This window comes from Coptis chinensis, chromosome 2, assembly GCF_015680905.1.
Source record: "Coptis chinensis isolate HL-2020 chromosome 2, ASM1568090v1, whole genome shotgun sequence".
NCBI lineage: Eukaryota > Viridiplantae > Streptophyta > Magnoliopsida > Ranunculales > Ranunculaceae > Coptis > Coptis chinensis.
In genome coordinates, this window is record NC_141457.1 from 98,738,444 (window position 1) to 98,803,380 (window position 64,937).

At 40.2% G+C, this 64,937-nt stretch overlaps 3 protein-coding genes and 1 pseudogene across 4 annotated transcripts; 3 read left to right on the forward strand and 1 right to left on the reverse strand.

The window, feature by feature from the left end:
• Nucleotides 1-7,835: 7,835 nt before the first annotated feature.
• Nucleotides 7,836-10,816, forward strand: LOC147519491 (serine carboxypeptidase 1-like). Its single transcript, XM_086591078.1, has 8 exons — nucleotides 7,836-8,301; nucleotides 8,512-8,619; nucleotides 8,801-9,075; nucleotides 9,191-9,433; nucleotides 9,800-9,906; nucleotides 10,098-10,190; nucleotides 10,273-10,378; nucleotides 10,473-10,816. Exons 1-8 carry the CDS (start codon nucleotides 7,923-7,925, stop codon nucleotides 10,614-10,616), a joined length of 1,455 nt encoding a protein of 484 aa, XP_086447204.1. The 5' UTR covers nucleotides 7,836-7,922; the 3' UTR covers nucleotides 10,617-10,816.
• Nucleotides 10,817-16,052: 5,236 nt separating this feature from the next.
• On the reverse strand, nucleotides 16,053-16,959 carry LOC147519492 (zinc finger BED domain-containing protein RICESLEEPER 1-like). The gene is made up of 2 exons (XM_086594136.1): nucleotides 16,716-16,959; nucleotides 16,053-16,609 (listed from the first exon to the last, which is right to left on the reverse strand). The coding sequence occupies exons 1-2, from the start codon at nucleotides 16,957-16,959 to the stop codon at nucleotides 16,053-16,055; spliced, it is 801 nt and encodes a 266-aa protein (XP_086450262.1).
• Nucleotides 16,960-22,689: 5,730 nt separating this feature from the next.
• Nucleotides 22,690-40,679, forward strand: LOC147519493 (serine carboxypeptidase 1-like; annotated as a pseudogene). The gene is made up of 9 exons (XR_015212234.1): nucleotides 22,690-23,079; nucleotides 23,340-23,447; nucleotides 23,821-24,095; nucleotides 24,203-24,445; nucleotides 24,622-24,728; nucleotides 25,431-25,523; nucleotides 25,704-25,730; nucleotides 38,135-38,213; nucleotides 40,304-40,679. The product of XR_015212234.1 is annotated as a serine carboxypeptidase 1-like (transcript).
• Nucleotides 30,180-30,652, forward strand: LOC147519494 (uncharacterized). Its single transcript, XM_086595024.1, has 2 exons — nucleotides 30,180-30,261; nucleotides 30,335-30,652. The coding sequence occupies exons 1-2, from the start codon at nucleotides 30,220-30,222 to the stop codon at nucleotides 30,650-30,652; spliced, it is 360 nt and encodes a 119-aa protein (XP_086451150.1). The 5' UTR covers nucleotides 30,180-30,219.
• Nucleotides 40,680-64,937: the final 24,258 nt, after the last annotated feature.

Sequence of the window (64,937 nt, forward strand, 5' to 3'; positions counted from 1 at the left end):
GAAGATAACAAGCTTATTGTGGAGTTAGTAGTACGGACACGTGGTGAGATTTTACCAATAGTTACTCGGGTGGCGAGATTTTACCAATGGTTATTGGGATGACAACCCAATTATAACATGTTATTGCACAGTTGGATTTTTTTTTAATGGAAATTTTTATTAATAACGATAACGAGTTTTACAAACAATTAAAGTGGAATTTTTTTTTAAGTGGATTTTTTTTTTAATTTAAAATTTGACACTTGAAACTTTGTAAGACAATTTAATTGTATGAATTAAATTAAAAAGAAAAATGTCTTAAATGTAAAAATAATTACTAAAATGAAAAATCAACACCTAAAATATCTCCTTAGCTTGTAATTAGATATGCAGAATTGTTTTCTTAAAAATGTATTTCTTCAAATTTAAGTAAAGATAATTACTAAAATGAAAAATCAACACCTGGCCTTTTGGATATTTCATGCGATCTCCTTAGAGGACAGTAGAAAACTGGAAAACACACACACGGCTAAAAAAAAAATGTAATTAGATATGCGTTAGTGCTAATGACCTTTAAATTTTGTTTTCTTATTGTTCAGTTTTACATATTTACCGTATTTTTATTGGAAATAGATGATGATTGTTGGAGAGCAGGAATATCAGATCAACAAAGGAACGAGTTGGAATCTTTTATATGAAAGGGACGGTTGACAGAATGCCTTGGTGTGGGACTGTGGGGTAAGGCATTTGGTGATTAAAAGATTCGTGGGACCCAAAACATTTTCCATCTATTGGCGGATGATCGAAGCTGTTTTTGTCAAATTATTCCGTCATTTTTGTGTAATACAATCTATATTCTTGTCCTCAGGTTCAATTGTTTTCTAATTTCTCCTCCTTCAGGACAAAAGCATATCACGAGACTGAGTGTGAACTGTGAAGCACATACAAATGTCTCTGCCTCAATATACAAAATGAAAATAGAAAAGCCCGTGTAGATTTCTGTACATATAGACACATTTTATCGCTGTGGCAGTACCAGAATATATCTATGAAGTCAACAAAAAATCCAAAATTAAGCAAATGTGTGATGTAATTCTACCCATTTTTCACACTTGCCAGATACCAATTAACTGATCAATCAACTGTTTTTATCCACAATAGATGGAAGAACACAATTTACATTTTTCTCTATAAGTATTGCATTTATTTTTTCAATACATCTTATTAGTCAATCCATCAAATTGATTAGCGCGATAATGGCGAGGCGGACAACATTCCTCCTTGCCGCCCGTGTATTGTCGTGCTACATAGCTCTTGTTCAAAGTAATGGAGGACAAGGATATGATCCCTTAGGTAAATTACGTAAGCTTCAAATGAAAAGAATGATGAGCATATACTCAAAAGCATCATCGGGTGGTAATGGCATTGGATCAACTGATGCGGGGGGAAATGCAGGAGGTGTTGACGTGAAGGATGGGAAAACAGATGAAAAATTGGATAAATTAATGGAAAAATATAAGAAGAAACCTTATCATGTGCAATGTCGAACCACACGGAGGGCTGAAGGAAGGCGATAGAATTGAGAGATTGCCGGGACAACCTAATGGAAAGTTCAATCAATACTCAGGCTACGTGACTGTATTAGATGGTGAAGTGGGACGAGCGCTTTTCTATTATTTTGTTGAATCTACTGATAAACCCTTCCACGAAACCCCTCGTCTTATGGCTTAATGGCGGTAAAAATCTCACCTTAAACTGAAGAATATAATACAATGGCTCATCATGTACTACTACATGAAATCTATATACTATTTGCCAATGTAATTGTGGATTATATCGTTTTATAAGCAATAATGGTCTTCATTTTATGTTATGAATAGGACCTGGGTGTTCTTCATTCGGAGTAGGAGCAATGACGGAAGTAGGCCCATTTAAAGTGAAAGAAGATGGAAAAACACTGAAGAGAAATCAATATGCATGGAACAAGAGTGAGTGATCATTCTACATTGTATGTACGTGTGCGTTAATTTCAATATGTTATTAATATTGATCAATCAGTTTTAACATACTTTGCAGAAGGAAATATCCTATTTCTCGAGTCTCCAGCCGGTGCTGGGTTTTCGTATTCGAATTTAACTGCGGAATACAAATTGAGTAGAGATACTGCTCAGCAGGGGCGTAGCTAGGAATTCTATCGAGGGAGGCCAAAAATCCCAATAGGTTACAACATAAAATAAACAAAAAATGTCAACATACCCAAACCCAAAATTTGTTATAAGCCCAACATGTTTCAGGCATAAGAAATGAAGATGGATCTGGGCGATCCAAACACTATCATCTCTACCCGCTTGCAAACATCCATCTCCTTCTCTACACTACTATATATTTTTTTATCAAAATTTAAGGGGAGGCAGTGGCCCCTGCTCCCCCCTGTGGGTCTGCCCTTGGTGCTAAGGATGCTTATACGTTTCTTGTCAACTGGTAAAAGAGGTTTCCTGAGTACAAGAATAGAGATTTCTTCGTGATAGGCGAGAGCTATGCAGGGCATTATGTCCCACAACTTGCGAAATTGATTCTAATAAAAAAACAAGGAAACAAATTTGTGAAATTTTATTATAGCTAATCAAAAAGAAAGTTAAGAGAGAAAAGAAGATGGTCATTAACCTACGAGGAATAGTAGTAAGACTTTCAATAAGTGTTAAAAATAGGTATATAAATGTGTGTGTAAATTATCAATTAAGGTACAAAGACAAGTTTGTCGTGTTGCTACAAGTAGGCAATACATTCATCGATGATTATACGAACGAGAAGGGAAGGATCAGCTTCCTCTATACGCATGCTATCATTTCCAAACAACTGCACAGAAATTTCATCTTACATTGTCTCGATAATTCCACAGCATCATCAAATGAACTATGAGAAAAAGCTACTAAAGAGTTGAGTAGTTCCGCAGTACATCATCATCTTACATTGGGTTTGATTCGGTTGGTAATGTGTACAAGGTTGTTCGGATATTGGGGGTTGGGTCGAGATTACTGAAGACGATGGTTGGTTGGGTACTGTTGGATAGGTTGCAATCACTTGGGTCTGTTTTAATGTTGGTTCTTAGTTTGGTTCGGGTTTTTGGTGATGAAGGAGATCGAGACTTAGCGCTTTTCCATCAACTATCAATGGTGATGAAAACCGAGTGTATCAATGGGGATGTTGATTTCATTAAAGTTATAGGGTTTTCAGTGGTGGTGAAAACCGAGTGATTGGTAGTGGGTGGTGGCTGATTCGGTGGTGACCGATTGGGTGGTGGCTGATTCGGTGGTGACCGATTGGGTGGTGGCGGAAGCTGTTGAGGAAGGAGAAAAAGACTGCGATCCAGTGCTCTCAGATGTTGAGTAACCGTTTTAGGCAGTTGGGCTGGGTTTTCTTCTAGGGCCGATTCTTAAGTTGCTGTGGGCTGGGCCCTTATCATTTTAAGGGGATCGAGTGTGGAGTGTGGGAATTGGTGGTGAAGGGTGTGGGCTTAAACTTGATTGGCGTGCGTATATTGGATGCACATGACCGTGTTTTATAAGAGACAAATTGCTCAATGAATAAAGGAGTCTCACATCTGGACACCTTCTTTAGTGAACAAAGTCACTTTGATGTAGAGGTATCAATGATGTTTGACAAAATTCATGGGAGAAGATGAATTGTATAAGGAGACGTACAACCAACCATTGGCTATATATTCTCTGTACCCAATCACCCTTAACTCCTGGCAGCGTAAGTGTCACTTCCTAGCTTAAGCAACATGAACTAGGTGCCAGAGGGAGTCAGAGACGAGGCACGGATCTCGAGATCAGATGGCGGCGAAAGGGTGGACATTTATGTTATTCGACAAAATAAGTAGTTAGTCGTGATGTTGATACTGTTCATTGTAAATACCAACGGGGTGTCGGGCACCATTGTTTGAGTAATTGAACGAAAGGTGTTCGATGATACGTTTAGAAGACTTGGGAGTATGGTGAACCAAATCGTGGTATCACTGTTCTTAGTCAAGCATATGCTACAATGGGGCAAGTGTTTCACTTCATCATGACGCCTGCTAGTGCCAGCATAGGAAGAACTTTATAATCTAACATTGCTTCGTTGATACAAAGGTGAATTTTGTGTCCCTTTCGAGATTAGTACTTCCGCTCTGGGGGTAAGGTATGTGCACTAACCCTTTTTAATATCCTCACAAGCATGTTAAGCTTGAGTATCATGACTTCATTTGCTTGCTTGTGTTAAGTTCACCGCTTTGCTTAAATTTTGGGTCGAATGTCATTGTGGGAGTTACATGAAAGTTTTAGGTTTACAGAGAAGGAGAAAGACATGCGATACCGCAGAACAGAGTTGAGATTGAGTTGGTATTGAGATATGGATCCATCTCACCTCATTTACTACAGTTTACATACATTATATTGCCATCAAAGAGCTTACGTACTTTATGCATTAAATATTTATTGCATGATATAACATTGAGTAAGACCGGGGTTGAGCCCCGTACTAGTTATATGGGGAACCTTAGAGTCTACTGGTATCTCTATGTAGTTGTGACTTACAGTTCATATTAATGGCATGATATCTTTGCACTAAGTTACATACATGTACACTTTTAATGTTACATTTGTCATGTAGATAGAGTTGATACTTGGTCTACTCTTGTGTGGGTAGAGATAGAGTTGGGGTTGAGCCCTTTGTGAATGAGCCTTTGTGAACCACAGTGTCCGAATCAAGCTTGAGGCAAAATGAGTTGCCTCTAAGCCAGAAAGCAGGGGGGATGAGCCCTTCGTGGACCGCAGTGTCCGAATCAAATCAAGCTTAGAGCAAAATGAGTTGCCTCTAAGCCAAAGAGCAGGGGGGATGAGACCCATCGCGGACATGATGTGGAGTTTTACAGAGCGCCAAATAGAAAGGGTTGAGACCCTTCGCGGATATACTATTGAGGTATACAAATGAGAATGGAGGGGATGGGACCCTTCGCGGATACAATGATGAGGTCTGTGAAAGAGGAACGGATGAGATGAGATCCTTGGCGGACATGATGGTGAGTTTTACAAATAAGAGCAAGGGGGTTGAGACATTTCGTGGACATGATGTTGAGTTGTAGGAGTAAGTGTGAAGGGGATGAGACCATTCGCGGATACGTTATTGAGTTTTGTGAACGATAGTAGATGGGCTGAGACATTTTGCTCGCATGGTGCGGATTAAAAAGAGTGAGAATAAAGGGGATGAGACCTTTCACGGAGATGGTAGTGAATTCTATGAAAGAGAAATAGTGGCTGAGGTTAGACACTCCGCGGACATGGGGGCAAGCTGAGCTGTCCCTGGATATGCTTTGAGCTTTCCGAATGAGAGCGGAGGGGATGCGACCCTTGCGGATACAATGCTGAGTTCTACGAAAGAGAAACGAAGGGGACGAGACACTCCGCGGACATGGTAGTGAGTTCTATGAAGGAGAGATGGTGGCTGAGGTGAGACACTCCGCGGACATGGTAGTAAGTTTTGTAAATGAGAGTTGATAGCTGGGTTGAGACATTTTGCAGGAATAAGGATTGAGTTTGAAGAGTGAGAGCGAAGGGAAGAAACCATTCGCGGGTATGTTGTGAGGCTATCCGAATGAGTGCGGGGGGATTGAGCCCTTCGCGGACCCAAGCTTGTGTCCAAATCAAACATGGGGCAGGCTGAGCTGTTCTCAGATGTGCATTATGAAGGAGAGCGGAGGGATTCAAGAAGACCCTTCGCGGATATGCCGTGGGGCTATCCAAATGAGATGCTACTGGATATTTTTTACAGAGTTTGATCAAATTTCCAATATCGTATTTCAGAAGACCACATTCTATGGAGGGGCTGAGACCCTTCATGGACATGCAATGTTGAGTTTGAGGAATGAGAGTGAATGGGATGAGACCTTTCGCAGAGATGGTAGTGAGTTTTATGAAAGAGAGCTTATGGTTGAGTTGAGACACTCCGCGGGAGTAGTAGTGAGTTCTATGAAGGAGAGTTGTTGGCTGGGTTGAGACACGTCACATACATGGTAGTGAGTTATATAAATGAGAGTTAATAGGGGGCTGAGACACTTCGCGGGCATGATGATGGAGGTTGAAGAGTGAGAGCGAAGGGGATGAGACCCTTCACGGAGATGGTAGTGAGTTCTGTGAAGGAGAGCTGATGGCTGAGTTGAGACACATCACGTGCGTGGTATCGAGTTTGAAGAGTGAGAGCGAAAAGGAATAGATCCTCTGCGGGCATAGTAGCGAGTTCTATGAAGGAGAGCTGTGGGCTGGGTTGAGACACGTCGCGAACATGGTAATGAGTTATATAAAGGAGACTTGATAGCGGGGTTGAGACACTTCGCAGGCATGATGGTGGAGTTTGAAGAGCCAGAGAGTAGGGGATGCGGAGATGGTAGTGAGTTCAATGAATGAGTGCTGACGGCGGGGTTGAGACACTTCGCAAGCATAAGGATTGAGTTTGAAGAGTGAGAGCGAAGGGAATGAGGCCCTTCGCGGATATGATGTTGGGTTTTACAAATGAGAATGCATGGGAAGAAACCATTTGCGGATATGTGAGCGAAAGGATGAAGACTAATAAGGATACGCCGATCGAGACTCATCCACGAAAGTACAAGGGGTAGCCATAGAAAACATATTCCAAATCACAAAGGAGATGCATGAGCACACTCGAGAATAATATGGTGGCAAATTAATTATGTAGAAGGGGTATTGAGGCTGTGGAAGTTAGATATGTTATAAAAAGCACAATCAAGGAAAGAGGTTAGAAGAGATGTAGTGCACATACATATAACAGAAACCTACAGAGATCTGACATACATATAGTTTATCGGCTGAGGTTGGAGAACTCGGGTAAGTAGTGATGAAGGAAGAGTGAGATGAGTAGAGGATTATAATATAGTTCGCGGCCAACAAAGTCACAGGGTCAAGAAAGATGAGAGCGCAAAGTTCAAGAGTTCACGGACAAAGAGAATAGGGGCTGAGTACTTCACAGAGATACGATCCAGTAGCAAAGTACATGGATACGAAACGTCCTGAGGAGAAGAAGACTGCATACAGTCTCAGGATACTGTAGATATCTAGAGTTCAAAGAGAGAGACAAGGAAGTTCAAGGACTTCTCCAGTCCTCATTGCCGCCAAACTGAGAGGGGGCAAATGTAATCATATAGGTATAGCCCATGAGGTAAACCTAAAGGAGGGGAGAAAGGAAAAGGGGGAGGAGAAAGAAAAGGGGAGGAGGCAGCTCATATGAGGGGAGGAGGAGGGTAAAGAGAGAAGAGAATAAACTACGATGACTTGATTCCTGAAAGGGATACGTATGCAACCCAAGAGGTACAACCAAATCATAAGAGGACCTGAGGGTTCCACGGTAAGAGTTCAGGGTGCAACAGGAACGAACCAAGATCTTTATATTGTGATTTGCGAGCAGAGACTCTTACGAAGTTATTATTCTCAAAACACACGTTGTTTTTCTCTATGTCAAAAAAAAAAAACTCAAATTTTCTTTACAATATCAAAGATATAATTTTTTAATCCAAGACGACCGATTGATTAAGTTCTAATAATAATGTGATTTGAATCAGCTTCAAAAACCAGCGTCTTAAACGCCCCCCTTACTTTCAACTTTTTTACTGGGGGTAAAAAATAGATTGGCAGTCGGTAACTGTTATTCCTGAGCCGTCCGCTTGTTGTTTTCTGATGATGGATGGTTACAAATCATTTATGGTTTCAAAGAAATGTTGTGTACTTGTAAATTTGTAATCCAAAAAAACTCGAAACAACAAATTAAATAATGCAAATCATTCTTGATAATGTCGTCCCTCATCTCCAACCCCTTCCTCAAATTTACAAAAGCTCTTCATTTCTAGGTAATTGCTCAAAGTAACAAGAAGTCAAGAAAGGTTACAAGAGAGAATGATGAGGTCCACATTGTTCACATGGTTACTCTTTTCTAGTTGCCTCTTAACCTTCCCTAGTGATAATCACGCCAATCAGATTACTTACCTTGATAAATTGATCAAATCGCGAAAATCACACAATTCTCCAAGTGGCGATGCATGGCCAGAAATTGAAACCAGCAGTGACTACTTGCCAGTATACATTGGTCCGCAAGATGGGTTGATGGAAGCCGATAAGATTGATGCATTGCCAGGGCAACCTGAAGGAGTGAATTTTGATCAGTACTCAGGTTATGTAACAGTGGATCCTAAAGCAGGAAGATCACTGTTTTATTACTTTGTAGAGTCGCCTGAAAACTCTTCAGAAAATCCTTTAGTGTTATGGCTCAATGGAGGTAATATGCATATCCATTTTCCCATGAACAATTAAATCCAAGAAATAATTGAATGTAATATCTAGTTATTACTGTGCACTAATTATAGAACATTGCAGTATTGCAACCCTCACCGAAGGGCGTCTTTCTAAAGTATAATAAAGAACAAACATAAAAACTACGTACATTATGTCTTTTTTCATAATTAGTTGATTGGGTCTGGTTGTGCAGGGCCAGGATGTTCTTCCTTAGGATATGGGGCTATGGAGGAATTGGGGCCCTTCAGAGTCAATAGTAACGAGAAAACACTCTTTCGAAATGACTACGCTTGGAACAATGGTAAGCACAAAATTTCAAGCGCATCGTTGTCATAATCATATGGGGTTGCTCACATATGACATCAATAATTTTGACTTTTTTGGACACCATAAAGCGTAGGTCAGCAATCTCTTAAAATAAATATACAATAAGCAGAGTAGCACAGCGAGGTCTTACTCAAACACGTTTGAAAACTCTGCAGTGGCAAATGTGATCTTCCTAGAGTCCCCAGCTGGAGTTGGATTCTCCTACTCAAACACGTCCTCTGACTACGATAAGAGCGGAGATAAGAATACCGCTGAAGATGCTTACATTTTCCTGGTGAATTGGCTTGAGAGGTTCCCCCAGTATAGGACCAGAGATTTCTTTCTAACTGGTGAGAGTTATAGTGGTCATTATGTACCTCAGCTTGCATACACAATCCTGGTCAACAACAGAAACACCAATCAGACTGTCATCAATCTCAAAGGCATTGCTGTATGTTCATAACTAATCTCAGAATACAACTTTTGTCGTAATTAGAACCACGCAGTTATTCTTTGTGATTGGTAAATATCATCTGATGCACTCAAATTTTAATTTATTCGTTCAGATTGGTAATGCTTGGATCGATGACTATACTAATACATTGGGCATGTATGATTATTACTGGACGCATGCTTTCAATTCAGATGAAACCAATATGGCAATCCATAAGCATTGCAATACAAATATTTCAAGCGACGAGTGTTTGAATGCACTAGGCCAAAGTGATCAAGAAATGGGAAATATTGATATTTACAACTTATATGCTCCGCTCTGTCATGATAGTGACAACAATGGCTCAAATGGATCGGTAAGTTACATGTTTTTTACCATTGTGTCAAAGTAGTGCTGTACTACCATAAAAATAGTAACGGATTCAAACTCGATTATCCTCAAAACCCATCAATTATTTCAAAATTGGCATAGAATAAGCAAACAATTGATTATTTAAACCAAAGTCCAGAGAACTTTTATACGGATCAGTAAAGAGTAATTATGTATCGATAAAAATGGAGCATCATAATATCAATCTGTACCACCATGCCGGCAGCAATTTCAAACTAACTGCAGTGGTTGCTAATTAAGACTATCATCCAGTGACGGAAGTGGTAAGTCGAAATTTCAGTGCTGATTGTGCTAAATTTAATAGAACTGACGTTGAATTGGCCTGAACCAGGTTCACAGTTTTGATCCATGCATCGACGGTTATGTGTACTCTTATTTGAATCTTCCAGAGGTGCAAAAGGCTTTTCATGCAAATCTCACAACATGGTCCCCTTGCAGGTATTCACTACATTGTTTTCAACTTATGTCTCTGTGCGCGCGACTCAATCTGCTAGCTAGTCCTTTTGTTGCTAGACAAACATCGACAAGAGATCAAGCTACTAATCTTAAACCTCTAATGCCTTCAATATATTATTATTGATCACAAAAGATAAATTACCAACTCCACTTTTAATGTAAATTTTGTGCAGTTGGCAAATACACTGGAACGACAGCCCGACTACAATCCTACCAACAATTAAGTGGCTAATGATGACAAACAACATTAGTATTTGGATATATAGGCAAGTTCAAAATTCCCTACTTCTTTCTAAATGTTAAGAACTGCGACTTTAGGATACACCTTATAAAGTGATCACTTCGCAGTGGAGATATGGATGGGCGCGTTCCAGTTACATCCTCAAGATACTCAATCGATACCTTCAAGCTTCCCATTGAGACGGAATGGCGTCCATGGTACACTAACGAAGAGGTGAGCTATATGGCTAGCTTATGATTAATATATTACTCGATCTAAGGACATGGTATTACGTTGGAATTGATCTTAATTTATTTTGGCATCGCAGGTTGGAGGATATGTAGTTGAATACAAAGGTTTAATATTTGCAACGGTAAGAGGAGCTGGACATCTTGTTCCGAGCTACCAACCTGAACGTGCACTCACCATGATCTCATCATTCCTTCAAGGAAAACTTCCTCCTTCGAGCTGATACCAGAAATACCAATGGATTCTCCATTCCGCTTCCTCCAAAATCAATAAAAACGAATTTCATATTCTTTTTTATTACATTGACCACTTTATGTGTTTTGTTTCATGTCCTGAACAATATGTCCTACTTAACCAATGATTACCTTCATTGAATCTTCATATATTGAAAAGTAAAACAAATTTGAGCTAGGAGAGAAAAAACCAACTAGGGAAGTTTGTGCGTTGGTAAATTGTTGATCGAGTGAGATTACAATGGATAATTTTACATTTTGGGCACACCCCTGAAAAAAAAAAAGTTTCGTTTGTTTTTCTGAGCCTCTGAATGCTGACTCATTCTCTGAATGCTAAATGTTGATTGTTAAATTCTGAAAAACATGTTTGTTTTCTGTTAGAATAACCTGGCTCTGAAGGTTGAATATAAATCATTCGGACAATTTTATTCATGCTATCTATTTTAAACACTAACTTGATTTCTTGTAAAACAAAATATATATTATATTTGAGGAGGGGAGATATTATTGAAGAAAAAAAATGATAAATAAATTTATTTAAAATATGTTTTCACAAATATATTTTTACGGATTTTGTTTACTTTTAGAATATCTAACTTCTTTAAAGAAAACGAGGGCTTCAACAGTGAATTCATCACGCCATTAATTTTTTTTTCCAATTTTACCCTTTTCCAAACACAAATATTACAGCTCATGCCATTTGTTTGTTTTATTTTTTTTATTTTGTCTTTTGCAGGGGTAAAATGGTAGTTTCACGTCCAGAAATTAATGAAAAATAAAATAAAATCAGAAATTGTTAACGTGGCGAAGACACATACAAAAGAGACTAGTATATATATAATTCTATTTTTAATAAAGTGGATATCATTTACCCAAAAAAATAAAAAAAAAAAAAACCGTGACACCAACGTCAAATTTTGAAGAACCTATTTTGAAGCCATAAAGGTCAAGATAAGAAAGTAGATGAGTTCTTAAGAAAGGGTAAGAAAGGACTTTTTCGTTTTAAGTATTATAATTCAGCATTCATGAGAGATTGGGTTCTTAAGAAAAGGCAAGAAGGGACTTTTTCGTTTTAAGTATTAGAATTCAGCATTTAGAGAAACTTTGGTCTGAATGCTGAATGCTAAATGCTGAAAGTACCACTGAATGCTTAAACTATTTAAAAAAAACAAACAAATTTGAAGACTCTGAATGCTTAAAACTTAAGTTGAAGAGGCTGTGAATGTTGAATTCAAAAATAACAAACAATCCCTAGTTCACATAAATATACTTATATACTTATAGCACACGACTGTATTCACAAAGGAATCTCCTGGGACTTTTTCAGTTTGACAAAATTATCTAAATTCCATTTTTTCGATGAAGCTAGTTATCGTTATTGCATCGGGAAATTAATCGAACCTCTGAAGATCAACTTTAGGCCTAAAAGGCTGGCTAAAAGACCAAAAGGAGACCAGAGCTTTAGCCCAAACGTTTCTTGTTTTGAAACCCTATTGGGCTAAGATCTTGAAGCCCAAGCCTAAAAACGAGCCCGAGGCCCAAGACCGTAAAAAGTCCACTAGAAAAACCAAAAGGCGGCTTGTATAGCATAGTCTGTCCATGTACTATATAGAGTTGTTACCGTGACAGCTGGATCCTTTAGATCATACTTCATTCCCAAGTTTCCAAATCAACCGACCACCAAACTCTATATAACTTCCAATTTCTACCGGTTCTTTATTATGAAAATTAGTGTTTGTTTGGTTAGACTACTTGAATTAGAGTTGTATGGTTTCATTGCATGTCCAACTTCTTATTATTGTTGTTTATTATGCAAAATTGAACCTAGGATTTATTTTTTTGTTTAGACACAAATTAGGGTTTCATTGGTTGATTTTTTTGAGAAAATTGATCAAAGCTAGGTTTTCATATAAGGAGTTCGTATCAATTGAACACAATAGAATGTATTTGTGTGGTGATGCATGTTGTTGTTAATGACATATATATTTATTGTAGCCAAGTTTTCCATGTTTTTCATAGTTCGAACTTTTCACGATTACTATTACTACATAGTGAAGAGGGGAGAGAACACTTCAATGTTGGCAAGTTGTTTGTTTTTCTTACGCTTGTGCTTCTTTATGTCAAATTGTGATTTGGTAAGAAAGTCTCATTATCCTCGATGAAACACTAAATTTCACTTTTAACTTTTTAGAGTGTGTTTTGATTGCTGAAAGGGAATTTTGCAGTAATTATATATCTCACTGTTTATGAGATTAGAATAAAGATATATAGAGAGGGCAACAAAGATGATTGGGGCGAGTGAATATGCAGACACAACTTCATCATCTTGGAGATGATTGTTACATAATGTAAATAAATTTAGGACTAGGCAATCATCCGTTACGTACATACCATTGTCTTTGTTTTGTTTATATGAGTAATTCTCTTAGTGTCGACATCATTTGGTTACTGTGATGACCAATCACATGCCTGCATATTTCACATAAAGGGGCCATTTGGCAACGATTAAGGTAATCCATTTTATGACATATAATCTATTATGAGTCTCATAATTGTTTTTACACTTGAAAAAAAATTGTTTGGTAAATTTTTTTAGAAACCATTATCTCATTCTCAAAATGAAATAATTCATTAAAACACAAACAAAAAAAAAAGTATCTTACAGAATGAGAAACAAAATTTATAGAGTTGTCCTCTATAACAAGTTACCATATTTTAATTTTTTTTGGTTTTTTGCAATTTTTGTTTTCATTTTTGGTTTAGTCGTAAAATAAAAAATTGATTTGTATTTGATTGTTTGGTATCATTTATTTCATAAAAGATTATCTCAAAAATATTTATGTTAGAACTGATTTTAAGAACATAATTCTTTCTAGTAATAATGGTTGTCAAATTAATAGCCCCAAAGTTCTCTTTCAATAATCTGTTATGTTTCAGAAGCAATTTTAATGTTTTTCAATATATAGTCTCTATTATTATTTTTTCTTCTTTGTCTAAGTTTACATTTTTTTTTTCTTATAAAATAAGCTTTAGAATGTTTTGTATATAAACTTTATATCATTCCTCTGTCCCTCCTCCCTTCCTCCATTCTTTCTCTATAACTCTCTTCATTTCTTTTTTTTATTTCTTAAATTCTTCTTTGAAAGTTCTTTGCAAGGAATATGTTTTTCATCTCTTTTCTTTGGATTGTATTAATTATGTTTTTTTTCTTCTAATTTTGAATCCCCCACTCTCTTTTCAAATCACAGTTTTCTTGGAAAAGTGTGAAAAATTCCACATTGCATATTTTTTAAATCATAGTTTTTTTTAAACTACCACCCACGCACTCCCCGCTATTCAAATTAGTAGGCATGTGTATCATTACTGCCCAAGCTGCTTAAGCACAGGTTGAAAGTTGAAACCAGAGCTGACCAATGTGTTGGAAATGAGATCTTAATTGTCAAAAGTTAAGGCAAGCAATTTTAAAATATGCTCTAAGTTCTAACCCTATAGTTTTAGATTTATATATGGGGAGGGATAGAGCCACTCCATGCCCACTCCATTCATGGGCCATTGATCTCACTAGATCTAACCATCATATTTTGCTCTAAATTTAAAACTAAGTGGGAGGAGTAAATTCGTCATTTTGAATTAAACAAAACAAAAATCCAATTTTCTCTTGGCTCCACCTTCTTCTTCCCCGAAATTCTCCCCCCTCTCTCGGCTCCCTCAACCAAACCCGATTGGGGAACTCTCTCTCTCTCTCTCTCTCTCTCTCTCTCTCTCTCTCTCTCTCTCTCGAATGATAATTATACAAATAGCTATTTTAGTGGGTTATTATTTTTCTTGGTGACGCTATTTCTTCATTTTCCTATGTTTCTTGCTCTGTATTGTGCATTACATCAATCTTTCTTTTTGTTAATGTTTGATATGCTTTTCAACTAGTGGTTTGGGATACCTAAGAGTCCTACAATCTCTTCGGCATGAATTTTGCAAATAAATTGTGGTAGGTTGGAGCATGCCTCCATCATGCCCCACCCCCTATATCATATCTATAAACACAAGTTCTGCTATGGATGATTGTGACTTGTGAGTGTATTGGAAATTTTTGTGTCAGACGCGTTGACTTGCATGTCGTCTAAAGAATCATGTGTAATACGTACTTCTATGGGAATAGATTTTTTCAGACATGATACTCTTGGTTTTGGCTGTAAGTTTAGCTTCATTTCCACTATTGATGTTCTGCTGGTGGTAACAAATTGAAGAAGTGGATGGACTTTTGATGCGGTGATCCTCCCAGCTAGGGGTGTCAATGGATCGGTTTGGATCGGATTCTCTCAAATCTGAACCTGAACCGATAAAAATTTAGTGAATCCGAAACCGATCCGAACCGATAAAAATTTAATGAATCCGAATCCGATCCGAACCAATAAGAATTTAGTGAATCCGAAACCGAACCAACCCGAACTGCTAATTAGGATCAAATATTAAAGATCTGATAAGTAGTACAAAATAACTAAATAAGGGACCAAAAGAAAATTTAAGATCTTTTACATATACTTCCAGCAAAAATTCAAGATCTTTTACATATATCACATCCACCAAAATCTCATAAAGCTTCCATGCAAATCATCTCCTGCCAAATCTAACTACCCAAAATCAAGAGATTTTTTTTGCATATCTTTGCATCTACTTATCACATCCAGCAAACTCTCAAAGTAAGCTTTAGCAAAATAAATCCTGCCAAAATAAAGCAACCCCAAAATGTTAGCATATGTTCAAATGACATCAACCCAGAAAAGAGAAAGAAGTAAAGAATAATAAATGGGCTGGGTTATTTGTGTATTACAATCAAACCACCAACAGACTTTCCGTGGATAACATATGCTGACCAATTTAACATAATCTACTTTAATATAAAAAACTATAGTTCCAGTATGGAGTATATATCCTTTTCACCCTCTGTACAGACTCAGTTTTTCTCCACAATGCCAAACGCAAGCCTTTAGCAGGACTGGTAATACCTTTCATGAGACTCCTTCACGCGAGAGCGAGTGAGGTATTGAAATAGCACAAGACTAAGTAATTAAAACATACCAAGCTTTCTAATTCAACTGATAGTTTTTACCACTGCATCATTCTTTGCCATATGTTCTGCTTGTGCTAATTGAAGAGAATGATGTAGATGAATCTGAGATAAATAATTAACTGACGAGTTACGTAACTATAAATTACAATATACACACTTACAAGTTAATATATTATTAATCCATTACAATAGTAAACTTAATTATACGTACCTACTGGAATTGTTGGCAACCAACTTTGTGTGCATAAGAGAGCTTCAACCATGTCAGTCCCCAATGATGTGCGTTTATCACATAACACTCTACCCCGATCTTGAATCGATTACGGAAGGAACCGGTAACTGGAATACTCAAAATATCTCATGCCATCCTTGACAAAGTGGGATACTTGGGAGCGTTAATCCTCCACCAATCAATACACTTGCACCACAGGTGGAAATCTGATTCCTCCAAGTAAAGTTCCAACTCAGATTTTGTTTGTATACCAACAATAACTTCTTCTGGATACCAATTTTCCATTCTTCTAGCTTTCTTTCTAACCACACTTTCTGCACTAGTCGATTGTGTACTAGCACAACCACTTGAACTCATGGACACCTGACTTGTCGAGAGCGAATCATATGTCGTAAAAATATGAACTAAGGCATCTTTAATCTTTTTTGTCTGCGACTTGGCCGAAGTTTCATCGTAAATATCTGCAAAGTAGTACTCTATAAATCTAATCTTGAACTCTGGATTCAACACAGCAGCCACTCCCAATATCAAACTGCAATCATACCAGTATTTACTAAATTTCTCCATCATCTTGCCTGCCATAACTTGCACACTAAATATAGGACTGTCTTGCCATTCTAAAATGCTCAAGTGAATCTCACAAACCTCAGAGAAATAAATGTCTGCAGTTGGATACTTTTTACCTAAAGTAGACATTCAGAAACATGCATGATTACTCACTTAATTATATCAAACAATAAACCAATTACAAAAGAATTGAAAAAAGGAATTGCTTATTAAATTATATACCTGAAAGAGTATTTGTTGAATCAGCAAACACTTTCAAGCAATTGCAAATAACTCTTGCCATATCCCATTCTTCTCTCGAAGGATTCACCTTAAAATCATCATCTCGTTGGTCTAAACGCATGAAAGCTTCTTGGTACTCGAGTGCAGTTTCAAGCATTTCTTGTGTTGAATTCCACCTAGTCTTGCAATCAAGAGAAATAGACTTTTCTGTTGTTACTTTGACTTGATTAATTGCAGCTGCCATTTTAGTCTTTCTTTTGAGGTGTAAGCCTAACATACTTGCAACACTCTCGAATATTTTTCAAAGTATTTCCTAATACTTCTAGACCATCTTTAACAATAAGGTTGATGATATGGGCTGTACAATGTATATGAAAATAATCCCCACCCGATATCAACAAACTATCTCGATTGAGAGTCCCCTTCAAGCTTGCAATCAATGTATCATTAGATGAGTCATTGTCCAGAGTAATAGCAAACAATTTTTTATCAATGTTTCAATCAAGTAAACAGCTCATCATTACTTTAGCCAATTCTTCTCCTGTATGACCACAATGAAGCTTCAGAAAGTTTAAAATCTTTGACCTCAAAACCCAATCATTGTCAATAAAATGACAAGTTACACACATATATGAATCTTTTGTATTTTCAGATGTCCACAAGTCAGTTGTCAAACTGATTCGGCTGGGAAGCTTCTCTAATAGACGGTATAGTTCAACCTTTTCCTCTTTAAAAAGTTCGGTAATATCAGACCTTAGTGTATTGCGCTTATGAAGGTCAAAAAGAGGTTGAAGGTTTTGCACAAACTCCCTAAAATAAAGATGATCCACCATACGAAAAGCATATTCATGTTTCACAACCATCTTGGACAGATCACGACGACTCCTCGCTTGAGTAAATTTGTGATTCTTGATAGAAGCGGTTCCATCTTCTCTCTTGAGTGGTACAAGTTGTTCTTGACCTGACCCTGGCTTCACCCTACGAGAGCATCTTTTCAAGTGTGACATCAAGTGACTAGTTCCATTAGCACTTTTCCCATCAAAATTCTCTTTGCAATGCATACAAATGGCTCTATCCACTCCTTTCTCATCTTTTTTCTTGTCAAATTCTTTCCACACAATAGACCTCAACTTCCTAGCAGGCACAACTTTACAAATTTGAGTGTTTTCATCTTTCCCATCATCAATCACAATAGTATTACTTTTAGCAACAGAACTAACACTCGACGATGGAGTAGACATAATATGTTTTATAAGCATTGCAATGGAAAAATAAAAAACACAAATGCAATAAATATTTGAGTGAGAGAGGAGAATGTTTGAGTTGTTAAAAATTAAGCAAGTAAAACTAAATGGGTATATACCTTGTTTGAGGAGAGAAAAGTCGTACTGGAAGAAATTATAGCAGGTTGAGAGAAAATCATGGCTTTGTTGTGTACTGGAAGAAATTGTAGCAGGTACTGGAAGAAATTGTAGTAAGTACTGGAAGAAATTGAAGAGAGAAAATCATGGCTTTGTTGAGTGAGAGAGTGAGAGAGGAGAGGGGGATGTGAAACAATCGATCTAAATTCTCACTAAAAGATTGGATCTTAGCCGTAGATATTTTTCATCAGTGGATCTCAGCCACATATTTTGTTTTAACTTATACCAAACTAATTACATATATTACTACAATACCACTATCGGTTCGGGTTAATATCGGTTCGGTGGAAGCAAATACCGAAACCAAACCGATAGCTTATCGGAACTGAAAAATGGATCCATTACCGAACCGAACCCGAAATATCAAATCCGAACCCATTTTTTATCGGTTTGGTTCGGATCGGTTATCGGGTTATCGAAACCCATTGACAGCCCTACTCCCAGCATGGGAGGATTCATGGATGTGGAAAAAGGAGCAAAACAGTTCTTTCATTCTGTTGCTAACTCATTGTAGAGGAGAGGGGAAGTGCTTCAGTTTTTTCCTCAGGCATCAGTTTTAGGAAGGTGGAAATACCATCTAAAAGTGTAATTGCATTGTGACTTTGTTAACTCAGCCTGAGTGCCTATCTAGTGGATTAAACATGCTCTTTGTGTTGGTGAATTTTTTATTTTTTGACAATGATCTTTTTGGGCTTTTGCACTTTCAAAATGAAGTTAAAACCTATCCCTTCGTTTGAGTTTGGGTTGATAGCATATCCAACATGTTGGGTACAGTAAGTGTATTTTCAGATAACCATTCTACATTGACTGTGCAACACAATAAGAGTATTTTCAGATAACCATTCTCTACACAGATCGACTCTATAATCATGGGTTTTCATTGTACAAGACGATGATTTTCTTTATTTTTTTTTTTGTTTTTTGTTTCGTGGTAAGGTCACTTCGTTGATCTATACTTTGTTGATCTGAATACACTTGGTCTACACGTCATTTGATCTTTTTGAATCTGGCAACCATTGGTTGCACGAGTCTACTAGAAATTTTGCACAAAATATGGGTTCTCTATATCATAAATAGCTATTGGAGCGATGTAAGTAGACTGGTGCATAGTGAAATCAGTTCTTGGCAGGATACAACAACTCCACCTTCGAGAGAGAGAGAGAGAGAGAGTTAGAGGTGCGAGATGCGCAAAGAGAATCGGGGAAGAAAGTGGAGCGAGATCCCTGTTTTCGTGTTTTGTCTGGATTTTTGAGTTTAATTTTATATTTACTATTTTATCCCTGAGTGTTTTATTTAAAATCAACCCAAGATCGCAGAATTAGCTATATCTAAATGAGATGAGTGGTGGAGATTTGGAATGGGCATGGAGTGGCTACAAGATGGAGTGGGTGTATCCCTCCTCCTTATTTATATCATAGTTTGTGATTCCGAACGGAACTCCGGAATTCTGTATGAAATTTCGATTTTTCAAAAAATCAGAATTCTGAATATAGAGTCGAAATATCCAAAATTTCAAAATCATTCGAAATTCCGAATGTAGTAGAGGTCGAAATTTAATAAATTTCGGTTTTTAGATTTGTCGGAATTCCGAAATTTCAAACTATGATTTATATATATACTAGGAACAACTATCTTTCAGTTTACCGTGGCCCCTAAAGAATCTAATTCAATAATCCATCAATAACTTTAATAACTTTAGGCAGATAGAGAAAAGAGATCGTAATAGCTAAACACGCGAAATCACTAAGAAACACAAAAGTAATTATTCGGAAAATGTGATGCAGTTTTACCTTGGGTGGCCTCCTATGCGTGAACAACATTGTCTTGCAAGAAAGGATAAAATGTTCTCATTGTAATCCTGGGAGTGCATTTCACCATCTCTCTTACCCGCCGTCATTTAATATCCAGGTTCATTGAAGGAAGGTTTCTCATTTAGCACCTTGCATGTCCCTGGAATCCAGTGCTCATTGAAGGAAGGTTTCTCATTTAGCACCTTGCATGTCCCTGGAATCCAGTGCTTTTACTTCTTTCCTTGCCGTGTGTTCAGAAGGCTAAGGCAGACCTTTCCGCAATCATATAAGTTTGGGTTTAATCGAAGGCCACATGAATAGTAGAATACTCACTGGAAGCAAATAGTGCTTGATTTATCAGTCTCGTGCCTATCACTAATATTATAATTAATACAACAAAATGAAAAAGCAAACCGGTGGTACATCAGGATAGGCAGATGGGAAAAGAATATCGAAGAAGAAGAGACCACCGTGAATCGTGATAGGGAGTGCCCAGAATACCAATAATGACAGCTCTAAGAAGATCCATTCTCTCTTCATAAACGCTAACAAATATTGCAGCTGCCACAGATAAAAAATGTGTCAACACCAACCAGTATCAACAAGGAAACATGATTTTAGTTATCTAACTACCACGAACCCAACAGTAGTGGGGAAGCTTGAATAACAAAAAAAATAGCCATTAAAGACAAATTAAGAGAATGCGTACAATCTTGTTCAACTGTCAATTAAATGTTTTATTTTGTCCATGTAGAATCACATGATTGTAACTCGCTCCCTACTTATTATTAAATATGTTGCCAGAGCAAGATACAAAACAGGACTTTGCGTACTTGCTATCGTACACCTAGTAACATAGTAACATGTCAAATTCTTCTGTCCTTAAAAAAAAGGAAATTAGATATTCGACAGATGAAAGAAAGGATGGTAGAAATAAAAATAAATAATGAAACGAACATGTCAAAGTTCTAGGACAAAAAGAAAAACAGAATTAGAGTAGTGCTTCTAGGTTTATAACATCTGCCATACCAAATGTTTGATTCACGCACCTTACATCTATGAACCTCTAAAGAAAAAAAATTGAAGAATAAATCGCGAAAAGAACAAACTCATCGACAGGTCGCATATTGCTTATTAATCGTATGTAATGGAAATGGCAATGCAAGTAACTTGAAGCAAATCCGGCATCAATTGTCAACGTGTAGCAACCTGGGGGAGAAAGCATTATGAGTATGTGAGGGATTAGAAATGAAATCTGAAATCAGGCAATGAAGAATCCATACCTGGAAGAATTATTGAAGATGGAGCCGCTACAGAAGGGTTAGAAGAAGAAGAAGAAGGAAGTCAGAAGTTGAATAAATTCATCTTAATGGTGAGGGGGAGTTAAGGAGTTACAAAATTAATCAAGGAGAGGGGGTGTGTGTGAGAGAGAGAGGATAATGATTTTTAATGGTGAAATGGGGAAAGTGAGGAGTTCACATTGAATTGGGGAGTGAAGCGGTTTCTTTCTTTTTTCGTTAGTGTTTTAAGTTTTAACACGTATGGAGGGAGAAGTTTTGGGTTTCAAAATGTAACTGATTAAAGTCATTCAACAAACAATTAATACAATGGCGAATACCACTCTAGATAGCTAGTTCATTAAGTTTTCCTCTTAAGGCATTGATTGAAAAGGAGTTTCAAAATGCTATAGATCGCACATCTGTCCCAATCTAACTCAGATCCCCACGCGATCTTGACCTCTCTTTGTCCTGCCATTGTGTTTTATTATAATAGATAGGGTTCTCATATGACTAATATGAGAACTAAAATAAATAGGGTGATGGATGACATTTTAACTTTCACATGTACTATATCCATAGTTCGGGATTTCGGAATTTTCGGAATTCCGGTAAATCCAAAAACCGAAATCTAGTAAATTTCGACCCTATTACATTTGGAATTTCGAATTCTTTCGGAATTTCAATTATTTCAACACTATATTTAGAATTCCGATTTTTTGGAAAACCGAAATTCCGTGCGGAATTCCGGAGTTTCGTTCGGAATCACGAACTATGACTATATCTCAACAGCTAATAACAATTACTTAAGTGGAATTTCATGGTGTACTCTCAATCTCTGACATCTGTTTCCATTGTTTTCAACATATAAAACGTAAAAGATGTAGCATAATTGAAAAAATAAATAAATATAGCAGTCTACTTTCTTACTTGCATCCTCATCTTTGTCAAAAACAATTTGACAGCAGGGGCGGCGAGGGGTGCGACTGCACAGGGTCTCATGTTTTTATAGGCACCATATTTTGCTAGCCAGTAAAATAATGACACATCGAATAAAAAAGTTATGAGAAGTAACATGTTTATAATATGGCATCTAAACTCGAAAAAGTTTCTTTCTGTTAATATTCCTGTTTTATATCAACGAAATTAGGAATTCTACTTTGTTTTACACTCTTTATTCAAATTCTACCATTTTACTTTTCCAAAAACACAAATTGGATAATGTTTTTTTGTAAAAGTTGGATAATGTTTTTTTTCGTAAAAGGCCCATTTAATCTCAGAGGCCGCCCCTGTTTGACAGTTCCAAAGAAGTGTTATAGTCCAAAATTCCGCCTCGGTTTGACTGTTCCAAGCAAATGTTATAGTCCAAAATTAATAACACCAACAATGAACAAACGAAAAGAGAGCATAGATGCATCTTGATAATCTCGTCCCTATAACACCAGGCTACCCTATTTAAAGGCACTTCAGTCTCTTAGTTGCTCATATCAACAAGCTAGAGAAGATGAATATGACATTGTTTGCATGGTTATTGTTTTCTTGTTGTCTCTTGAGCTTTCCAATTATTAATAATGCCAATCAGATCAATTACCTTGATAAATTGATTAAGTCGCGTAAATCGGACAAGCCTCCTCAAGGCGATGCATGGCCCATAGTAGATAACAATGGTGAATATTCACCAGTGTATATTAGTACCAAGGGTCTAAGGAGGCCGATAAGATCGAAACATTGCCTGGTCAGCCTGAAGGAGTGGATTTTGATCAGTACTCAGGTTATGTGACAGTGGATCCTACAGCCGGAAGAGCACTGTTTTATTATTTTGTAGAGTCTCCCCAAAACTCTTCAACAAATCCTCTTGTATTATGGCTCAATGGAGGTAATATGCACATCCATTATCTGCTATACTAACAAATAGTCTAGCAATTTATTTAGAATCAACAACATTCCTGTGATCATTTAAGTTGTATTGTGCCACATCAATCTGTATTAGTTTATATAAATATGTTGTATGACAACAACGTCAGTTTGGTAATACACTGCGGCCACAGCCTGGTCTAGAGCTACCCGTCATAGGGAGAAATATCATGCATTTTTTTTTTTTTTTTTTATATATTTGTAATTTTTTTGGATGTGCAGGGCCAGGATGTTCTTCCCTTGGCTTCGGAGCTATGGAGGAATTAGGACCTTTCAGGGTCAATGGTGATGGAAAAACTCTCTTCAGAAATGACTACGCGTGGAATAATGGTAATTTGATAGAATTTTGCAGTCTCTTAGACATATGCTCTGGTTGCATGACAATAAAAAACATTTTAGTGAAAGTCAGCAAAAATCAGTTAAAACTTGAGTTATTGCCATACTTTTGTTGACTGAATTTGAACCTATCTAAATGAGTGGTCAAATGTTTAATCTGTCAATTTGCTGTAACTCTTGGCCGTTACCGAATTCAAAATTGTTAACCAAGTCAGTTTACAAACTCAAAATTAGTGAGACAAATCCAATTAATTTGTATACACACAGGAATGTGTGTACTTACAACAGTTACAAGGTCTCATTTATGTGTTCCCGTACTGTAAAGTGTATATTGTGCATCACCAATTTGTTACTTCGATAATTGCAGTGGCAAATGTGATATTCCTGGAATCCCCTGCCGGAGTTGGATTTTCGTATTCAAACACAACATCTGATTACGATAATAGTGGGGATAAGACTACTGCTGAAGATGCCTATGCTTTTCTGGTCAATTGGCTTGAGAAGTTCCCTCAATATAAGACCAGAGATTTCTTCCTAACTGGTGAGAGCTATAGTGGTCATTATGTCCCTCAGCTTGCGTACACAATCCTTCTCAACAACAAAAACACCAACCATACTGTCATCAATCTCAAAGGCATTGCTGTATGTTCACAGCTTACTGTCTTATTTAATTTTATTTTTCTCATGGAAATAACTTCATATATGACATAATTTCATCACATTTTACTTATTATAGTTTTTCCATCCAGATTGGTAATGCATGGATCGACGACTACACTAACACATTAGGCCAGTATGATTATTTCTGGACGCATGCCTTGAATTCGGAAGAAACCAATAAGGCGATCAACAAATACTGCGAAGCAGATTTTTGGAGTGAAGAGTGTTCTAATGCACAAAGTCAAGGTGATCAGGAACTGGGAGATATTGATATTTACAACGTATATGCTCCACTTTGTAAACCTGAATTCTACATGGGCTCGAATGGATCAGTGAGTTTCTTCCGTCTGTGTGTGGCTTCTATCATCGTGTGAAAATTGATTTAAATTGTACTTATCCCCTAAAATCCAGCCACTTAAAATTAGTCTTCTGTACCGAAAATTGCTTTCTGACTATTCTCAGTACGAATATCAAAACTAAGAACTTTCACAAAATTGGCCTGAATCAGGTGCACGATTTTGATCCATGCTCTGATAATTACGTCAAAGCTTATTTAAATCTTCCCGAAGTGCAAAATACTTTACATGCAAAACCCACAACATGGACAAAATGCAGGTATAACATTCTCACTACATTAAAAATTGTCAGTGTTACTTGAATCTTTGCTTGAAGTTTTGTTGCTTTCTAACTAAATAAAATTCAATTGTCAAGAACCAACTATTTGTGAACACTTCTGATGCTCCAGCAACTAGTAGTATTCACAAATATTGGTTCTTGAGTTCGGAACTACTACAACTTGATCTAGCAAATGAACTGAAGCGATACAAATACAATCTCTTTGACATTTTGAGATAATGCTGAAACACTTCCATTCATACAATTCCAGTAGAATACAGTATCTGCATTCCGGATTATAAGGAAGAATGCTTCAAAATTTCATCAGTTAGCTTATTATGATGACCCCTTTATGGCTAAAAGTAGGCCTCTAAGGATTAAGAAAATTTCTAGTTTATAGTTTATAAAAGAAAATATTGTATGCTCAAACTTAAATTAGGTATATCTCTAGCAACAATCCACTTTGAGTAGAAATATAGAACATAAGTGATCACCGGCTTCTTTACTATTCTATATCATGTCACCAGTCGTAAACACCACAATACGTCAATACACATACGATACAATGGATATTATTCTGTAAAATGAGTCTAGTAATCATGTTTAGAGTCCTGACAGTAACATTTTATTGTTCAAAATTTTATTGAGTATTGACAGACATGATTATCAGCCAATTCGTTCTAAACATAAATTTTGTTACAGTCATGTATTAACCAACTGGACGGACAGTCCGACAACCATATTACCCATAATTCAGCAGGTAATGGCGAGTAACATCAGTCTTTGGATATACAGGCAAGTTCAAGCTTCTATACTGTATTTACTTACTTTAAGTGTGTGTCCAACATATTCCATTATCTCGTTTATACCCGAAGTGGCTCCTCCAATCAACGGACGTCTCCAAAGGAACACTTTATATGGATATTAAACTACTGCTTTTTTAAGTATTTTAACAGTAGTTGACCCATCTTACAGTGGAGATATGGATGGGCGTGTTCCAGTTACATCCTCTGTAAAGGATCGTTTAGGTTTTTTCCTGATTACTGTAGATAAAGGGGTGGTTATGGTTCGGATTAGACCGAGTTCGCTCCTGAGCGAGCTGCCTACGTATCTTTTCTTGATCTCTTTTTGGGGAGAGAAGAATCAGGTCTGACGTAGTTCCATTAGGTGGTATTTATAGGCTTTGGGGGGCTTGGATTTTTGGGACACGAGGACCCTGGTGGACAAGTGTAGGGAGGAGGTTATTTTTAGTTGTTTTCTGATTGGGAGTGGGTGAGGTAACCCCCATTTCCCGATGAAGATAAGATTTTGGTAATGATTACACATGATGGGGTATGCCTTTATCCGAGGCGTTCAGTCTCTAGTATTCTGCCTGCATTGTGATGTCTCGGGCTGAGTTTTAGCGTACCACCTATACTGAGAAGGATGAGCCGCCACAGTCGGTCTTGGAGGTCGATGTATTGAAGTCGCGTATGCAATGTTTCTTAGAGAGCTGCTTCATAAATCGGTCCTGGAGGTCGTTGTATTGAGATCGCTTATGTTTCGTATGCAATGTTCCTTAATGGGGATATTGCTCCCCTACACAGCCCCCTCTCAGTAGATTGGTTGTGTTCGTGCAAGCGATCTGCTGAGAGAAGAATCAACACTTGGGTGAAGCATGAGCGAGCTATGGTGATCGTTTTGACTGAGATGGCGCTGAGTTCGAATCTTGTAGCATGATGGTTTTGGCGGGAAAGAAAAATTAGGGCGTGGGTGGCACGTGACAGAATCATAGCAGTTGGAAAGGAGTCGTGTCGCCGTGTTATTCGGAACCCATGAAAAGACAGGTCCTTGGACACGTGTGTGGGCTATATGATAGGCCGTAATCATAACTTCTTGGGAACTGAACAGGCGGTTGTGCAAAATCAAATTTGGGATAACCAAAAGGCATTTCCGGGTTTCTTCTTCCGCAAAACGCAAGTTAGGGCTCTGCGGTGAGTGCTTCATTTCTTTGTTTTGCTTTTCATTTTCACTTTGCTTTCTTCTCGTTCCAAAGAGGGTTTGTTAAGTTGGTAGGGCGGTGTTAGGTTGTAGGGTTTAAGGTTGGGTAATTTGAGAAAAAGGAAATACTACAATGTCGGATTCGACGACACTCGCCGAAAAGAGGTTCGAGATTTCACCGAAATGCGGAGAGTATGAAGAGGAGAATGAAGACTTCGTTGAGTGGTGGTGGTGGTGGTGGGACTGAAGTGGATGAAGAAGTTAGGGTAAATGAGGTTAATAGTCGATCCGGTCGAGAAGATGACGTGGCTAGTACGCCGGTCGAGGGAGATGACGCCCGGCAGTGAGTTACCCCTAAGAGCGGTAGAGCATCGTCTTTGCTAGCTCGTTTCTGAGAAACTGAAAGCGGCTTATGGGATCAATGTGCCCGACCGGAAATATACTGAACCCAGCCGAAAGTGAAGATGTTCGTAGAGAGAGGTACAATCCTCCGAATGGTGGAATAATCATCCGTGAAGGTCGGTGAGAGCGTACATGCGAGATACCGTTCTCGAAATTAGTTTGTGACTTCTTGAGTCACTGTGGGAAGTCTCCATGCCAGTGGTGAATACCACATAGGGGTGTCCGACATAATAGAGCACTACGTGAATGAGGCGGTCCGGTAATGAACTTTAGCTTGCAAAACCATGGCGACGCTTATAGCATTGTGCTTTCGATGGTGTAAGCAATGAGGCCCGGACGAAGAGCGTTGCTGCTAGTTGGCAACCACCGCTAGTGGATGTAGGTTGCGAACTAGGATGTGTAGCCCAGCCGGTGGGTAGGCTTGTCTTGCTTTTGACACTTTAATGGGTGAGCTTAATTGTTGTTCTAACCGGGTCATCTCTTTGTTGTGTTTTGCAGAGTTTCTGTCTTGGACCACGAACCGATCGGGGAGATAGAAAGGTTCGCGGTTGAGTCGAGAACAAAACGAAAACGCTAAGCTTCCAGAATTTGCTCATTTCTTTGAGGAAAAAGGAGGTGCTGCGATCCGGAGAAAAAAAAAGCTCAAAAAGAGCGCGAGCTCTAGGGAACGAACGCGGGTGGTGATGGAGAAGCGTCATAAGTGATCGATAACACGGAGGACCGAGATCGGGCGCCCGGCGCCCCGAGGCGTCCTCTGGTGGTGGTGGTACCGCAGGGGCTGGTAGTTCGAGTTTTCGTCCTGAAGGGTTAACAATTGACGCTCTGTGGGAACTGAGATCGTAGCCTTCACCGCTTTCGTCCTGCGGTCGGAGAAGAGAAGAGCTGAAGTGGTCGAGCGAGGGGGCTCGAATGGCTAAGGTTGTCGCGACACGCACGGGGAGAGCTCTGTGGGGGGGTGGTGCTAGCGGTGGGCCGGAGTCGGGCGAGGGCCTGGCGGTCATGGACTTGGCGACCTTTGGTGTGGGATCTAGTCCGTCCTCGACGAGGACGGGAAACCAAATCGCTACTAAAGCGAAGCGGCCCCCCAAGGGCGAGTGGGAAGGTTGTTGTGAGTCTTTGATGACACGAGGCCCGGTTAGGTGTATTTAGATGAACACGGAGCGCAGCGAAAACGATAAAAATCGACCGCGGTTTGGTCGAAAAGGTATTGGCCTCGCTACTTTGAAACAGATCGCGTTAGATGGCAATCGCAAAGGAACCTGGATGAGAAGGGACTAGCGGATAACATCTGGCCGGATGGAAATCGCCGCAATGTCCGGTACGTGGGTTTGTCGCCCTTTGATATAGCGTGTTTTGTTATGTTCGTTGCTTTGATTTGTTTATATACGGACTATGGCAGCTTTTCGTCGCTGGTTTCCAAAAGTTGAAAGAGATTGCGATTCATTTGAAACGGATAGAGAGTCCGGTTGAAGGCCGTCGGGAGAGTCAAGAATGTGCGGAGACGACGCTAAGATGGAGCGTGAGGAGCTTGAGGACTCGCGGAAGGCTCATGAAACTCTGAATCGGGCGAAGATCTTTGAAAGATCTTGGTCAAGATCCGAGGCGCGAAGCTAGAAGGAGCCGAAGGGAACGTTCATGCCGCGAATCGTGGGAAATTGGAAGGTGAACGATTATTCCCTTCACCGCAAGAAGGTTGCTTTCGTGACGCTACTAAGGCCTATGATGATCCGGATGCGGACTTGAGATCCGGAGGCGGATTACAAGGCTTTGAAGGAGGAACACGCCGCGCCTGCCGCTGTCCCGCACCTCGATGGAACAGTGCACGAGGAGATGGTGGTGGGCGATTGCCTCCTCCTTGATCATGCCGAGCCGCGGGTGTCCGAAAGGCTGGAGTACTGTTGCACCTGACGCGCTGATGAGTTTGGAACTGGATGGCGTATCGATCGTAGTGGACGGGAGGGATGCTGAGGTCGATGAAGCTTTTGAGCCTGTAGAACTAACTGTGGTGCCCGGGGAGGGCGAGTTGTAAATTTGTTGAATGTCTCTTATCAGCTTATATGCTGCGATACAATAGAATTGGTTTCCTGGGGTAACCTGGGCAGTTCGCCTTTCTTGCATTTATGTAGTCTGTTTTGTTGAATGAGTTGGTATCCCGTACTAGTTCGGGGTAACCATATGAAGTTAACTTTTGCGTAGCCGGGTTGGATTTCCTGAGTAGTCTCAGCAGCCCGGTTAAAGAACGAACTGTATGAAAGTGCTGTTTAAAGAAGGTCGTTATTTGCTTTCCCCGCGATGTTGCACAATTTGTTTCTCTTTGTGCGTTTCTGTATCGATGATACCGGATCGCTTTGGTGGAATGCCACGCGTAAGACAAATGAGCCGCTCGAGGGGCGCAATGATGGCGGACAGCTTGGCTGACGTTTGGCGTCTCAAGGTAATTATGACGTGGTTTGGAAAAGACGTTTACTTGAGAAGTGAAACTGTTCGCGGAATACCAAAGGTGTTTGAACGGCTGTTTGTTCCAGCTTCTCTTCTTCTTCGCACTGTGCATTTCCACTACCGCTGCTTTGAAAGGTAACGTTGCTCTCCTCTTTTGAACACGTCTTGCTAAGCATAATCCTGCCCCGGTCTTTAACTCCGACTACGTCTTCTTTGTTCGTAGGTGTAATTATGGCAGAATGCAGCAAACGGAGTCAAGGAAAAGGGCGTCTGAGAGAAACTTCTCCACTGGTCATGGAGGAGATAGAGTTCTCCCCTCACGTGCATGGAGACCGTGGAAAGCGGAAGGCTGCTTTGGTGGGGGCCAGAAGCAACAAACGACCTAGGAGGGCTGGTCGTCCGGCTGGTGGCGTTGTGATCGGGTCGCCACAACATGCTGGCATCGCAGACGATGGTGATGCAGAGCATGACGATCTGAGACCAGGTCGTCAATTCGCTGGTGAGAACTCGTTCCCGCGACCTGGGGATGTGGGGAGCAAGTTCTACTACATGGGGAAAACGGGGAAAAACGCGATGAAACGCGTTGGATCAGAGTTTCCACTCCGCCCCATAGCGAAGCCTCGGGGGGGCGTCTTTGGATGGTGATAAGGCGGAGGTGGAGGATGAAAGCATGGAAACGCTTCTAGGGACGATGGATATGGCGGCTTGTCTGGTAAACTCGTGATGCAGTAGGCGTTTATGTTAGTTTCGAATGTCTTTTCGGTCTGTTGACTTTGGTTGTGCAGTTTCTTGCAGGGTATGATAGGCTGAAGAATGCTGTGCAAGGCATTGAAGCTGATGATAACTCTCATGTGGAGCTGGGCTGTATGCGGGCTGCGTGGAGAGCTGAGAAAAGGAAGCTGGAAGTAATGACGACGAGATATCAGAACGCTGTTGCAGAGAACGCTGCGCTGGTTACGGACCTGACTGAGCTAGATAAGGAGGTGGCTAAAGTGACTGCTTATGCCAAGAAATGCCAAGGGGTCGCTCGCGAGGCAAAGAAAGCATACACCCCGCTTCAGGCCGTAATATGCCGCTACTGGGACGAAAATATCATGTCCTGAAGAGAGCGGCTGATGGTGAGGCGCAGGAACAAGGTATGCGGGTGATGCTGAGGTCTGCTCGACACGGTGCTGGCAGGAGTGCGACCCCACAAGATAAGCATGTCTTAACTGATGTTTGATGATGTACTGTATTTCTCTTTGTGGGAATTTGTGATGATGTGTTGATTCTACCTCTCTTATATGGGAGTAAACAATAGAGCTGTACTTTCGGGCTTGCCCCTGATTCGCTATCCGTACCGAAACCGGTTTCCACGGAGTGGCGCTTCGTTGTTTTGTTTAATACGCATCGACCGGATTTTTGGGTAGCCCCAGTAGACGGGTAAAACGAAATGTAATGGCGATGGCCAAGCACTAGTATGGATTGGATTTAGAACGCATGGCTACTGTTGATTGTTTGCATCTATTCTCCTGCTTATTATGCGCGTGGTTTGTAGTTCAATGCTCGGTAGCCTTGAAGTTTCGTAATCAAACTGCATCGCGTAATTCCGTTTGTCACCTTGTTTGTAAGAGAGAACTGCTAGAGCCCGCTTTTAGATGATATGAATCGAGGTTGAAGAGTTCTTCGTTAGGTGTATTCTTTCTGAATTTATAAGTAATGCTGCCGGGAATGTCTTGCTTAGGCAGGGCGTGTTAGCGTATATAAGCGTAATGCCCATTGGTATTGTACTCATGTGGTCGAATTAGAGCATAGGTTTTCGACGAGTGATAAGTGAAGAGATCGGGAACCTGTAAGCTCCGCAGAGTATGAAGCCGGGCGAGAGAGCGTTCTCGTGTGGTCGATCCTAGAAATATAGGTACTTTCGACATAACAAGACTTGGAGAGGGCTGTAGAGCCCGTAAGCTCTAGAGAGTCAGTATGCTTTCAGGAGAGCCGTTCTCGTGTAACGCAGGCGATCCTAGAAATATAGGTCCTCGACGTAACAAGACTTGGAGAGGTCAGAGCCTCGTAAGCTCCGAGAGCTATATGCTTTCGGAGAGCGTTCTCGTGGTCGATCCTAGAAATATAGGTCCTCGGCGTAACAAGACTTGGAGAGGTCAGAGCCCTGTAAGCTCCGGAGAGAGATTTCGCTCGAGAGCGTTATCGTCAGCGGTGTTGCTCAATCGGGCGAGGATGGCGGACCAAGTAAACGCGTGTTGATTATCTATCTTTGTGTAAACCGCTTGACTTGTCAATACAAGTAAATAGATTATATTGTATTAGTTAACACAAGAAACTTATTTTTCATTAATGTGAACAAAAGGATATACAACATAAAATGGCACTACCGGTAAATTTTTTTTCAGTGAGATGGTATTCCAAGGTCGAGGCAACATCTTCCCCTCTTGGGTTCTTATCCAAGATGCTCCATTGCCGACGGCACGCCGTTCCACGATGTAGGGCCTTCCCATGTGGGTCCTAACTTGAATCGTCTTGCGCTCTTTTCAAGACTAGGTCGCCAGTCGAAAAGACCTAGGATGAACTCGCTTTGTTGTAGGAGTTCTTCAAAGTTTGTCGATAAGATACGACTGATGGCGGCTAAGTCCCGCTTTTCTTCCAACAGTCGACTTCTCGCGGCTAACACGGAAGTCGTTGTGTCCCGACTCGACAAGTTCGATCGAAGTCGTAGTGACCGTCGACCGGTGGAATTACGGCTTCTGTGCCATAACATAAGGAGAATGGTGATTCGCCGGTACTGGATCGAGCTGTGGTGCGGTGAGCCCATAGAATATTCTCCAACTGATTTGGCCATTGGCTCTTATTCTTTTCAATCTTTTTCTTCAAGTTTTCCAAGATTGCTTTGTTATTGGCTTCCACGACCATTACTCGAAGGCATCGTGGAGTAGAAAATGCGTGAACGATCTTCCACTTGGCTAGAAACTCTTTAACCGTTCTGCCTTTGAACTGAGGCCCATTATCCATTACTAATGTATGTGGCAAACCAAATCTGGTGATGATGTGAGTCCAGATGAAGTTTCTGACATGTGACTCTTTGACGTGTGCTAAAGGAATAGCCTCGACCCACTTGGTGAAATAGTCGGTTGCAGCTAATACAAAGCCGAAGCCCGTGATTTTTCGTGGGATGAATGGTCCCATGATGTCCATGCCCCACATGTGGAATGGCCATGGGCTTGCTATAATCGATCGGTTCATGAAAGCAGGTTGGATGATATTGTGGCCCAAATGTTTGACACTTGACACATTTGAGGACGATGCTTTAGCATCGATCTGCATACGGGGCCAAAAATATCCTTGTGAAATGGCCTTATGGGCTAAAGAGCCATCATCCGACATGATTTCCACATTCTCCTTCGCGGGATCTCTCGCGAAAACTAACGACCTCGCCTGAGGTGATGCACCGCAAGTGTGGGCCACCAGATTTCCTGAACAATTTGTTATGGAACAAACAATAACGCCGTGGCTTGATAGGGGATCCGCTTAGCCTTGGTACGCTCCTCAGGGAGCGCGTCGTGGATATAGTCGATGATAGGCTGCATCCATGTTTGACTCAACTGACTGGCGGAGAGAGGGAATAGGTCGCTTATTGTCAGGGTGTGCTCGACTTGGTACGCAGGTCGATCGACTACTTCTATGAGTAGTTGTCTTGGGGTGCAGCTCGGGGTCTGGGTTGCTAGGTAAGCTAAACTAAAGCGCGATGACGGTTTTCGTCACGCAAGAAATGATGTATGTGTACCTGCTTAAAAGAAGGCAATAATTGATGAACGACCTGAAGATATTTTGAAAGATTACCTTCATGGGTAGTGTACTCTTTTGCAACCTGGCGAACAACCAGCTGCGAGTCACTAAAGACTTGGAGCTCTTTGACACCGAGCTGCAGCGCCATACGAAGTCCCCTGATCAGCGCCTCGTACTCCGCCTCGTTATTGGAAGTTGCGGTCGATGCGGCCCGACTTCTCCATCACCGCTCCATCGGTGAAACTAAGACAACCCCTATGCCATCGCCGGATTGCTAGAACCATCTACAAAGAGAAACCAGTGGACTTGATGTGCTCTTTTCGAACTGAGGTCGGGTTTCTTGTTCCCAATTAGGGCCATCAATAGGAAATCCGCTAGAAAATCGGGCGACGACTGTCCTTTTCCTCGAGAAACTCCGGGTACTTACTCCGTCCGGTGGTGTTCGCGAAGTTCTTCGCCCAAACCGCCATTCGAAAGTAGTCTTGTTTTCTTTGTGGAGGATTTTCTTCAATGGGAGGTCGGTAAGAACTATGATTTGATGCTACCGAAAAGTAAGGCCTGAACTTCCGTGCGAATACAACAAAGCAAGCACCGACTTTTCGGGAAGGAGTAATTCTTTTCCGATGTCGTGGCGTCTTGCTTGTGAAGTAGATCGGTTTTTCTGAATTGTTTTCCTCTTTGAAGAGAACTGATGATGGCTAAAATCGGATATCGCCGATAGAGCCCCGAGTCTCTCCATCTACGGGCTTGGCTAAGAGGGGCGTGGTGAGGTACTTTTGAGAGTGGCGAATGCTTAATGGCACCGATCGCTCCATGAGAACCGCCGCCTTTTAAGGAGTTGCAGAACGGGTCTACACCTATCGGATGCCCTTGATATGAATCGGTTGAGTGCGTGACCATGCTTGACAATTTCTGTATTTGTTTCTTCGTATGGATTGGGCATGTCTAAGAATGCTCGGATCCGGTCCGATTCGCCGATCCCTTTCCTTTAGACACTTGATACCCTAAAAAATTTGCCGAGGATCGCCCAAAAAGGCATTTCTCTGATTCAAATTTCATGCCCGCATTTTACGTAATCTAGAGAACGCTTGTTCAAGGTGGTCGAGGTGATCACCGCTTTTTGCTTTTGACGACCATATCGCCGATGTAGACCTCCATGGTGTCGCCTAACATGTCTTGGAACATGTCGGTGACCAGCGCTGATACGTTGCTCCGACATTTTTCAGGCGAACGGAGAACGCGTGTAGCAATAGATCCCTTTGCTCTGAATGAAAGAGGTTTTCTTGATCCTCCTCTGCGAGTGGGATTTGGTTGTACCCATCGCAGCCGCCCATGAAGGAGAGAAGCTCATGACCACAGTCCGGTCGACAAGTTGGTCAATGCGGGTAGGGAAAAACGCCTTTTGGTGTGGCCCGATTTACATTCATAAAATCGACGATAAAGCTTAACCGCTCCGCTTCTTTTGGGTAATCGCCACGATGTTAGCGATCCACTCGGATAGTCTACTTTTCTCGATAAAACCGACTTGCTTGAGTTTGTCGACCTCGCCGCTGATAGCTTTTGAAAACGTAGGGATAGTCGGGCGGGTCGCCATTCGGACCGGGTCTAGCATTGGGATAAACATTTAATTTATGGTATCGCGATCATGGGATCTATTCTCGGCACATCAATATACGACCAAGCAAAAACATCTTTATTCATAGATAAGAAATTTACAAGGTGGGTCCTTGATTGTCGATGTTAGCCCCTACATATACAAACTTGGGGTCGCCTTTCGGTGCCTAGGTTCACTTTTTTCTTCTTCACCGGAGGTTTTGCAAACCGACGGCTTATTTGTGGTGATTCGCTATCGGGTCCAACACTTTGTGGGGCACATGGTCACGAAGGGTGGAGCGACCGCGCAACGCCGATGCGGGATACCCACGACCTGAGTGGGACCCGGCGCATGCACATTGATGGTGTGGCTATCGGCCGTCATCCGTGGCCTACACACGAAGAGACGCGACCTCGATACTTTAACCGACAAAGTTATCGACGTTGGATCAATCCGAGACCTTTGTCGGCGGCGGGCGGACTCGGGAGCCGAAAAGCGGTATCTGCATTGGAGAGAAAATCTGCTTGCTAGAGCCCCCAGCGTTCTGCTTGGCAGTTCGGGACTGGACTTCGGCAACTAAGTCATGTGCCATTGTGTAACTGGTGGGTTCATGTGTGGCGGGGGTCGGTTCACGGGCAGTCTCACTTGTTGACATGATCTGGTTACAATGGTACGCTTCAAGCTGATTGCTTCTAAGTTCCATCATTCCTCTAGGTCCTGGGAAACGGAGAACTTGATGCAACGTTGACGGTACCGCCTGCATCTGATGGATCCAACGTCGTCCGAGTATGGCATTGTATGACGACTTGCTGTCTAGAATGCAGAACCGTGTATTGCAGCTGATCTTGTCCTCTCTAGATCCCACCGACACTGGAAGTATAATATCACCAATGGGATCGGCCCTGGAACCATTGAACCCATAAAGGGGGGCGATCGGGTCTACGAGGACGGACTTGGGAAGGTTCATCTCTTGCATGGTGTGGTAGAACAAGATGTCACAGGAACTGCCGGTCGATCAGGACGCGCTTGACTGTCCAGTCGCTAATTTTGACATGGACTACCAATGCATCATTATGAGGAAGACAGACTTTGCTTAAGTCGGCCTTCGTGAAAGTGATATCGCATGCGCTGCGACCTGAACCACGCAGGGCGTGAGCTGCCTGTGAAGGGAAATGATAGACTTCCTGAAGAGCGCCGACACGACATCTTTTCTCTCTGGATGAGGTTACGGAATCATCCGGGAAAGTAATCACGTGAATAGTTTGATCATTGTCACGATCGGATGAGTGCTGCCTTCGCTCGTGGACGTCCTCTGCTGCGAGGACGAGCTTGAACCTCTTGGTAGTGACGGCGAGATGGAGATCGACTACGTACTCGGCCAGCCATCAGTTTGTGACGCAAGTCACCGTTAGGAATGCTAGTGTACTGTTTTATATGGCCGGCTTCCACTAGATCCTGGAGATAATGTTTAAGCCCCCAAAGATGCATCGTTTCATGGCATTTTGCGCCAGAAATGCGAAAATGGCTTGTCGTCGATTTATCAAGTTGCCTCTCACATCGGGCCGGAAGAATGGGGCTCGCTTAATCTTACCCAGTAATGTAATCGGGGAGCGATCGGGATAGCTTAACTCTCTGGCTGTTGTCCGATCGGTAATCGGGCTTTTTGGTACAAGCGACCTAGAGCGCTTCTTGGCTCGTGGAGTACAATCTGAAACTGCTGCCACCTCCTGGTTCTCGTCTAAGCCGTGGAGTTTCAAAGTTTCCTGCAACTTGATATACTTGTCCACGCGAGCGTAGAGCTCGGACAGTGTCTCTGGGCGTTCCTTCATCAACGACACGGAGAGGTCGGTGTTACGCGACTCGGCAAGCATTGGAAAAGGCCGGTGTGGCAAAAGATTCTTTCAAGCCGCTTCCATGCACAAACGCCGCCTTGAACCGCCCTAGGAACTCACGAATAGTTTGGCTTCCTTGAATGATAATTGAAACAAAGAATCAAGATCCGCCTTCTTCCGCTGTTGTGGACGTGATTGGCTGGCGGCTTAACAAATCGATGAAGTCGCTCGAAGGTTTTATAGAATCGATTCCGATTGAAAAGAACCAATCAAGAGCCCATCCCCGAGACTAGCCGGAAATAATCTGCATGGAGATGATCAAACTTCGGGTGAGCTGTAAAGTGCCAAACTCTGAAATGTAGCGAGCTACATGCTGACTTTGGCACGCGTTGTTGCCATCGCATATGGGAAAGCGTGGTATCGGATAAAGTCTTGTGGAGAGGGTTTATTGAGGACCTCTACCGAATGAGCGGAGACGCGCCATATGTCTTAAGCATCTTGTGCACAATCTGTGTCGAATCCTTCTTTACGGCGTTCAGACCAATCCTTTGTGATAACTCGTTAATCTGTTGATTAACATCGTTGATGCCATTCTCTCGCTCCGCTACCTACTTGTTGTTGCCGGTAACTATCCACCCGAGCTTCGTAAAGTAGCATTTTCCTCCCCGAGCAAGGAAATGCTCGCTTAAGCTATTCCCAACCGGTGGGCAAGGTCTTTGGACTTGAGCTTCGAAGACCATGCTTCGTGGGCTTGAGAATTGGTGATGGATGAACCCGATTTAAGGTGGTTCTCAAGTAATCAAAACCACGCATCGGCCCAATGTAAAGGATCGTTTAGGTTTTTTCCTGACATCGTAGATAAAGGGGGTGGTTATGGTTCGATTAGACCGAAGTTAAGCTCCTCGAGCGAAGAAAAGCCTACGATCTTCTCTTGATCTCTTTTGGGGAGAGAAGAATCAGTCCGGCGTAGTTCCATTAGGTGGTATTTATAGGCTTTGGGGGCTTGGATTTTTGGGACACGGGGACCCCGGTGGACAAGTGTAGGGAGGAGGTTATTTTAGTTGTTTTCTGATTGGGAGTGGGTGAGGTAACCCCATTTCCGATGAAGGTAAGATTTTGGTAATGATTACACATGATGGGGTATGCCTTTATCCGAGGCGCGCTCTCTAGTATTCTGCCTGCATTGTGATGTCTCGGCCGAAGTTTTAGCCGCACCACCTATACAGTATGAGCTGCTCACAGTCGGTCTTGGAGGTCGATGTATTGAAGTCGGCATTATGCAATGTTTCTTAGAGAGTCTTCATAGATCGGTCCTGGAGGTCGTTGTATTGAGATCGCTTATGTTTCGTATGCAATGTTCCTTAATGGGGATATTGCTCCCCTACATCCTCGAGGTATTCAATCAACACTTTTGAGCTTCCTATTGAGTCCGCTTGGCGCCCATGGTACACTAACGGAGAGGTAAGCTACATTACTGATGTTCTGATGTTCATATGCTTCCACTACTAAAACTTCTATGACAAAGTTCCTGACATTGAATTTTGTTAGAATATATCAGTATTAGAATATGTCAGTATTATAATATGTCCAATATGGAAAGTCCCATGTTTCTATAAGTGTGGACATCCATATCTAGTAGTTTCTATTATTATGTTTTAGGTTAGTATAAGTATGTAACTCTGGGTAGAGAACAATCACTCTCAGACTCTCTCAACCTCTTTAACCCTAATAAATCTCTAGTCTTCTTTGGTCTTCTTCTTGGTGTCTTTAATATATCAATATCACAACTTTCCTAGCATCACCACTAACACAGAATTTAACATGGTATCGGAGCCGAGGTTCGAAGGGGTACCTTAGGAGAGGAAACTCCTCACTCAAGAAAAAAAAAAAAAATCAAAATCGGTTTTGTTTTAATTTTCAAGATAGTATTCAAGTCAAGTTTCAAGAAGAAGAAGGATTTCTCAAGAAGAAGTTCTTATATCTCAATTCAAGTTTCAATTTTTTTTTTTCTGCGGTTTATCGCTCACGGTTATCGCTCAATCGACGCCGCTCATAGTTACTATTTACGGTCTTCGCTTCATCGTCATGTTAAAGTAAGTTTTGAGATTTCGCTAGTGTTTAAAGTTTGTTTGAAGAATGCTAGGGAGAGAGATCCGAAGTTTCTCAAGATTGGTTTCTTAGTATTGTTTCGGCCGCCGCCAATTGGTATTGATGCCGCCTTACCTCGGTTTCTAGAACATGATCAAGTTGTTTGTTTGAAGTATTATAGGGGCACATGACCTCTATCTCACGAGGAATTATTCTTTCCATTTTCCACTCGTTCCGGGTTCGCAAATCATAAAAGGCGACCCACCCTCCACCCTCTATCGTGAGTTGTGTTTGATGCATGTTCTATTAGATTTTTTTTTGTGAATTAGAGTATGAAGTATTGTTTTTGAAGTGGGCATTGGTTGGTTGTATAAGTTGGTATTTAGTTTTCGGTTTCAAGTTCAAGTCGAATAGACAAGCCTTTGTATGTTTCAATGACTTGTATATTCCAACTTGAGAGGGGGAATAGGGAGATATGAAGACATTCAGTAGTATATGAAGGAAGGAGAATATGGAGACGTATGAGGAAGAGTACTCATGTCTCCATATTCCAACAAGCCTTGACGAACTCTTCATGACAAGGCAATCCACTATTCAGTCTTCAGTATGACATCCCCACTCTGCCTTCTTGATTCGTGTAGCTTGATCAAGCCTAAAACTATGAACAAGTTTCAGGTAGCAGTCAAGCCTCAACTGCAAGTATGTTTCAGGTAGCAGTCAAGCCTCAACTGCACGTATGTTTCAGGTAGCAGTCAAGCCTCAACTGTACGTATGTTTCAGGAGTACCCATAATAGTATTTTGTTGACATTAACAGTGATATTGATAGTAGCATAGCGCACATCAAGTCACTGTTATATATTGTTTTCAATTTATATTATGACAGCCATAACAACGAATGAAGTGAGTAGTAGCCAAACAGCACGCCACTACACTGGTGTTATGATTTCAGTTTGTGACTGAGGTACACCTTCAGTATTCAAGTTAGGTCATTGCCTACACCGACAGCAAATTTCGGAACGCCTCAACAGGTTGTTCGAAGTTCTTCAACTCAAGATAGTTCTATCGCGAAGGGGAGCAGTATTCTTATCTTTTGTTTTTGTAATCCAAGTTGTAATTTGCATAGTTTAGCGTAATTACGACTTGAGGGGGGAGTGTTAGAATATATCGGTATTATTAGAATATGTCAAGATTATAATATGTCCAATATGGAAAGTCCCATGTTTCTATAAGTGTGGACATCCATATCTAGTAGTTTCTATTATTATGTTTTAGGTTAGTATAAGTATGTAACTCTGGGTAGAGAACAATCACTCTCAGACTCTCTCAACCTCTTTAACCCTAATAAATCTCTAGTCTTTTTTGGTCTTCTTCTTGGTGTCTTTAATATATCAATATCACAACTCTCCTAGCATCACCACTAACACAGAATTTAACAAATTTCATGGTTATGATGGTCTGGCAGGTTGGAGGATATGTAGAAGCGTACAAGGGATTGGTGTTAGCAACAGTAAGAGGAGCAGGGCATCTTGTTCCAAGCTACCAACCTGAGCGAGCACTCTATATGATAAGCATCACCACTAATGACTCTCCGCTCCACATCCTCAAAATTCAATAAAGAATTTCATATTCCGCTATTTAAATTTATGTAAAATGTTTCTTTTCCGTGTGTCTAATCTGAATAATGGCGATATTTGATTCAAGTTTAGATCGTAGTTTCATGGTTAGCTGAGTAATTCAAGTTCATAATGTATGCCAAAAGAGTTCATCAGGCATGATCCATGTTACAAGTGGGTTCCATTTACTCTTTTTTTTGCTTACACAAAAGTTTACATCTCAAACTATAATCTGACCTGTGTAACTTTCCCACAGAGCACAATCTCCTTTGATTATTTGTTCAATTCTATTTTGGTAAATGATAAAGGGAAAAAAAAACATCTTAAAAGTAAACTACCATTTGTAAACTATGATCAGGACGTCATTTGATTCAATAATTAGTTAAATAATAATTTTAGTACTAATTTCCATTTGTCATTAAAATTAAAGGATATGAAAATATATAGCAATTTTTTCAAGGAGAATGACAAAATTGAGTGAAATCATAAGTATATATAGCTCATCGCCGCATCTTTTTATTATTATTTTTGTTACAGTAGTAGTATTATTATTATTATTATTTTTTAATGCTAAACTAACTTCTTTTATTCAACAACTGAACGATATATATGTACATACGCACCTTGTAAGTCTTTAGCTAAAAAATTACATAGAAAACCAAAAGTATCGTCAAGGTGGTAACAGTCTTGCTAGTTAATTAATTATATGAAAATGAACTCCTAAACCAGTCAAGATTCTTAGGACATATTTGATTTCAGTTTATTTATTAGTTTAGATTCTTGATATGGTATCCTGCAATATTGCATTACGGTTAGAGTCCATGAAAAGTTGGCACTTCAATACGGATGACAGGTCTTGCACAAGTACAGCTAAGAGCCTAAGACAAAGAAACTTGAGGAAATGGGAATTTGGTGTTCATGTCTTCAACTCTAGTGACAATGAGTAAGCTGACATTTATTTAGATTAGTATATTTAGAATTTTCAGATGGGAAACTTAGTAGTAGTATTGTATCTAAAACACATTTTGATTTATTTATTCGAAGTTTAGGATACTGATCAGCGCAGAAGCACAGAAGTTAAGTAACAGAATCTTAAGGTAATAGAAACTTCTCCATGGAAATGTTGGAACCTGGTAGCATCAATCAGAAGACTACTAGTAAGTCTTAATGAAGAAGTTTTACTTCATGTTTGTAGAGAAGAAAATCGTGCAGCAGACCATCTTGCCAAACTCTCTTTAGGAGAACATGTAGAGCCTTTTGTTTTTACACCTCATTTATGTAATAGTTTGAACACTGTGTCTACATATTTTAGCAAATAAATATGTGACACGTGGCAGTATCTTTTTAACGCTCGGGTATGGTCTTAGTATGGGTAGGAAGTACCAGAACACACTTTAAGTCCAGGTCCTGACTAACTCACCTCCTAAGTTCGGGAGTGAAATAAGAAGAGGAGGTTCGGAACTGGTTGGAGTCGTAGGTTCGGAGAACTGGAGGTTCGGAACTGGTTAGAGTAGTAGGCTCGGAAAACTGGAGGTTCGGAACCAATTAGAGTAGTAGGTTCGGAAAATTGGAGGTTCGGATCTAGTTCGAGTTGTAGGCTCGGAGAACCAACTCCTGACTAGGAACACCAAATCCGGAACTACTAAGTTTGGAACTCCAACTCCCAATCCGAACCTGAACATGTTTCCTTGTTGTTCAAATCAATAAAGGAGACTTATTGACTTGGGAAACATGAGCTTCTAGAAGAGTTTGGATAAGACTTAACAAGAGATTGTTTTCTAGTTAAACACTAATTACTTAATTCACAAGTAATTATGGGAAACCTAATCTATTCTTATAAATAGGATAGTTGAACTACGTTTTGAGTTTGATTCCTATACACAGGATACGTAGGCAGCCATTAAAGAACGTGGTTCAACTCATCATCTTCTACATCTCTTTTCTTCTTGATCAAATACTTCTCATTGTTCTTTGATCATCAACAAAATATTTGTGTTTCTAGATTAGGAAAAATCATCACACAAACACTATAGTACAGGAAGATGTAACAAAATTTTACATAAGATTATAATATAGATGGGGATCTGAAAAATCCCAACATTATTTCCAAAAAAAAAAGGAAGCTAAGTAATATGTGGATGTTATTCAGATACTTACCATAAGTGTGACATGATCTTGCTTAGAATTTTTTCAATAAAAGTATGCCTAAGACACCAAAATTATAATCACGATTTAATGAGTAATACATTTTATTACCTGACGATTTGTCTTTGTGTGTGGAGGATTCTAATCAAGTGTTTGGACCAAATCCCAATTGCATAAACCACCGAAGTTCTCTAAATTTAATGGCAAAGGAGATCCAGTCTCTCATGTGCTCGTTTATCGTCAAGCAATGGTGGGTCTTTCTAAGAAAGATCATTATTTGTGCCGGTATTTTGCTTCAAGTTTGACAGACTCGGCACTCATCTGGTACACGAAGCTACCCAAGGCAGCATTCACGAGTTTAAGGTGTTATCCATAAATTTCATTGCAAAATTCAGTTGCAACCGACCTTACATTAAAACTGCTGATGCACTATTTGACATGAAGATCCGAAAGGACGAGCGTATTTGGGATTTCACCAAAAGATTTAACGAGGTTCAATTGCATGTTGACAACGTCGATGAGACCCTCGCCATTGTGGCCTTTAGAAAGGGGTTAGATCCCACTTCTGGTCTATACATGTCCTTGAAGAAAGAGAAGCCTACGAATATGACAGAGTTGCAGGCTCGGATCGATAAGTATGCGGAACTGGAAGAAGACCAATTGGATAGGGAATCTTCTCATAAAAGAGTGATAACCAGTGTCACCTCCGCTCCTATTGGTAGGAGCTCTGCTAGTCATTATAATGATAGGAAGTCCAAGGAACCACAGTCGGAGCACAAGTTAGTCGATAGGAATTCCTATCAAGATAAGTCCAAGAGACAAAAGACTGGTGACACGTTCGGAAGTAATAGATTACCCCCACAGGATAGGGACTTTACCACTTCAACTTATCCTTATGATGACATCTTTGAAGTTAACCAGGAACAAGATGTTCATGAAAGATCCTCCAGCGGTGAATCTCGATGCTAACATGTACTGTTTCCAAGTAATGTTACACTACTCTTAGCTTCTAAGCGACAAAATTTTCACAAATTTGGATCTGCTTCCACTATACTAGGGGTATGATCTATACCAATCAATTCTCAATAAAAGTTATATTTCTCTTTTCAGAGCATTGTTTTTTTTATAATTTGGATGTTAGGTGAGAGATCATACCAGATCATTTAAGGACTTTACAGGAAATAATATAGGGGCATACCCTACGTTCCTACAAAGTCTTATTTCTTAACAAAACTAAAGGTATTTACAGGAATTGACACAGGGGCAAACCCTAGTTTGCTATAAAACCTTGTTTTTCTAAGATTCGGACTACGAATTTGTATAAAATATAATTCGACACTTTTGTCATTTTCCCTCAACAGTCGAATGTGTAACCGTTGTCTGAGAGAAAAGTGGGGCATCTGTGTATACATATTTATGCAAATAAGGAGAAAAGAACACCACTTCCTAGCTAGTCTGGAACTTCACGTTCGGAACTTGTCCAAGTTCAAAACTCCACTTCCTAGCTAGTTGGGAACTCCACGTTCGGAACTCCACTTCCTAGCTAGTTAGGAACTCCATGTTTGGAACTTGTCCAAGTTTGGAACTCCATTTCCTAGCTAGTTTGGAACTCCACGTTCGGAACTTGTCCAAGTTTGGAACACCACTTCCTAACTTGCCTGGAACTCCACGTTCGGAACTTGTCTAAGTTCGGAACTCCACTTCCTAGCTAGTTAGGAACTCCACATTCGGAACTTGTCCAAGTTTGGAACTCCATTTCCTAGCTAGTCTGGAACTCCACGTTCAGAATTTCAACTTCCTAGCTAATAAGGAACACAGGAAGTCCAAGTTCGGTACTGCTCTCTCGAGTAACAAACCCGAAATTGTTTTGTGGACTGAAGAATCCGAAACTGCATTGTCTAGTACTAAATCCGGAATTACCTCACCAATTGGAGAACTGAAAAACTGATTGGTGAGACATCAGAATTGAGAGCACACAATCAATTGATAAAGTCGGAACTGGTTTTTTTTACTTGGTCGAACTAGAAGTTATGGTTCGATTAGCAAACTCGGAACTGATCAAGACCGAGTTTGACAGTTTAGTTTTTGAAGAAAAAGACGTGGTTATTTACACCAAAAGCCTCAATTTTCTCTTGTACAAACTTAAAGAAGACAGCTGAATGCAAAGAGAAAGGCGTTGTGTGGCGACCAAGCAGCTTCAACAACCCATTAATGGTAGTTTCATAGAAAAGAAACAATCAAATCTTTAGACCAGCGTAAACTGTTGGAGCCAAAATTTGAGCTTACTGTTTTCTTTTTGGCGAGATCGACAGACATTGGATTGGATGTAAGCACAATGCTACAAACTTAAGAAAAGTATAGGATGCTTCAAAGGGTGGACACAATTACCAAATTGGTTCTAGTGGTAGCAAGGACTTTGTGGAAGTGGGTGCTTAAGTTTACATGTGGATGAGATAGTAAGTTTATACTAATAGAAACAACAAAGGAATTCAGCAAGTATGTGAGAAAGTCAAGCTTCCAAATTTCCTTTATCTCAATTCCAGATAAGTATGGGATTCACCTATTCCGGATGTGGTTTGCAACTTCGCATGTGCTCTAAAGTCAAGTCCGGGTGAATTAATAATAGCTAATACATGTTCTTATTTGAGAAAGTCTAATTCCTGAGCTTGACATGTGCTGCTTTAATAAGTCCGGATGGATTAGTTTGACATGTGCTGGTTTGAGTGATTTCTCAACTCCGGGTCATGGTGAGTGATAAACATAAAAATGATAGTTTACCTACGAAATGAACGATAAAACTCAAAACGTAAGTAAACTAAAACTTCTTACGAGCCTAATTTATCAAGTTTTCTACTCTCAATTCTATCGAAATAGAGTGGAGTAACAAATTCGTTCCACTCCTAGTTATTTAGCATGGAATGTTTTCTAGTCTAATTAATCAGTCTTAAGTTTAGTGAGAGATTTACGAGGGGAATTCTATACTACGGGGGTGGATTCAATTGACAAGTTATGAATAAATGCAATCTTCTTTAATACTTGAAATGTGAATCTAGATAAGAATTAGAGGGGAAGTGAATCCACCTCGAATCCAACTTAATCACCTAGCATAGACTGTTGTAATCCAATTCTTACGTTCTTACGGTAAGAACTGCTCGTTCTAATCCCTAATTAGCATGACATTTCTCAATTATAACTAGCATGTGAGGTCGTCCCACCCATTCTCATGTCGAAACACGACCTTCTTCTAGAATGGAATAGACTCTCTACAACGACTCTTACACTATACAACTAAGTTTTCATCAAGGCTTCATCAACCCCTCTAATGGAGGTTTTAGCCTTGATTCATCAAACCATTATTTCTCATTGAATTATAACTAAACATCATACCAAAATTCTAACTTGGCTAATTTAACTAACAATACTTCAATCTAATTTAACAACTCAGAAATGATACTCAAGCAAGAATTAAAATTAGATCTATAAATTGAAATGACAAAATTGAAATTGACAAACTAGCTATTTTATTTATCAAACTAATGAAGAACAATGATTCTAAAGATTAATCCAAAACAAGAATTGAAATGAACTAAACTTAATATTATTTAATGAAAACTAGATCTAGAATTATCTATAGTTTTAGGTCTAACTAGCTACCATTAACAAAGATCTAAGCTTTTGTTTTTATATGTTCAGATCCAAAAATCGTGCATGGGCTTGGAGCCATGTTTTGGGCCAGAGAATCAGGCCCAAAACCCAATACTTTCAGTCCAAAAAGGCCTCTTCAGCTGTAGTTGACTTCGACAGACTTTTGGTCTACTTCTGCTCCTCTGATTGGGCCAAGGATTAGACCATTGGAAAGCTCTTTCCGAGCCGGTCGTTTTGACATAAGGTAGACCCAATTCTGAGGTCTGAGTCCAAAGATACGGCCTTCGGAAGTTCTGCTGACTTTGTATGCTGTTTCTGCCCGCGTTGACTTTGACTTTTCAGCTTTGACCGGGCTTTACAAAGGCTTTGTCTTCTTGAATCTTGGCCTTTAATTATAGAACTCCTTAGCAACCAACCATTGCTCCTTTATCTCATCAAAGTGGCACATTTCTGCACATAATTGACTTTGAAGCTCCTAAACGCATAAAAAACACGTGTCGGTATTAACTCTTAATTATTACTCACATAATTGGTCTAAAAGTATGATCTGTTCTGAGGGTTAAAACTACAGTTTTGGGCTCTTATCAAACCACCCCCAAAACAACATTTTGCTTGTCCTCAAGCAAATATGAGAAATTAGAATAAGTGACCAAAATGGAGTTCTAACTACTCTAGTTTCACTGAAATAGCGATTCATTGACCATATCGCAAACAAGGCCTTAAACCACTAGGAATTCCTAGTGGACCGATTATAGCCTCATTGAGAGTTTTCCAATGAAGGTACTCACAAACTTCATCTATACTACAAATCGACTAAGAAATAAAACTATTGTTTCCTCATTCATGTCTCAACTATCTATACATCTCACTTTTGCAAAATGAATAAGAATAACCAAGTCAAAACCTAAACTAATATATGCATAATAATCAATCATCTATGATACACAAATATATATACTATGAGTAATACTATGAAATGCCCGGCAGGTTCGTTTATGAAAACTTCGAATATCGCGTCCTTAAGTAGGTCCTCACATAAATGTCAAGACAAAACCACTCGATTTTTCCGCTCAAGTTTATTTGCTCCAGATTAATGCGGTGGGGCACACTTTACCTTACAATCTCAATAACAAACAAGGAAGCGGAGTCGATCAAACACATCCGCCACTTACTATCACACTAACCTATTCCTAATTGAGCTTAGAGGTCCTTTATTAGGTGTTGCGAGGGGATTAGGAGATGGTTTAAGAAGGAAGGAAATGGATATTCAAAATGACAAGTCGAGATAATAGAGTCTTCACATTATGTAACTTAGAGAGAAAACCTTTATTTTTTTTTTTGCTTCTATACTTTGTTTCCATCCTTAGCCATATTTTTTTTTTCTTTTTCTTTGGCTTTTGACTCTCTTTTATTCTATTTTTTGGAGTTTTATTTATTTCTATTTTTTTTTCTTTTTTTCCGTGGATGGAAACTTCTTTTCTTATTCCTCAAGCAACTAACTAATTTTTGTTTACACAAGTTTTTTTTTTTTTTTTTTTTTTCTTCACTCATTCTATTCTCAGACTTATTCTAGATTGGGTAAGTTGAATTTTTTATTTTGTTTTGTTTTTGTAACAGGGTAAAGGAATTGTGGTTTATGGAAGGCTAAAGAAAGGCTCGAGGGGGGGCTTACTAGCGGAAAATAATTCATAGGTTTGAATTTCTGGCTATATCGATCCAAAGAGTGCCTAAATTCTCGCTTAGGATATGACATAGTGATCAAGCAAGTGGACGTGTGATTTCTCTATCCGGATTTTACTTCTCCCTTGTGTCATTTCTCAAATGTTTAAAAACCATATAAGGCTTTAGGCTATATTCTCACATGATTTGTAGAATAAGTACTCTAGCCTAGATTTCAGAAACTTACTGCTAACAATCATAGATACTCATATAATATATTTATAGATGGATGCAAAGATTATTAACTACATATTAACCTAAGTTTCTAACAATTATTCTGTTGCAAAAGCTACGTGAGACTTCTATATTGTTAAGAGCATAGAGAAAGAAAACAATACCAATATTTATAAGTGTATAGTATAAACTTATTTATTTATATTTTTGAAATTTTTAACTTGAAAAAAAATGCATATTATACATATCTATATCCTAACAGATGCCTTAATTACACGTGTTTCTATGCCCCCCCAAACAAGAAGCATGCTTTGTCCTCGAAGCATTTAAATAAAGAGGGTAGAAAAATACCATGGAAACGCGTGAAATTCTAGAATATCTGCAAAACAAGGGTAGAACATACTAATATAGGAAGGAAAACTGACGCAACTCTGTAAGAGTTCCACCCATTATGGGGTTAACATAATTAAATTGCTTGGGACATAAAGGACAATAACAAAACTAAAACTTACCTTATTTCCCCGCTTTTAGCATCCTCCTCCTCATCAAAGAGATGAGGTTCCTTCAAGATCCTGCCAGGCCATTATAACTTGCCAAGCTTGCATGCATTTATCATCTACTAATGCTAATCAGTTAAATGTTATTAAGTCTGATGGGATGTACGGGGCGACCAAATGAGGCTACACCTGCCATCCCGGCCAAGTCATAATTCGCAATGAGAGAACTACCTAATTGGTAGGTCTCATGACTTCAACCCTTTTCCAATCTGTGAATTGGGCACAGAATACAGGTAAACAACTACACATGATGCGGCTTACCAAAACAGGCATAAGAAGATACTTATGCCTCATGCTTTGGGCTCTCTTAAGACTAGCGACTAAAACTCGGGGAAAATGTCACCAGCAGTACTGTTTGCAGAAGTGAACTGCCATTCCCCCAAAATATTCACCAGGATGAATAACATGGTGGTGCCTACGTTTAGGGACAGGCTACCGAGGGCAATGCTATATCGCCCCCGGTCCATTACTCGAAATACCCCTCCCCCATAATACTCTTGGAAATATGTATAATCATAAAGGTATGCATTATCGGTCATATATCCCCATGTGTGAACAGGATCAGGTATTGGTAATCCCGAAACTAAAGCTACCACATATTTATTGAATTCTAATGTCGTTATCATCGACTACTGACGGAGAATTCTTGTTCTCCATCCCGACAAATAGAAACTAACGTGGTCGTAGAAATAAGCGATGAACCGGTCTTTGAATATGAATCGTTATCACTTACCGGTTAGATGGCTTTATCCTAACTGCCGACGATCCGGCTTCGCTTAACGATGCTCCATAGGTATCGGTTCCCATCAAGTCTTCGAACGATTGTTCAGAATGATCACTGTAGGAGATGTCATCTCAAAACTACTTTTCGAACGTACTCCAAAAATCCTGGAAAAACCCTCAGAAAATTGGAAATTTCTTTGTTTATGGAGGTCAGGGCGCAGGTACGCCCCACTTGGGCGCAGGTGCACTCGGGTGTTTTTGGAGTTACAGGTTGTGGGAGCGAGTCGCGCTCAACTTGGGCACAGGTGCGCTCTGAGTAAAATTCTCGACAAAAATATAGGGCACAGGTCGCTCTCATCGAGGCGCAGCGCCTTTGTCGGGCGAAATTTAAGAGGAAAAAGAAGGAAAAGCTTGGAGTGAAAGGTGAGGGATGATGGTGGGGTGTAGTGTGGTTTGTGAGTGTAGAATGAAGGTAGTTTAAATAGGTTCTGAGCTTCCAAAACGAATCGGCAAGTTGCCAAATTGTTTAAGGCAATTTCCGAAAATAGAAAAATTCCAAACCCGAAAACGGAAACAAACCATATTCTTGATTTTCTAACAACCCTGATATCTTTTATACTGGATTTAGATAGTAACTTCTAAACTCTCATAGGTTTCATGCTACCACCACACATATTCATAGATATGCCGATATCGGCCAGATTCTCAATCTTTACTCTAAGACAACTTTACAGAAAATGATCATATAACGAATTATGCTCGGTATAAATATTACCACCCCCAAACAATTCGGGAAGGTGGAATTAATGATAAAACATGCACAATTTGAAAGTAACCAATTTTATTAAAATAATATTAAATCCCACCAATCTAAAATAATCAAATTAATATTTAAATTTAACTACTGAAATAACATCCAACTAACAAAACAATAAAAATAATGAAATAACAGCGAACACAAACTGATGGTGAACACCTAGCCATGTGATGAAGACGGACCACGAGATGGAGATTGGTCCTCGATGAAGAATGGCTTGAGCCATCCGTCCTTTGGCTTATTTACACTCATGCCTCTCGGACTTGTGCGAGCCGAAATCCTCCAAGGTTGGCATGCGGCGTAGCATCTCTATTTGAAACAAGCGTGCTTCCCATCTCAACCTTTAGTACTATATAGTGGTCCTCTTGGCTGGTGCATAGTCTCCATGTTAGACAAGATATCTTCCTGACCCCTTCGAGCATTTCAACTCTCGTCCCGAAGGTTCGTTTGTTTATTTCGAACTACAATCTGTCTATCTCGGATATTTTCACAAATACCATAAACGCGCAAAAGCCGGTTTGCAACACTTGCATCGTTCTAAATTAAATTACAACTATCTAATGCATTTTCATCCGGACATGTCATATCTTCCATTTCATCCGCTGAACTCAACTACATTTCCTGCAGACAACGGCCAAGTCTCTTGGATGCAATCCGTGATAAATACTTGCATTAGAATACAATTTGATCTTAATAGGAGCAGATTTTGCGGCGACTCTAAATGAGAGCATGATCTTAGTGATCAATAACGGAAAAGGCGCAATGCTCTTTTCCCACCTCTAATGACCTTAAAATTAAATCGAGGATGCAGAAAATTATACTTATTCGCTTGCAAAATCCGAGAGAACGTCACGGACATTGCGCACCGATGTCGCCGACTTTTTCTTTCCCCGAGGGCGTTCCTACCAATCCAATCGCTCTACACACCCAGGTTGATTGGTTCTCGTGGTTGGCTGGCGCTTAACGAATGAGAACTTCGTATTGTATTCACCCTCCACGACGTATCTTTCATCAAAGGGAACTCCGGTATACTAGATTCCCGAATGGTCGCTTCTAGGTTGCTTTCAGCGTAATTCCCTAACAAACCGACCAACAACTGTCTCATTACTTCCCTCCTCCTTCCTGTTACCTTAATGAAAATCATATCCCCCTCCAATTCTCGCTTCTTATAAAACTGTTCTACCAAATCAAAGTGGTAGAACTCCTCAGTCGAGTACCAGAGTCCATTCCAATTTCTCCTAATCATCTCCGCGTCGTAAAATGGCGCGAAGCGGTCGGGCCTAAATGCTTGTTCCGGCGAAATCCGACGTCTTAAAATAACCATGGGAAATATTGAAACAACCTACGGGTTTGTATAATGGAGTGTGAGGATGCGATTTTAGACAACTTTACTAAAAAGAACCGATGGTGGTGGCGTCGTCGCGTAAAGCGTTGCGAGACTCCAAATTTTAGTTTTGGTGGTTTTTTGAGTTTTAAAATTGTTGGGGTTGGTGGAGGTAATGGTTTGGAGAAGATTTCGGGAATCGATTTAAATGCTTGGTGTGGGTGTAGTTAGGTTTTTTTTTTTTTTTATTATTATTATTATTATTTTTTTTTATTTGGTTAGGTTGAAAACTTTGTTAATGGCAGTGGTGGAAATAGAAATCGTGATACTGTTTGTTTGGGAAGGAAGGCGAGTCGCTTGCCTAAGGCCATGAAGTTTGGGCCCAAGCCCAATTTGAATTCCGAACTTTTTCGATATTTCGCGCAATTTCAAATTCAATTTGCCGCTTCGTTACTAGTCCGATTTTGGCAAATGAGTTATGAAAATGATCAGTAGAGAATTTCCAATCCAATGATCCATAAAACACTCAATTCTAACCATGGGTGACGTATAAGAAGGTGGAAAAATGCCTCAAAGTGTGTGTGTGACGTAAGTTATGCGAACGAAGGAAATCTAAGTTTTAGATAACGTCAACCCAAATGAACTACAACTAATGGGCCTAAACAACACAAATGGAAAGTTCGAGCAATCCGGATGGAAAGACCGATCGCTTCACCCCAAACAAATTTTTAAACACAAAATTTGTTTTAAACGTGGGTCGTTTAAAGTCAGATTCCCAAGACTTGTTGGATTGCTATTTCTATGATTTTAGGATTTTTATTTTTATTTTTTTATTTTTTTATTAGTTTATTATAAGAAACACGAAAAATAATAAATACATAATTCACTCCATAGAGGAACATGACTCAAAAACTGAGAAAACATGCAAAAGTGGAAAACGTGAATTATGTGAAACGTGGACTTAGGATCCGGTACTTAGAGCCACACACTCCATAGGGAGGTCCCGGTTACCTGAATGGTGCACTTAACACTATATGGAAGTGAAAGGAAGTACACCAAATGACAAAGGTCAATCCTCATAGACAGGGTCCTGTAAAAGGACTTCCTCTACATCGAGGGGACGAAGTTCGTGAAAATGTTTTAACCGTTGACCATTAACTTGAAAGGTACTTGTTGTCCTTGGGATTTACCAAGGTGATTGCCCGTAAGGGGGTGACTTGATAACGAGAAAAGGACCGGACCAACGGGTTTTAGTTTCCACAGGAAAATATGTAGACGGGAGTTGTAAAGCAAGACCTTTTGACCGACTACAAACTCTTTCGCGAAGATTTGCTTATCATGAACACGTTTCATGTTAGCTTTATAATCCTTCATGAGATCGTAAAATCGCCACGGATTTCTTCAAGCTCATTCAATTGCAACTTCGTTTGACACCGCCTCATCAATATTGAAGTTAAGGCTTTTATATCCCACAGAGCACGGTGCTCTATTTCAACGGGCAAATGACAAGGTTTCCCAAATACAAGTTTAAAGGGAGACATACCTATAGAAGTTTTGAAAGCAGTTCTATCGCCCATAAGGCATCCGATAGACGCTTCACCGGTCTTTCCTATCGGGATTTCTGAGTTGTTTCTAAAATCTTTTGATTTCCTATTAGAAACTTCTACTTGTCCGCTAGTTTGTGGATGATAAGGAGTTGCTACTTTGTGTGTAACTCCATACTTTTTCACTAGGGATGCAACAACTCGTTGTAAAATGTGTTCCACCATCACTAATGATGGCTTTAGGAATGCCAAAACGACAGAAAATATACTCCTTAATAAAAATACCACCGCCTTATATGTCATTGCTACTGCAAGCCATGGCCTCTATCCATTTAGACCGTAGTCCACGACAACTAGAATATAAATGAAACCGTGGGAAATAGGGAAGGGACCCATGAAATCAATGCCCCAAACGTCAAAAATTTCTACTATCAAGATTGGATTTAATGGCATCATATTACGCCAGGATTCTACCAAGTTGTTGGCAAATCTAATACCGCGTCTTGCAATGCACTTGGGCATCCTTAAAAGGGTAGGCCAATAAAATCCACATTGAAGAACTTTAGCTGCTGTTTTCATTCCACTAAAATGGCCACCACACTCTTTGTCATGGCGAACGATAGGACTTCATTATATTCCCACCGGGGAATGCAACGACGAATAATCGATCCGCCTGATACTTAAAAGGTAGGGCTCATCCCGGTAGAGTATAACTTAACTCGGCCAAGAACTTCTTACGTTCATTTCTTGACCAATTATAAGGTATAACATCAGCAACTAAATAATTTACAATGTCGGATACCATGGTGCTTTGAAAAAATAGCATACTGATGCTCATCGTGAAAAAGAGTCCCAGATGGACTCGGAATCACTATTATCGCCGTTTGTAAGTCTAGATAAGTGGTCGGCAACTATGTTTTCGACCCTTTGTCCTCCTTTATTTCTAATGTGATCTCTTGCGTGGAGGAGAATCCATCGATTAATCTGCTTAGCATCCTTCTTTGCAAGAAGGTACCTAAAAGGTTTTGTATGGTCCGTGTAAACTAAAGTTTTAGAACCAACCAAATAAGGACGAAACTTATCTAAAGCATAAATGACAGCTAAGAATTCTTTTTCAGTAGTTGTATAATTCCGTTGAGCATCGTTTAAGGTTTTACTAGCATAATAAATAATAGTGGACTTATTATCTAGTTTCTGTCCCAAGACAGCACCAACTGCATAATCACTAGCATCACACATGAGTTCGAAAGGTTTAGACCAATCGGGAGGCTGTATAATTGGTCGCGAGAGGTTAGAAACTTTTAAAGTTTCAAAAGCCCGCTACGGTTAAAATTAAAATCAAAGATTGCATCCTTCAAAAGCAGATTAGTTAAAGGCCTAGCTATTTTCGAGAAATCTTTAATAAAAGCGCCTATAAAACCTCATGGCCTAGAAAGGCTCTAATATCACCGGACGGACAACCGTGGTTTAAGTATAGTCACTATCTTATCTAGTTTGGCCTTATCTACTTCGATGCCATCACTAGATACAATGTAACCTAGTACTATGCCCTTTTCACCATGAAATGACACTTTTCCAGTTTAAAAGCGAGGCTCTTTTCTTCACACCGTGTCAAGAAACCTTAGACGGAGTTAGACAAGCGATCTGTGAAGGAGTCTCCATAGATAGAAAAATCATCCATGAAAACTTCCATAAAGCTCTACCATGTCACTAAATATATGAAGCATACACGTTTGGAAGGTACCGGGAGCATTACAAAGGCCAAAAGGCATTAGTTTATAGGCATACATTCCAAAGGGACATGTGAAGGTAGTCTTTTTCTTGGTCATCAATATCAATAATAATCTGAAAATAGCACGAGTAGCCATCCGGAAAACAATAAAAAGCATGACCCGGCTAGGCGTTCGAAAGCATCCGATCTATAAAAGGTAAAGGAAAGTGATCCTTTCGTGTCATAGCATTTAAACGTCTGTAATCAATACAGATTCTCCATTTCATAGGACCTTGTGTGACAACATAGTCACCCTTTTCCGTTCACGCACCATGGTAACTCCGATTTCTTAGGAACTACATGAATGGGGCTTACCTATTCGCTATCGAGATTGGGTATATGATACCCGCGATCGAGTGTCGTAAGACTTTTTCCTAACCACCTCTTTCATGGCGGGGGTTCAAACGACGGGCGAGGTTCGCGAGAAGTCTTCGCGTTATCCTCCAAATGGATCGCGATGAGTGCAAACATTAGGGTCAATTCCCTTAATGTCGCTAAGGACCAACCAATCGCAGACCGATGTTCCCTAATCACCCGATTAAACGTGTCTCTTCATCCTTAGATATAGCGGAGAAGATATAATTACCGGATGACTACCATCCGGATCAAGTTGAATATATTTTAACTCCGGGGGAAGAGGTTTAAGCACCGGGGTGGAAGGAAAGTCAATAGATGTTTCGTCAGGGTCCTCATCTTGCGTAATGAATACTTGCTTAGGCAGCAAGTCTTCATACTCAGTATATGGAGCAACCGAAACAATTGGTGTGGACTCAAGGATGGTGTTGACTTCCTCTAAGTAGGAGTCATTTACAAAATCTGAAGTTCCAAAAGAAAGGAATTTATACATATGGTTTTCGGGAAACATGTTGTTAAAATAATCTTGAGCTAAGCTCTCAATCATGCTAACCTCCCCTTCTATAGACGATTCTGGTAACTGTTTCATCATTTTAAAAACATTTACCTCAACGGAAAGATGGCCAAAAGATAAGGACATCTTACCATCGCGGCAATTTATAAGCGCATTGACAGTTGCCAAGAAGGGGCGCCCTAAGATGATCGATACAGAGTCGTTAGCGATTTCTGTATCGAGAATAACAAAATCTGCAGGATAGTAGAAATCCTAAACCTTAACAAGCACGTTTTCCACTACACCCTTAGGATACTTTATAGACCTGTCTGCTAACTGCAACGTCATTTTTGTAGGTTGTATTTCTTGTAGACCTATTTGTTTATACAAATAAAAAAGGGGAGTAAGTTAACACTTTCGCCCCAAGTCTAATAAAGCGGTCGTCGTGTGGGATTCTCCTAAGGTGCATTTTACAGTAGGACGACTAGGGTCTTTGTACTTAACAATTCCATTATTTTCAGATAAAGTTGGGAATTGTTCAGTTAGAAAGGCGTCTTTAGGTATGTTGGTCTTATGCCTAGTAGTGCACAACTCCTTAAGAAACTTAGCGTGGTTAGATAGCTTTTTAATAGCTTCGAGAAAAAGAAGGTTTATCGTTAGATTTTTGAAAACGTTCCTAATCTCCTCAAAGTTTGTATCCCTGGTTAGCATGGCTAATTTCTGAGGGAACGGTGGTTTCGCTCTATATTTAGCGTATGGCTCGACTTGATATGTAACCTTGGCTTTACGTTTCTTAGTTTGTGGTTTTAACCGGTACCTCTACGGTGGTAGGTTCTTGATTTCTATTTCGGTATCTAGTTCGATATCCGGTGTAGGAGTATTGATGGGGTAACTATAGGCATAGTTACTTTGTTATCAACCACTCTTCGAGCGGAGTGGTGATGGCATTTAGGTCACCTACGATTGTAGTTTCGTACTAGTATTACCGTTTACCTCAAAGGCTGTGTTTGCCGTTTTAGGGTTTGGTATCGCTTGTCCCGAAACACCTTTTGGTTGGGCTTTCTCTTGGGCTAACTTGTTGTATGCCCCGATTTATGGATTGTAAGATCTGTTGGTTTGATTGAGTCATTGATTGGAAAAGTTGTTGGGTAACCTGTATAAAGGCGTCTATACGATCCGGATGTGATAGTGTAGTAGTCACAGGTGGTGCGACTGGAACTATCTCACGTTGATTATTTATGGGTGGGTTGTGATAGTTACTATTGTTAACCGGAATGATACCTCTATTGGTATTATAACTATTATAATTACCCTGACCTTGTGCTTGACCTCGTCGTGGTTGCGCTTAGTTGATATAATTATTATAATTCCCCTGACCTTGTCCTTGTCTAGGTGGAGCTTGGTTATAGTTGTTTGCTTGCCTAACATTTTGGTTATTAAACCCTAGAGGTGTAACTTGTTGATTATTTCGCCAACTAAAGTTAGGATGTTGTCTCCATGGGGCATTAGGAATAGGATAGCTATTAATGGAGCAAACATTATCTTGCTCTAATTGTTGTTGTTCATAGGCGAGAGGACAATAGGAGTCAGGGTGCTCAGGACTCAAACAGAAATTACATGGGTTGGAGTTGACATTCATGACGAGGATAGGATTTTGTTGAACAGAAATAGCCTCTACCTTTTTAGTTAGAGATTTGATTAAATTTTTAAGTTCTGGATTGGGTTTCATCTCAAACATACCTGCGGCCTTAACTATTGAAGAAGAACTAGCAGAGCAGGGGATATCATCACTACCCCCCCCAATTATTATTGCTCTTAGTTTGATCTTCTAAAAATTTGTAAGCCTCCGAGGTCCTTTACTTAGGAAACTACCCCCATTCATTATGTCAAGAACTTCTTTATGGTGGTGTAGAAGTCCTTTGAAAAAGGCACGAACTAACGTGTCTTTAAACTAGGTTATGATGTGGACATTCTATAAGGAGATCGGTGAAACGATTCCAAGCCTCCTAAAAATGATTCATGAGGATTTTGTCGAAAAGAAATAAATCTTGGAAAGCATCTCATCCGTCTTTAGGGGTGGGTAAAATGTTTCATAAACAAATGAACAAGTTTAGCCCACGAGTCCACCGAGAATTAGGCGCCAGGCGTTAACCAAGACGCCCTTATCTCTAAGGTGAAGGGAAATACCCCGGTTTAATTTGTTCCTTTCAACCGTAGGATGGTGGAATGTTGTAAGGACTTGTTCAATCCCACGCGTAATGCCGATAAGGTTTTCATAGTCTAAACCATGAAAAACGGGTAACAAATTAAATATGTTTGGGGGATTGAAAATCCCCACTAGGTCTGCTAGAACGATGCAAGATTTAGGGCTATCGCCAAGGCTTTGTAAAAGTCTGAGAGAGAGTCTCTCTTTCTTCAGCCATTATGTCAGGTGTGGTGTGTGAAATAGTAGCTAGAGGTGTGGTTGGTGGTATACTAGATAGACTTGTTTGTTGACGTTGTCGTGTAATTACGTTCAGTGTTTTTGTTCGACCAGACCTTAATCTCATACAAGGCTAAGACCAAACTTAGCTAAACACGTCAACACTCCAAACAATCGATATACTAGTATAAACCTCTAACGGGGAGATCACGAGGTGTGGAAGAAAGGAATACTTGATTGCGTCCTTGCTTCACTTATGAATAAGCGTCTTGTTTACGCGTGTTCGGTGTATATAACAAGTTAGAACACTGAAAAACTTAAAAATCGAAGTTCGAAACAAACCTGTGGAAATCCGGCAAAATTCAGCTTAGAGGTGGCGGTCGCTTTTGAATTTGGGCTAGCGCTTCGTGTAACTTCAAGTTACGATGTTTGAGCCGGTCGCGCTTCGGTTTAAAGCAGGTCGCTTCGGGTTCTGGCGTTTGAAGCGCCAGTGCTTAAAAAGTGTAATTTTTCGAGGAACTTTTCAATCTTTGAAACGCATAAACCACGGTATGAATCAAACAAGGGTGGGTGGGTTTAATGGGACTTAAAAATGACTAATTATACTATGAAAACAATATTAAAGGTAACTAAGATGGCAGCGACGCCATTTGATAACATAAAAATGATAGTTTACCTACGAAATGAACGATAAAACTCAAAACGTAAGTAAACTAAAACTTCTTACGAGCCTAATTTATCAAGTTTTCTACTCTCAATTCTATCGAAATAGAGTGGAGTAACAAATTCGTTCCACTCCTAGTTCTTTAGCATGGAATGTTTTCTAGTCTAATTAATCGGTCTTAAGTCTAGTGAGAGATTTACGAGGGGAATTCTATACTACGGGGGTGGATTCAATTGACAAGTTACTTAATAAAGAATCTTCACGGAATCTTGAAATGTGAATCTAGATAAGAATTAGAGGGGAAGTGAATCCACCTCGAATCCAACTTAATCACCTAGCATAGACTATTGTAATCCAATTCTTACGCTCTTTCGGTAAGAATTGCTCGCTCTAATCCCTAATTAGCATGACATTTTACGCCAATTATAACTAGCATGTGAGGTTGTCCACCCATTCTCATGGCTAAACACGACCTTCTAGAATGGAATAGACTCTACAACTAACTTACACTATACAACTAAGTTTTCATCAAGGCTTCATCAACCCCTCTAATGGAGGTTTTAGCCTTGATTCATCAAACCATTATTTCTCATTGAATTATAACTAAACATCATACCAAAATTCTAACTTGGCTAATTTAACTAACAATACTTCAATCTAATTTAACAACTCAGAAATGATACTCAAGCAAGAATTAAAATTAGATCTATAAATTAAAATGACAAAATTGAAATTGACAAACTAGCTATTTTATTTATCAAACTAATGAAGAACAATGATTCTAAAGTTTAATCTAAAACAAGAATTGAAATGAACTAAACTTAATATTATTTAATGAAAACTAGATCTAGAATTATCTATAGTTTTAGGTCTAACTAGCTACCATTAACAAAGAGCTAAGCTTTTGTTTTTATATGTTCAGATCCAAAAATCGTGCATGGGCTTGGAGCCATGTTTTGGGCTAGAGAATCAGGCCCAAAACCCAATACTTTCAGTTCAAAAAGGCCTCTTCAGTTGCAGTTGACTTCGACAGACCTTTGGTCTACTTCTGCTCCTCTGATTGGGCCAAGGCTTGGACCATTGGAAAGCTCTTTCCGAGCCGGTCGTTTTGACATAAAGTAGACCCAATTCCGAGATCTGAGTCCAAAGATACGGCCTTTGGAAGTTCTACTGACTTTGTGTGCTGTTTCTGCCCGTGTTGACTTTGACTTTTCAGCTTTGATCGGGCTTTACAAAGGCTTTGTCTTCTTGAATCTTGGCCTTTAATCACAGAACTCCTTAGCAACAAACCATTGCTCCTTTATCTCATTAAAGTGGCACATTTCTGCACATAATTGACTTTGAAGCCCTGAACGTAAAACACGTCGGTCGCGATTAACTCTTAATTATTACTCACATAATTGGTCTAAAAGTATGACTGTTACAGGGTTAAAACTACAATTTTGGGCTCTTATCAATGAGGCATTGGTACAGGTCCGGGTTATTATTAGATCATTATCATTAGTAAGCATGCCAGTTCCGGGTCATTATAACACTTGGCAAGTCTGGGTCATTGGTACAGGTTCGGATTCCCTTCTTAATCTCAAGTCCGGGTTCTTAATCTCAAGTCCGGTGGCATGTGCTTATTTGCTCAGGTTCGGGTTATAAGGTATGACATGTTCAAGTCAATATAATTTGTGAGGCATGACAGGTCTAGGTTATGATAAGGCTCGGTCCGGATCTTTTCAAGTTCGGGTCAAATAATAAGACATGTCCGGACTAGGAAAAAGTTTAGTTCCTACACCTTGACACTCGTGATCTATTTATCCAAGTCCGAGTCACGGTGATTTATGGAAAAGTCTTGATATGTTCACATCCGGGTTATTATAAGACAACTTTGGGTTATGGTTGTGGCTTGTCCGGATAACACAATTCTTTGAGTTGAAATAATGCGAGATTTTGGGCATAAATTCCAAGGAGAAAATCATGGTATATTGCTCAGTGATTTTTATGTGGTTCTACGCAACGTGTGCAAACACTTTTATCCTTTTTCCTTAAGGGTTTGAGTTACAACCCGTGAAGAAAAAAGTGGGGGCATCTGTGTGTACATATTTTAGTAAATAAATATGTGACACATGACAACATCTTCTTAACGGTCGGGTATGGTCTTAGTGTGGGTAGGAAGTACCAGAACACACTTTAAGTCCAGGTCCTGACTAACTCACCTCTTAAGTTCGGAGTGAAATAAGAAAAGGAGGTTCGGAACTGGTTGGAGTAGTAAGCTCAGAGAACTTGAAGTTCGGAACCGGTTAGAGTAGTAGGCTCGGAAAACTGGAGGTTCGGATCTAGTTCGAGTTGTAGGCTCGGAGAACCAACTCCTGACTAGAAACACCAAATCCGGAACTACTAAGTTTGGAACTCCAACTCCTAATCCGAACCTGAACATGTTTCCTTGTTGTTCAAGTCAATAAAGGAGACTTATTGACTTGGGAAACATGAGCTTCTAGAAGAGTTTAGATAAGACTTAACAAGAGATTGTTTTCTAGTTAAACATTAATTACTTAATTCACAAGTAATTATGGGAAACCTAATCTATTCTTATAAATAGAATAGTTGAACTACGTTTTGAGTTTGATTCTTATACACAAGATACATAGGCAGAGCTGTAAGGGAGTAATATTCTTGTTGAGGAATATTAAGCACGCGTTAAGCATAAGCAGAGATCGTAACGAACTCATATCATCGACCTCCAATATTGATTCGTGAGCAATCACTTCATGTAGGTGGTATACTTCAGTTCGCTCAAGAATACCTCAAGTCGAATAAACGACCTCAAGTAGAACGCTTCAAGTAATGACACCATCCTTTATCCAGATGTAATCATCACTAGAGCCATACCTGTACTTCCAATCACTGTGATATATGAACTACTACACCCACTCCCAATCATCACACAATTCCTACCAAAACCAACCTAACACACATTCACAATCTTGACCCTACATATGTACATGTCAATGCACGTGTCTCGTGGATTTACACCCCTTTATGTCTATAATACCACCTACATGAACTACGTGAGACCTGATTCTTCTCTCCCCCCAGAATCAAGAGAAGATACGTAGGCAGTTCGCTCATCAGCGAACTCGGTCTTTCCTTAATGTAATCCCATTCTCCCTCCTCCCTTGTATGTAAAGGCAAACTAAAACACGCCTTTACATTGGCGTCGTCTGTGGTCTCGATTACTTGAGAAACCACCTTCACAAAAGCCAAAAACCTCAAGCCCACGAAGCATGGAAAGCCTTGAAGCTCAAGTTCAAAGCCTCGCAAACCAGCTAGGTTTAACGAATGAGAGCATTTCCCTGCTCAAGCCGGAAAATGCTGCTCTACGTGCACAAGTAGACGCACAACAACAACTAGTTGGTAACGTCGCTGAGAATGGCATCAACAAAGTTAATCAACAGATTAACTAACCGCCGCAGGATTGGCGAGTCGCGATCTGAAAAAGACGCTTGACCCGATCGTTCGTAAAATGCTCAAGATGTACCGAGCATCCCCGTTCACTACTGAGGTACTCAGTAAACCCTCTCCTCAAGATTTTGTCTAGCCACGTTTTCCGATGTACGATGGCAGCACGTGCTCTGGTCAACACGTGGCTCGCTACATTTTAAGCTTTGCACTCTACAGTTCACCTGAGTTCGATCATCTTCATTATCGCTTATTTCCCGCCAGTCTTAAGGATGGCACACTTACTAGTTTTTCTCACTCGAGTCAGACTCGATAAAGACCTTCGAGCAGCTCACTGATCTGTTTGCTAGTAAGTACGTCCACAATAGGTGTAAAAAAGCAAATCTTGATTCACTTTTCCAGTTATCATTTGGCGAAGATGAGACCATTCGCCAATTCTTAGGTCGGTTCAAAGCCGAACTGTTATGCATGGAGAGCGGCCTTAAAGAGTCTTTTGCCACACTGGCATTCTCCAATGCCTGTCGAGTGCGTAACACAGATCTCTCCAAATCACTGATGAAAGAGCGTCCGAAAATGTTGTCCGAGCTATACGCTCGGGTAGACAAATACATTAAGTTGCAAGAAGGTTTGAGATGCCACGGCCTAACAGAAGACCAAGAGGTCGCCTCAATCTTTGATGACACCCCACCTACCAAAAAGCGATCTAGGTTGCAAGCACCAAAGTCGGGAAACCGATTAAGCAACAACCGCGAGTTCGCGGTCCTCACATGATCTCCCAGTTACATACTGGACAAGATCAAGCGAGCTGCGTACTATCGACCTGACGTGTGACAACTAGCGGATCAACCTGACAAGCCCTACTGCGCATTCTACAGAGTAAAATGTCACGAGACCGATGCATGCTGGGGGCTAAAGCATTACCTCCACGACCTCATTGAAGCAGGGCACATCAAACAGTACACCAACATCGCTGATGGCGATCTGTGCCATAAACTCATGGCCCGCAGAATGCACAGTCGATCTCCACCTCCTCATGATCATTTTAATGTCCAAGCTCGCTCTCATAGTAGAGGACAACCAAGAGATCTCTCCCGCCATGAGCGTCGCCAGCACTCATCAGATCGAGACAATGACAAAACCATTCACATGATAACGTTTCCAGATGATTCAGTAACATCATCCAGAGATAAAAGACGGCGTGTATGTGCCCTTTAATAAGTTTATCATTTTTCTTCCCAGGCCGCACCTGCCCCACGCAATTTCGGTCGCAGTTCAGGCGATATCACTTTTACGGAGGCCGACCTCAACAAGGTTTGCCTCCCCCACAATGACGCACTAGTAGTCCACGTCAAAATCAACGACTGGACAATCAAGCGTGTTTTGATAGACCTCGGTAGTTCATGTGACATTCTGTTCTACCATACTATTTAAGAGATGAATTTTCCCAAGTCAGTCTTCATAGACCCCATCGCTCCTCTTTACGGGTTCAATGGCTCCAGAGCCGACCCAATTGGTGATATCATACTCCCAGTTTCTATGGGATCACGAGAAGATAAAGTCAGCTTTAATACGCGTTTCAGCATTCTGGACATCAAGTAGTCCTACAACACCATCCTAGGGACGGCGGTGGATTCATCAAATGCAAGTTGTACCGTCAACATTGCATCAAGTTTTCCACTTCCCAGGCCCTAGGGGCATGATGGAGCTTCGAAGCAATCAGCTTTCGAGGCTTATCATTGTAACCAAATCCTTTCAGCGAATAAGACCACCGATCCACCTCTCAGCACAAGGAACGAGCCTACCAGCTACACAATGGCAAAAGATTTGGTCGCTGAGGTCAGAGCCAAAGCACCAAAATAATACGCTGGAAGCTCCAGCAAGAAGGTTTATTCGTCTGTTCAGATCCCAAAAGTCGCTTCAGTTGTTGTTGATCCACCAGTCAGGACCCCAGAGGTCACTTCATTTGTTGTTACTCCACCAGTCAGGACCCCAGAGGTCGCTTCAGTTGTTGTTACTCCACTAGTCAGGACCCTAGAGGTTGCTTCAGTTATTTTTGCTCCACGGTCAGGACCCAAGTGGTCGCACCATCATGTGTCACACAACTAATACCGATTCCAAAGATCACTCCAGCTTCTGTTGTCATGACCACAGAGGCCACACCAACCCCTGTTGTCGTAACCACAGAGATCGCTCCAACTCCTGTTGCCAACTCCACTCTCCCTCAGGTTGATAACACATCTCCAGAGATTAATCCACTTGAGGACACATCATCATCAAAAGTAGCACCCCCACCTGCAAAAAAAGAGTGAGTGAACTTAGGAACAGAAGACGACCCTAAGTTCATCTATGTAGGGGCTAACCATGACCCTATACTCAAGGCCTAGCTTGTAAACTTTTTATCCATGAATAAAGATGTTTTCGCTTGGTCGTATGTCGATGTGTCTAGAATAGATTCTAATGTTGCGTGTCATAGATTAAATGTAAACCCTAAAGCTAGACCAGTTCGTCAACGACCTCGACGATTATTCCTGCGATTTTAGAAAGCCATCAATGATGAAGTCGACAAACTCAAGCAAGTCGGTTTCATCATAAAAGTAGACTATCCAGATTGGATCGTTAACATTGTCACAGTTCCAAAGAAGAACAGGCATAGTTTGCCTCTGTGTCGACTTCACGAATGTCAA

Excerpts from the sequence above, each read along its gene's own strand:
- LOC147519491 (XM_086591078.1), top strand. The coding sequence starts at position 7,923 with ATGATGAGGTCCACATTGTTCACATGGTTACTCTTTTCTAGTTGCCTC. Across the intron at positions 9,076-9,190 it reads TCAATCTCAAAGGCATTGCT|ATTGGTAATGCTTGGATCGA; the intron begins GTATGTTCATAA and ends TTATTCGTTCAG. Across the intron at positions 10,379-10,472 it reads CATGGTACACTAACGAAGAG|GTTGGAGGATATGTAGTTGA; the intron begins GTGAGCTATATG and ends TTGGCATCGCAG.
- LOC147519492 (XM_086594136.1), bottom strand. The coding sequence starts at position 16,959 with ATGGCAGCTGCAATTAATCAAGTCAAAGTAACAACAGAAAAGTCTATT. Across the intron at positions 16,610-16,715 it reads TTCAACAAATACTCTTTCAG|GTAAAAAGTATCCAACTGCA; the intron begins GTATATAATTTA and ends TGTCTACTTTAG.
- LOC147519494 (XM_086595024.1), top strand. The coding sequence starts at position 30,220 with ATGGAAACGCTTCTAGGGACGATGGATATGGCGGCTTGTCTG. Across the intron at positions 30,262-30,334 it reads TGGATATGGCGGCTTGTCTG|TTTCTTGCAGGGTATGATAG; the intron begins GTAAACTCGTGA and ends TTGGTTGTGCAG.